Source organism: Daphnia pulicaria, chromosome 1 (assembly GCF_021234035.1).
Source record: "Daphnia pulicaria isolate SC F1-1A chromosome 1, SC_F0-13Bv2, whole genome shotgun sequence".
NCBI lineage: Eukaryota > Metazoa > Arthropoda > Branchiopoda > Diplostraca > Daphniidae > Daphnia > Daphnia pulicaria.
The window spans coordinates 4,986,738-5,045,258 of record NC_060913.1 but is presented as its reverse complement, the minus strand read 5'-3'; the positions used below and the strand labels follow the sequence as shown (position 1 = coordinate 5,045,258).

The 58,521-nt window shown below is 38.7% G+C and overlaps 11 protein-coding genes and 1 long non-coding RNA gene across 13 annotated transcripts; 8 read left to right on the top strand and 4 right to left on the bottom strand.

Moving 5' to 3' along the window:
• The first annotated feature begins 7,064 nt into the window (after positions 1–7,064).
• Positions 7,065–8,794, top strand: LOC124343467 (battenin-like). The gene is made up of 9 exons (XM_046796794.1): positions 7,065–7,151; positions 7,219–7,377; positions 7,470–7,664; positions 7,725–7,890; positions 7,962–8,111; positions 8,186–8,268; positions 8,331–8,388; positions 8,474–8,651; positions 8,721–8,794. The coding sequence occupies exons 1-8, from the start codon at positions 7,114–7,116 to the stop codon at positions 8,615–8,617; spliced, it is 993 nt and encodes a 330-aa protein (XP_046652750.1). The 5' UTR covers positions 7,065–7,113; the 3' UTR covers positions 8,618–8,651; positions 8,721–8,794.
• On the bottom strand, positions 8,688–9,536 carry LOC124343786 (kynurenine 3-monooxygenase-like). The gene is made up of 4 exons (XM_046797273.1): positions 9,475–9,536; positions 9,255–9,398; positions 9,005–9,166; positions 8,688–8,934 (listed from the first exon to the last, which is right to left on the bottom strand). The coding sequence occupies exons 1-4, from the start codon at positions 9,505–9,507 to the stop codon at positions 8,836–8,838; spliced, it is 438 nt and encodes a 145-aa protein (XP_046653229.1). The 5' UTR covers positions 9,508–9,536; the 3' UTR covers positions 8,688–8,835.
• A 15,813-nt stretch (positions 9,537–25,349) lies between these two features.
• LOC124343043 (inactive serine/threonine-protein kinase/endoribonuclease IRE1-like) lies at positions 25,350–28,744 on the bottom strand. The gene is made up of 7 exons (XM_046796160.1): positions 28,452–28,744; positions 28,048–28,133; positions 27,592–27,895; positions 26,788–27,508; positions 26,353–26,722; positions 26,071–26,265; positions 25,350–25,942 (listed from the first exon to the last, which is right to left on the bottom strand). Exons 1-7 carry the CDS (start codon positions 28,649–28,651, stop codon positions 25,596–25,598), a joined length of 2,223 nt encoding a protein of 740 aa, XP_046652116.1. The 5' UTR covers positions 28,652–28,744; the 3' UTR covers positions 25,350–25,595.
• A 237-nt stretch (positions 28,745–28,981) lies between these two features.
• LOC124343491 lies at positions 28,982–32,642 on the top strand. The gene is made up of 5 exons (XM_046796816.1): positions 28,982–29,452; positions 29,565–29,672; positions 30,951–31,099; positions 31,632–31,837; positions 31,947–32,642. The coding sequence occupies exons 2-5, from the start codon at positions 29,580–29,582 to the stop codon at positions 32,483–32,485; spliced, it is 987 nt and encodes a 328-aa protein (XP_046652772.1). The 5' UTR covers positions 28,982–29,452; positions 29,565–29,579; the 3' UTR covers positions 32,486–32,642.
• Positions 32,643–34,997: 2,355 nt separating this feature from the next.
• Positions 34,998–37,282, top strand: LOC124343855. The gene is made up of 8 exons (XR_006919366.1): positions 34,998–35,711; positions 35,769–35,935; positions 35,998–36,136; positions 36,199–36,395; positions 36,463–36,676; positions 36,744–36,807; positions 36,951–37,035; positions 37,112–37,282. It is a non-coding gene; the product is annotated as an uncharacterized LOC124343855 (long non-coding RNA).
• A 1-nt stretch (position 37,283) lies between these two features.
• Positions 37,284–38,798, top strand: LOC124343542 (tubulin-specific chaperone D-like). Of its 2 annotated transcripts, XM_046796890.1 has the most exons (6): positions 37,286–37,449; positions 37,510–37,615; positions 37,684–37,870; positions 37,932–38,462; positions 38,532–38,659; positions 38,727–38,798. In XM_046796890.1, the coding sequence occupies exons 3-6, from the start codon at positions 37,696–37,698 to the stop codon at positions 38,733–38,735; spliced, it is 843 nt and encodes a 280-aa protein (XP_046652846.1). In that variant the 5' UTR covers positions 37,286–37,449; positions 37,510–37,615; positions 37,684–37,695; the 3' UTR covers positions 38,736–38,798. The 2 variants fall into 2 exon arrangements, with proteins under 2 accessions (XP_046652855.1, XP_046652846.1); XM_046796899.1 differs by lacking the exon at positions 38,727–38,798 and having other exon boundaries at positions 37,284–37,449; positions 38,533–38,616.
• LOC124343306 (battenin-like) lies at positions 38,797–42,147 on the top strand. The gene is made up of 12 exons (XM_046796613.1): positions 38,797–38,880; positions 38,945–39,131; positions 39,198–39,899; positions 39,988–40,148; positions 40,203–40,342; positions 40,410–40,568; positions 40,663–40,857; positions 40,918–41,083; positions 41,155–41,304; positions 41,379–41,461; positions 41,524–41,581; positions 41,668–42,147. Exons 3-12 carry the CDS (start codon positions 39,851–39,853, stop codon positions 41,809–41,811), a joined length of 1,305 nt encoding a protein of 434 aa, XP_046652569.1. The 5' UTR covers positions 38,797–38,880; positions 38,945–39,131; positions 39,198–39,850; the 3' UTR covers positions 41,812–42,147.
• LOC124343266 (kynurenine 3-monooxygenase-like) lies at positions 41,882–44,926 on the bottom strand. Its single transcript, XM_046796539.1, has 13 exons — positions 44,819–44,926; positions 44,657–44,741; positions 44,022–44,091; positions 43,745–43,935; positions 43,618–43,666; positions 43,460–43,547; positions 43,283–43,394; positions 43,160–43,216; positions 42,833–43,084; positions 42,668–42,754; positions 42,448–42,591; positions 42,199–42,360; positions 41,882–42,128 (listed from the first exon to the last, which is right to left on the bottom strand). The coding sequence occupies exons 2-13, from the start codon at positions 44,711–44,713 to the stop codon at positions 42,030–42,032; spliced, it is 1,368 nt and encodes a 455-aa protein (XP_046652495.1). The 5' UTR covers positions 44,714–44,741; positions 44,819–44,926; the 3' UTR covers positions 41,882–42,029.
• Positions 44,927–45,513: 587 nt separating this feature from the next.
• LOC124343737 (ubiquitin-fold modifier-conjugating enzyme 1) lies at positions 45,514–46,471 on the top strand. The gene is made up of 3 exons (XM_046797199.1): positions 45,514–45,867; positions 45,987–46,154; positions 46,251–46,471. Exons 1-3 carry the CDS (start codon positions 45,613–45,615, stop codon positions 46,332–46,334), a joined length of 507 nt encoding a protein of 168 aa, XP_046653155.1. The 5' UTR covers positions 45,514–45,612; the 3' UTR covers positions 46,335–46,471.
• Positions 46,472–46,559: 88 nt separating this feature from the next.
• On the top strand, positions 46,560–51,052 carry LOC124343080. The gene is made up of 4 exons (XM_046796203.1): positions 46,560–46,797; positions 47,379–47,558; positions 47,627–50,040; positions 50,971–51,052. Exons 1-3 carry the CDS (start codon positions 46,771–46,773, stop codon positions 49,409–49,411), a joined length of 1,992 nt encoding a protein of 663 aa, XP_046652159.1. The 5' UTR covers positions 46,560–46,770; the 3' UTR covers positions 49,412–50,040; positions 50,971–51,052.
• Positions 50,065–51,731, top strand: LOC124343822 (helix-loop-helix protein 1-like). The gene is made up of 2 exons (XM_046797316.1): positions 50,065–51,205; positions 51,275–51,731. Exons 1-2 carry the CDS (start codon positions 51,063–51,065, stop codon positions 51,522–51,524), a joined length of 393 nt encoding a protein of 130 aa, XP_046653272.1. The 5' UTR covers positions 50,065–51,062; the 3' UTR covers positions 51,525–51,731.
• A 141-nt stretch (positions 51,732–51,872) lies between these two features.
• On the bottom strand, positions 51,873–52,978 carry LOC124343625 (transmembrane protein 223-like). The gene is made up of 3 exons (XM_046797025.1): positions 52,398–52,978; positions 52,198–52,340; positions 51,873–52,108 (listed from the first exon to the last, which is right to left on the bottom strand). The coding sequence occupies exons 1-3, from the start codon at positions 52,786–52,788 to the stop codon at positions 51,953–51,955; spliced, it is 690 nt and encodes a 229-aa protein (XP_046652981.1). The 5' UTR covers positions 52,789–52,978; the 3' UTR covers positions 51,873–51,952.
• Between the last annotated feature and the right edge of the window lie 5,543 nt (positions 52,979–58,521).

Sequence of the window (58,521 nt, the reverse complement as noted above, 5' to 3'; positions counted from 1 at the left end):
CTCGTATCGATAGTCTCGCTCTATCTCGCACGTCAGTGTTCTTAATCATCCTAGCAGCCGTGCTCACCAATCAAGCCACGCCTACGAAATTAATCAAATTCATCCGCGTTCACCCATAAAAATTGACTTCAACGCCCTTGAAGAAGAAGAAGAGTCGCAAACAGAAGACCTAAGAACACTTAAGGTGCTTCGAGACAATGCGAAACGGAGATTCTCAAATTTAATAAAGCTTGCTCAACATTTTGATGGCCGATCATGGCAGTCAGACATCAATAACGAATAGGAGAGAAGACACCTTTCAGGAATGCAATCACCACAACGATTGTTATATCACAATATGCCCCAACGATGGAACGAGTGCCATCTAGATTACTACGTTTGAGACGACGACGATTTTTGGCTCAATATCATCGAGGAGCATCTGCTCAGAAGAGTGGGTGAGTCGATTTCAAGTACATCATCCGTCCGTTCACAAACGCTTCAAGGAGTGCATGGGTACTCTGGAAGCCCAAGCCTACGTCCAGGCCTTTCACCACCGAACCCATAACCAAGACCTCCTTCAGCGCCGACCCAATATCAAGACACAGACGACGGCCATCATGGAGCTAGACCAAGGGTAACCGTACTTTCTTCTTAAAGAGAGGACCACCTGTTCCACTTATCGAATCAGCCACCTTGGCTATGCTATTACCCAAAAAGTCTTATACCACGAGGTTCCCAAGTACAACGAGCCGGTTTGGCCGAGGTCTAGTGATGATCCGAATCGGAACAAGGTGTGGTTCAACCACGTAGATGACCAGGCAGGTCATAGCTGCAGCTCAGAATGGTCGCTGTTGGGTCTTGACCCGGCACCTAGCCCTTCTAGCCACCCTCACACATTGGAAGGGACCTTTAGTGAGTGGTGGGCAAGAAGACCTAATTTATACAAAGGACCGTCATCAGCTGCTATTCGCTATCGAACTTCATTCTCAACTGGTCACTCAGCCTATGTGATTGCTTGTACACCGCCTTCAGCTACAGCTGGTCTTTTGACCTCAGTTCTTGTTGGCCCTCGGACTTCGGTTCTTGCTGGGTCTATGACCCATGCTTCTGTTGGCTCACCGAGTTCAGTCCCTGCTGGCCACTTGGCGTTTGTTCCTGCTGGACCACCGTATTCAATTGCTGTTGTAAACTTGGTTAACCAATCAAGAATAATAAGGAGAGGAAGGAAAAGAAGAAGAAAATGACCGAGACAATGAAGAAGACAAAGCAGAAGATGTTAGTAGAGAAATTGAATTGCTGAGCACACTTAACCCTGCCACTGTGGTTGCTGTATACGGAAGAGACGGGGAGCCAGCAGAGCAGTTAGTCACCGACTTTGAAAACGTCATCGTATTAGGTAAAAATTTACTATTTTCAAATAATGAAATGTTTCTTTTAATACAAATCTGTTCCATAGATACTGATAGCGTGGCCAATCCCGTTGTTCACGTAGACGTGGCCCCTCCCAAAATCATAAAAATAAGTTTTGTCGAATTCAATAATTAAAACGATACTGATAGATTTTTAAAAATTTTTATTTTAATGGGTTATCTCTTTTCAAGATGTAAAAAGTGGAATCACTGCACATAATTGAAAAGTGACCGAAAGAATTTCTTATTTGGGCTTTTAAGCTTTCTTCTGAAGAAAAGTCATGGTTTCTGCAGTGTACACAATTCAGAAACGAAAAGAAGTGTACCTGTTCTAGAAAAAAAGTTAGTTAACATGTACATAGGGTACCTGCTCTTAAGAGAAAATCCTGACATGGCTCAGTGGCCTTGCGCAATGTTCAATTTAATCATTTTCAATCTTTTTTCAAAAAGTTTAGAACCACACAACTCTCTAACAAGTCTCCAGCATATAAAAATTATTTTATTCCACACCAGTACTTTTCAATACTCTTTATCACTGTTGACATTGTCCTGGTCTCTTTCATCGTTTCCTTTCGGGAAATTGTGCATTTTTTTTGTGTGTTGTTGTCATAATGTGTTTGAATGATGAGAAGAGTTTGGCCCAAAAAATATTTATACACTGTCCGTTGATAAATTTTAAATTTTGGAAGAATCTACATGAAATAAAATTACAAACAAACGAATGGTGAAACAATTATTTCACTGCGTTATTTTCATTAATATATTTTTATTCCTAGTTTCTTTATGGTTTATCATTTCCATAATATTTTTTAAAATAATACGGCCGAGGTTTTTTTTTTAGCCTGAAGCACGTTCCCCGACGCCAACCAAACCGAGAAAAAAGGATCACGTAAGTATCAGAGTCAGATCGACAGCTAGCCCGGGCAGCATTCTATATTATCCAAGATCCAACCAATGTTGATGAAAATCATGTTTATGTCTAATTTTCTATATGAAGAATTTTTTTTATCAGGGTTTTGGGCCAAGGTTGTTATTCAAGTTTTAGAATTTCAGTATCCATCGTACGTTGGGCCAAGTTAAAGCTGCAAAAACAACCAAGAATCCATTGCCAATATTGTAGCAGTCTAGAAACAATTTAAATTTTTCTATTTGGTTTTGCACTGAAAATCCATGGCTTGTCCAGTATATTTAAATTTATTCAAAATACCAATATTATAAAACAAGATTGTAATTCCCATTGCGTTGGCCCACATTAAGATATAGCATTGAGAAATATATTGATTTCACGATCCAAGAAAGACAGTGAAAAAAACTGGAAAGTATCTCAAAGAAACGAATTGGTTCTCAAAGTAATATCCAATACACAACCACCATTGAATTTATCTAACACCACCAATAGCTGAAAACCGAGTAAGACGTGGACAGGTACATATATGAAAATTGAATTGTAAAAAGTAGTTACACGTCGGGCTCGTATTTGCTACCCAATATAAAACCATCTTCATGTGTTGTAATGTAAACAACAGCAGCATGCTGTCCTTAAAATAGTATTGAACCAAGACAGTAAAGTTCATCGTGGTAATGCTTCGTAATGCATTTTGTATGCAAAACACTCTAAACGATCTTCATTTCATAACATTGAAATAGTATAGGATTATCACCATTGGTATTAAATAATTTGTCATCCAATTTTGTACCATCAAAACGTTATGGTAACAACAGATATTCCCTATACACTCCAATTTTCATATGTACATACACAACGAACATTGGGCCATGGATTAGTATTTCATCACTTTCAAGGGGCCACGTAAATTCTAAAACTGATTTGATTATCAGACCTACGTACGCTGTGGTATGTTAAGTGGTTGTTTATCTCCTTTATTCTACCAATAACTTTCCATCACGGACCAATATATTAGCCAAGAAGAAATATTTCATCGTGGCAGTGATGGTAGTGACAGTTCAGCAAACCCACCGTACAGCCCTATTGGTGTTACAAAATGCAGTGATTAATCAGAAGATGATGACAAAGAAGAAAAAACGAAGAAATACATACGAAGACGAAAAAAAAGAAAAAGATAAAGTCAAAGATAAAGGAAAAGAAGAAGTAGAAGACCAAGAAAAAAAAGATAGAGACAATAATGGATAAGATGGAGTCAAAGATGTAAACACCGAAATGGAATTGTTGGAAACACAAGACCCTTCGAGTGCGATTGCTGTATAAAGCAAAGACGATGCCGCACAGCAAGTAGTCACTAGATTTGACAATGTAATCATATTAGGTAATAAATCTATTATTTTTAAATAATGAAATGCTTACAAATACTCAATAATTTCAGAGATTCTGATGGTGTTACCGATACAGTTGTTCATGCTGACGTCGTAAAGGCTCTTATTGAACTGAAATTTGATATGCAGCGTCTAACAGAAAGGGTTCTTAACCCGGGAATCAAAGTACAGGCCATTAAGAAAAAAGAAGCTGGAAAGCAGTCCATTGTTGATCCGCAACGTCTATTATTTCAATTTCCAGTTACCAATCAAAACACATGAAGCGCTTTGTGAACTCAAAACGAAATCAAGTAATTATTTTGCGCTGGTAACTAAGCTGATGGCTGTTTTAAGCCTTTTCGGTAGCAACAAGGGTCTCAAATTAATCAGAAGAAGAATTTAATAAGCAAAAACCTACAAATGGCATAAGTAGTGAGAAAGACTATAAAGGGGAAACATGTTTTCGCGAAGCACAAACTAATCTTTAAATTATTTTTAAATGAGTTCTTATTATGTTATATATTTAATATTTTTCTGTTTTTATATTTATTTTTAAATATCTACTTTATTGTTTAAATATCGTTTGATCGCGATCTGGGGCCAAAAGTGATGCTCTCACTAAAGAACCCATTTTTTTAAAGAAATGGGTCCTGTGGTTGTCGCAAATGCCGCTGACGAGGCGAAGGTTTCAAGCAGCTAAAACCTAAGGAGGAAAGCTGCAATGGCCAGGGATTTTGCTGAAGAAGATCTGGTTTAGTAGTTTATTGTAATTAATTTGTATCGATGAATACCAATAAACTGCTTTTAACTGCACATTTGCCTTGTCTTCTTTGTTCTGTTCGACTGTCGTAAATCATAATATTGGTATACCAATATTAGTATGCCTCAATGGTTGTGCATTAGTGTACTAGTTTCATAAGACCAGAATTATACCAATCATGAATTTTAGAAGTAGGCTACGAGTAAGCACCACTATAAATCTAACATATTTATTAGAATTTAGCAGCAATATTGCTACACGAATGAAGTCTAACGTTATTTACCATCATATCGTTATCATCCATCGTTAATTAATGGCATAGTACTAATATTTTCTGTTTTTGAAATATTATTGTTTGTCCGATATATTAAATGGTTGCCTGGCCAAACGCTTGTTCTGGCCCACTGTAACTTTGACTAATTGTTGGGACTGTCCATTGACGTTGGTGGATCATTGATGTTGTACACATTGTCATGTCACATCATCATGTCATTGATGATGTACCACATTGATGTTGGTGGAAAAATGGCCCAATATTGACCACGAAAGTTGGAAAAGAATATCCAGCCAACATTCACCAGCGATAAAAACAAACATTGGGTACAATACAGACCCGTGAATTGTGGGATGAGTGGTATCAGCATTCAATTTTGTTGCGGATCAGTCTCATACCATAAGTAGGACAATTAGCTACAGTTTTCACCCCTTTACAAGAGGCTGTATAAACACCCAAGGGAGGTTACTGTTTAGCCTCTCAACTGTCTTCTCCTTTCTTATCTGTCAGTGGATAGCTTCTTCTCGTAATATCTTTGGTGTAAGTAACAAGTGCTCTAGGTATAAGTATGTGACATAATTTTTCATCATTGTCATGTTAAATATAACTGTCTGTATACTGAAAGAATGAGATGCACTGAAAATATAAAAGGAATAAGATTAACTAAAATATGTGTTACTATTTTACTGAACTTTAACAAATTGATGAAGCGGTATTAGGATTGGTTCAACCCCAAAATGCTACTCGGGTAGCTAGCGAGGACTAGGAATCGGCCTTGTCCACCAAAACAGCAAAGGAAGAGAACTCAGTAACGGAGATATGGAAAATTGGACAATGAGTCAATCAATCGCCAACAAAATTTATAAAACTAAAAAAAAATTGCACTCCAATGTTCATATTCCTGACAGAAATGTCAAGGAAACAAATCGAAAATACCTTTATAAGGTTACTAGTTGAGGAGCTTCCAAAGCGATTAGGCTATGCATAGTCCAAATCATAAATTTTACCCTTTCCTGGCCTGATATTTCCAATCAAAATTTACATACAACGAATACATAGACCCATAGACCCACCCCAATGTTCAACATCCACAAAACCATAAAAACGCTCACATATTCTTCGTCACTTTCTACTATAACCATATCAATAGCTGAAATTCCCCCTCACGAAATTCCGCTTACAGTCATTTCGATCAATTTACATTAGTAAAATAATATTTCTTGTTTTTCATTGTGCTGTTAACATTTTTGACTTAAATGCTTTGTTTACATTTTTGTTGTGAGCTATTAGAATCTTTTTTATTTTAATGGTTTGGACAATTTGAAAATGATTAGTCGTCTCATTTCTTATTATTTTTTTTAACTAAAATTTGAATTTTGTTGAGCTTTGTCCCAATTATGGACTAGTTTCCTACTTCGTAAAAATTAAAGAAACAGTTATTCTAGCGTGCCTGTCATACCGACATCAAGGGCGCCATGAAAGTAATGTATTACACTGCTTTGGTATTATTAGAATTGTAGTCAACATTTGACACAGCCTGACACCTTGCCATACTCGCCTCCTTATAATCAACAGAAACTGCTCCTATATTGGTTGGTACGAACCGTGGCTAATTTTCTTGAAAAGCGTCGTGTAATCTTGTCACATGAAGAGGTGATCGTTTGACACAACATTTTCTTGGTCTGTCAACAATAAAGAGTCTTTTTCATTCTTATTTTTTATATTCTTATATATTCTTATTTTTGAGTTTTTCTAACCACCCAGGTCGTGAGGCGTACGTTCCCGTTCTCTCAGCTGACGATATGACAGTTGCCACAGAGATCAAAGATCATAAACAGCCAAATCTCCAAATTATGTTAAGAGGGATAATCAATCTTATGGGAGCTCATAGTGTTATGGACTGTTGCGAAAACGGAATTCGTTCTATTTAGAAAAAGACTGACGTGCTGCCTAATCTCAAACTATTCATAAATTATAAAGTAACTCTTCCGTTCTCTTCCGCCACAAAAATATTTATTTATTTATTTTTTAAATAATTTCCAGTTTGTAAATGTAATCCTGCTGACGACAGAAGCTGTTTTCTTGTATATACCTTCCATTTGGATTGTCTTTACAATAGTTTTTTGGTTTGTTTCGTGTTGCATAATAAAAAAAAATCACTTTTAATTACTTTCATTTGATAGGGAAGGACTTCTGGCTGGAGCTGCCTATGTAAATACATTTTACCGAGTGGCCTTCGAAGTAAAATTTAAAATTTTAAAGTACTTATTTTCTTTTACTAAATAAGGATATGTAATTTTTCTTAAAAATTATAGAGTACCGTTCCCACTCCAAGTCCTGTAACAAATAACACGAGGGACTGTAATCCTGTTTCGACAGGAGCCATTTTACTTGCTGATGTCCTACCCAGTCTTGCAATGAAACTTACTATGCCATTCCTCTTAACACACATCAGGTTCAGATAAATAAGTTCACTAGAGAAAACTAACGAAGTAATTCTGTTTGTTTTGTGTTATTTACAGACTAAGGGTCTTAATTGTCATACTATTAAGCAGTGCAAGTTTCTTGATGGTTTCATTCAGCACTGCACAATGGCAAGCCTTTTTGGGGGTTGTATTTGCTGCCATTAGTGGTGGACTTGGAGAGGTTACATTTTTGCAGTACTCTTCTCACTATGATAAGTAAATGTCTTTCATCCAGCATACTAGCATATTCATCTTGTTTAACCTGTGTCCCTGTGATTTGTTTTTTTTTTTGTTTTGTTTTGTTATAGGAATGTAGTTTCTACTTGGTCGTCTGGTACAGGCGGATCCGGACTGTTTGGCGCATTATCATTTGCTGCCTTAACTACCGCCGGCCTTAGCGCTCGAAAAACTGTCCTCTTGATGTTGGTAATTCCTGCGTTGATGGCAATCACGTTTTTCTTTATATTAGACCATGAGAAACGACGAGTTAAAACAAATGACAGGTTTCTATCATTTTCAAGTAACCTTTAAAATCGATTTTAATTTTTGGTTTCCTCTTCTAGTGATGCTGATACCGAACCCCTGATGGAGGAGAATCAACCTAGTTTTAAGGGTCATATTGCTCCTATAAGCAAGCGGTCCAAATGTCGAATGTTACCACGGATGGCTCGTTTTATTGTTCCTCTGGGATCAGTTTATCTGTTTGAATATTTTATCAACCAAGGAGTGGTAATTATTTAGGAAAATAATAATTTCCTTGTAATAACTACTTCATTCTTCTTATCTGCATTTATCATCAGTTTGAATTGATATATTTTGAAAACATATGGTTGGATCACCACAGCCAATACAGATGGCTTCAAGTGGATTATCAGCTCGGTGTTTTCCTATCTCGTTCTTCCGTAAACTTATTCCGAATTAATGCTGTTTGGTTCTTAGCTGTCTTGCAAGTAAATTTTTATCAATGTTACGTTCAATAATCGCCGCAAAATATTTATTTATTTATTTTTTAAATAATTTCCTGTTTGTAAATGTAATCCTGCTGACGACAGAAGCTGTTTTCTTGTATATACCTTCCATTTGGATTGTCTTTACAATAGTTTTTTGGTTTGTTGCATGTTGCATAATAAAAAAAAAATCACTTTTAATTTTATATTTTCATTTGATAGGGAAGGACTTCTGGCTGGAGCTGCCTATGTAAATACATTTTACCGAGTGGCCTTCGAGGTAAATTTAAAATTTTAAAGTACTTATTTTCTTTTACTAAATTCAATCTGTTTTTGCTACCGATTTTGTCTCACATCCACTTCAGACCATTCCCCAAGAAAAAGCGTTTGCCATGGGAATCACTTCGCTCGCTGGAAGTGTCGGAGTTTCAACCGCCGGAGCTTTAGCTGTGCCTTTTCATCAATATCTCTGTTCTTTGCCGATAATTCATCGAACCAACAAATGGTGAATGAAAGGATTTTCATTTATCCGGAAATTTTATTGTCAGTTCTTTTTAATTTCGAACGATAAAAGACAAATTGACTTTCAATTCATTTATTTTCACAATACAGAGATTTTGTCATACCGCAAAAATCTTTCACCCAGTAATAAAAATGCGTGACAAAAATATACCTGTCGAACGAGAGCTACTAAAGACTATTTGAGTTGGACAATGCAAAAGGTGATTCAGATGAACTTCTGCAAATAAGATCGAAAATTGAACCCGACAACGACGGCTGTGGCAACGACGGCAGTTCCTGTACTCCAAAGCAGCTTGCGAATCCCCTGCAAGGAAAACAAAACACAACATATTTTTATGCGTAGAACCCAAAACAAAATGTTAATTTTGTCTTACGCGATCCTGCCATTTTTTATTTTCGATGCACAAGTGGTAGCGCATCCTGGAGAAAGTCACCGAGGTGTATAGCGGAACCAACCAGTTGGGGAAAAGCCAATGCATGATGTTATCAAAGCGTTTTCTTGCCAGAAACGAGAATCGGTTCACCAAATCTCGCATCTACACACCATAAAAAACAAAAGTTGTAAAATATCGTTTTTCGTCTTAAAGTGACTCGACCAACCAGAAATGGAATCAGATTTCATACCTCTATAAAGTTATACAGAGCTAAGTCGCAGATGGCGTGTGCGTCAACGTGACGATGCTCCGTATAAGCTGGTAAGACTTTTTCCAAATTATGGTCCCCCAGCTGATTCAGGAACTCGTTAAGAACCAGGCAGTCCTCGAAACCCTAGACATACACATAGTTTTTGAAATTCCCGAATTTCAATTGTTGACGTGTTGGACTTGAAATCTAAATGACTTACGCAGTTCATTCTTTGTCCGTAGAAAGGTACCATAGCGTGAGCTGCATCGCCCAAAAGTAAGGCTTTGTTCTTTGCCGATAATTCATCGAACCACCAAATGGTGAATGAAAGGATTTTCCATTTATCCGGAAATTTTATTGCCAGTTCTTTTTAATTTCGAACGATAAAAGACAAATTGACTTTCATTTCATTTATTTTCACAATACAGAGACTGGCAACGTGGGGTCTCAGGTCCAGTTCCCGAAATCTGGCAACTTTTTAGAAAGGGACACTAGGGTAGTCACTTTTGTAACTAGTCGATGTTCCTCCTTCATCTCTTCCTCCGTGTTCCAACTAACTAGGAAAAAAGAAATTATAATAATTTAATAGACCTTTCGTTTTTACTATCGAGGGAAAGAAGGAATTGATAAATAATTAAAGAGACACGCAGTTATCAAATAGAAACGGCATCCAGGGGGGGGGGGAAGAAAAGTAGACGGGTATGACAATCGATCGTGCGGGCGGATGGATAGGCAGACGGAACAGATGGACGGATAAAAAAGAAAGATCTTAAAAAAATCTTAAAGAAGAATTAAAAAGAAACCCTCAACGACGCCCAAAAAAGTTGCCCATCAAAATTCGATTTGATGTCACACACGGAATGACAGTGAAAAATAAAATCTCTAAAAAAATCTGCTAATGCTGACGCGTCGAAGTACAAAAAATATATATAAATATAGTGCGGATTGAATAACTTAAAAAAAAAAGAAAACAAGAATTATTCAATCCGGACCAGTGTTGCCAACTACTTTTTGGTCGTCCCCCCGGTTTAGTCTTAAAAAAAATCCCGGAACCATCCCGGTTTCAGATTTTTCTCAAAAATCCCGGAAATTTTTGAAAAAAATCCCGGTTATTAATTTAGATGAATTTAAATGTTGTTTTTTTCTGTTTTTTGTTTTACTTGCTTGTTTATTGGAACACAAAGACAGAATGACTGCATAGAACGAAAGAGATCACTCTTGGTTATATCACATTAAATGAATTGCAATCCATTTTTGCAATTAATTACTTGAAAATTGAAATGACCACTTGACAAGGACAAATTCAAAAAAATATTTTGATTACAACATGAGAATCGAATCTTAATCAGTCGACATTGCCAGGCAGCGAGAGATACGACTAGAAAAATTCTTTAAGGGCGACGAGAAGAAACAGGACGGGATTTTTTTTTTCTTCGTAAACCACTTGGCAGACAAGAGTGATTCAGGTATATCCCAGTTCTGAACGGGGCAGCGCACGTAGCTTTTAACGTGCATCAAGGCACGTATTGTTTCCGGGCTCAACTTGTTGTGAAGAGGACTGCGAATGAGTTTCAAAAAAGAAAAGCACCGCTCGGCCGATGCGCTTGAATGAGAAAGGACCATGAGAAATTCCATAAAAGCAATAAGATTTCCGGATCCTTGGCCGATAGGATCGGTCTGAGTTTTAAGAAAAGACCAAAATTATACTGGATCAAGATCTACCGGCTTTTCGTGGATGTCATCTACCGAATCACTCGAATCACTCGAATCCCTTTCATCATATTCATCCTAAAACTATCAGGAAATACTATTTTGAATTTAATCAATAAAAATGTAAATTTTTTTTTTACCTCCAACATGCCATCACTCCATCCATCATCCCATTCACCACTGATTTCAGCACGATCAATCATTTCCTGTCGTTTCAGTCTTCTTTGAGTCCGTAGACTCTTTGGAGAAGGAACTTGCTCTACTTCTCTTAGTTTAGTTTTCCTTTTTTTCTCTTGGGGAAGCGCGCGATATTCCTGAAGTTTATCGCGAAGGTCCTTCACCTTTGGAACACTTCTCCATTCATTGCAAATGTCCTCTACATCCAATTCAGGAAGAGCGGCTGAAAAATTATCGAACAGGATTCCAATAGAAGGTTCACTACCGGAGAGAGCCACTAAAGGGTCAATGAAGTGCAGCCGAGAGACCACTGCATCCTTGTACTTAACTCGTTGCTTTATCTGATTGCACAACTCAATGTAGAACTCCAGCCCTTTATTGCGGAAGCTCTTAACGACATCTTTGTTGCTTATCATCCTGACCGGATCCGTAACTTGAAGCACTTGGTTAACGAGATTCTCCACTTTGGCTCCAAAGTACATTTCTTCTAGTTTCTTGAAATTGGCTGGATTGCGATGATCAACGTCGAAAGGATTCTTCTTCTTCAACACTTCTGGCTTGATGAAACATTCTTGGATGCTGGTCAAACCGGCTTCAATAGTACGCAAATACTTATGGATCTGGACATTCTCACTTTGGAACTTAACGTTCATTTTGTTGACAAGAGGAAGTACGTAGGAAAGGAAGTGATAATGTAACTGCGTGTTTATGCTGAGTACCCCGCGGTAGATTTTCCCAGGCGATGTGGAGCCACTCCTATCAAAATAATCCCTCTGTAACATTTTGTTGAAAAATCGTCTTGCGTCGTCCAAATAGGATTCACGTTGCATGACAAGTACCCCAACAATAGCACATCTCATTCAAAATGTAAATATTCCTTTTAAACTTTGTTCGAAAGTTTTTAATGCTATTTATTTCTATTAATCTGCATTTACTTTTAGCCAAGTTGCCTTTTTACTGTCTTTGAAAGAACAGATTTTTCTTGTAACCTTTTTAAACTTCAACCAAGCCTTCAAAAATTCTGTTTTGTATTTTGAAGGTTTTTTTAATGAAACCTCATATTGAATAGATTTCTTGAATACAACATTTATTCTCGAATGGATAATCACCAAGAAAAACAACAGTTTAACCTTTTTAATTTGGGTAACAACCTTCTTTTCCACGGCATCATCCACCTTTGAAGTTTGCACCATACAAGTAACGCACATTATCATGCGCGGTATCATGAACAACTTCATGCATGACGCCATTCACTATGTCCTGAACGGCTGCACTCAGAATTTGACTGATATCTCGATGGCGATCTGTAAAATAATAAATTGAAATCAAATAATATTGAATTTTGTGAAAACCTTGGTAGACTAGGGTAAGTAGGAATTCTTTCGTCATTTTAAAATTGAAACTTTTTTCGTCTTGCATAATTAAGATGAAATTAGAAAAGAACATTTAATTTTTAGATCTTCGAATCAATTCCATGGATAATGTTCTTCAAACTATTAGTAGTAAAAAGTGATAAATTATGCTGAAAGTAATGATGATACATTATCAACAAGTGACAACAATGCAGTAAAAAAAAGCTATCCAAACCCACCGTACCTAAATCTACAAAATTGAGCAAGCTGAAGCCAGGTAAACAATGGAAACTAAGTTTTCTAATGATTCAAAACTTATGGAACGAAAACCAATTTTAGATAAACCATACAGAATTTCGTCACAAGACACTGTTATTACATCAACGTGTCAATGTCTTGTTCCTCATAAAGTGAGTGATTTTTCAAACTCTGGTGGTGTGAGCTTTCCATTACTCCGTCCAGCATGTGTCAAAAACATGACCAAGTGAATGAAAACTTTTGTGACGATTACAAAACCCCATAAAAAAGGGAAGGAGAACAAATAAACGAATGAATGATGAAGAAATCAATAAGAAGACTGTCAATGGAAGGAAAATTGGAGATAAGTCAAAGAATATTCCAAGGTTGAACTCGAAAAGAGAAATGGCAAATGGTAAGATAGATATACACTAACATGTTAGGATTCAACAAAAAAAATAAAATTACTTCTTTCTACGTTAGTCGACAATCACCTTCTACAAAATTACATGTTGATATCAGAACCCTCCTATTAGTAATCCATCAGCAGCACAATTTCTGATTCTGGATTTTCTTGAGTGGTGGTATTCTTTAATATCCACTCCAATTTCTTTTCTTGGCTGGGTTTTGATAGATTTGCTCGGTCTCCTCAACGCAATCTCCAATCCACAACGCCGTTCTCTACTAAATTTATCAATGGATACACACTTATATCCATATCCCTATCCACCGACCCTTCCACGACGTCGTTTTTACATCTTCATGGACACCAAAACTTGCATCCACTTCATGCCACGGGCCAATAAAGACAAATACATATTACATCCGGAGTTATCTCAGCGTTTGGTAAAAATCTTTTGGACTTGCAAAGTAAGTTAAAAACAATTACAATTGAACGTCAAAAGTTTGGATTGATATCACTCTAATCAGATGCTGTAGCTACGGAGGCCCGGAAATGGTGTCAATCTATCTAATTGTGTTAGGTACAGTTCTACACCAGGTCTGTTATTCACGAACTGATTTTCTGTATTTTCTACTTTAAAAGTTAAACATTTTCGTATAATCGAGATTTTTTTCCAAAGATTTTGATTCTGACGAACTTCTTAAGACGCTTTCAAAATAATGAAATCACCCCAATATCTCAAATCTCTACTCCATAAATAACAACGACGACTTTAAATAATTTCCTAAATTTGTTTTGTTTCCTAATTTGAGATAGCCTCTTTCAAAAACTGGTGCATGTGGCTTTGGAACAATCTAAGGCATCCATCCAAAATTTGTGTTTGAGAAACCATAAAAGGCAAAAGAAAGCTAACGTTCAACTACGATATAATTGTTCCTGTTGCACAAAGGTTCCACTTACAAAAGGTAGTGAATCGAAACACCAAATAAACGGGAAACGTTATCGTTTCTGTTGGGATCAAAGTCGTTAGGTATCGATGAAGTGGACGGACTTTAGACTGAGCCAAACAGTGAATAAGCGTGAAACATTATCGATAATTAGTGTAAAAAAGTAACGATGGATAAGTTCACCCTAGAGTTGTTTTCTATTGACGTTCGAAAGGCTGCTAATCAAGATGTAAAATTTAATGTGAGAGAAAAAACCGAGAGTGATTTTTTTTTGTGCTGCATGTTTAGCTATCTGTTACTGGATAGATGGTCTTAGGAGTGATGCGATGGAGTGAGAAACGAACGAAATAGTTGCACATGTTTGCAAAATACCCACAGAAAACTCTAATAGCATGGTAATACAATAATAAAATAATAACCGTTAGGGCTGTAACGCAAAGCTTAATGAACGGGGTTTTTTACATGGGTTGAATAGATGGGTTTTTTAAAGCATGGGTTTGATCGGTATGTGCAAAAAGCGAAAAGTGACCCTTTCATGGTCATCCCAACGGAACACAAAAATTATACCAGGCTACTATTTCTAAATCGATCATGCATAACGTTTAGAAATTGTATTTCTATACTTAGTCAAAAGAATATTGATAAAAGAAACTTGAAAATGTTATTGAAATTTAAAAAATCCTCCTCAACTTTTATCTCATTGAACAAGAGCATTGAAAAAACTTTAAAAAATTCCAAAAATTTTTAATAATCTTCTTCTTCTAACAGTGAGACGTCAGACGTCAATGCTGTTTTCTTAACACTCCTGGACGTCTTTGTCAATGACAATTTTTTTAGTTGTTCATTTTTTCGTCTTTCTTGAGGCCACAGTCATATTGCAAAACGAGCTTCTCTGTGTGAATACTAGACGGCGATACAGCTCCAGTTAGCCCGCGGACCCAGCGATACGCCTCGTAAAAAAATACCCCTTTCACATTTTTTTTTTCCTTGAAATCGGGCAGTGGACTGGGTAATCATGGCCTGGGTTACAGCCCTAATAACCGTGCTAATAGGGATATTTACAGTTGTTTTTCCATTTACCAGATACTTGGTAACGCAGCTGCCAATGCCACAGAACGAAGCTGTCAGCCAATGAAAATTACGCGAAAGGGGACAGCAAGGTTGACAACCGTTAGGGGAATGAACTTCGTGCACTTCTCCTTCTGTCTTGCGCAGTGACATCGGCTGCTGCGTTTCCAAGAAATAGAAAAAAAAGACAAATGTAAAGAGCTCTCTTGCTTGTAGCTTGGCTTTGCATGTTTTATTATTGGCTCGTCGGCCGCCAAAACTTCACATCGTGCCAAAGACAAAGAAATCAGAGTTTTCATAATGCTCAAACACGGTTCACATCGGCCCGTTAAGAAAAAGGGACCGAGGTCACGAAGAAAAAAGACAAAACAAAATAGAACAGTAATTGGGGATAGAATTTAAGAATTCCAAGTAGGAAATGATTTGATTGGACAAAAAGAACAATCAATTAAATAAACAATCATGAACGTAAATTTCTTCCATGGTCATGGATCACCCTACTTTTGGAGCTGGGCTCTTCCCTCTATGTCTTTGTGATTAGAATTATATTTAAAAAAATTAAATCATTAGATCATAACAAATTGTGCCGATGGTGATTGTAACTCGAGAAGAGAATATTTTTCTACACCAAAAGGTGAAATGTAAGCTAGGTTTGTTCAAAATTGTTTAAATTGATTGCAAATACAATTTTTAAAAATTTCAAATATCTCTGAAGAAATCTTCATTCCCCTCTATATAGTCTGCAATAAGTTGTCTTGCGGAAATGTGGAATTTCAAGTGTCCGTATACTTGATGCGATAAACCATTTCTGAACATAAAAATAAAAATGTTGAATTTTCAGGAAATAAATGATCAATTTCTAAAATACTTACTCATCCGCCTGGACGCAAATCAATTTTAAATTGTGGGTTTCCAAACATGTGTACATTGCCGTTCATTTAGCAAGAAGTTTTCGCTAGGCACCTCACCGAATTTGTTATTTACTCCATCTGCGTAAAAGTTGACGGGTTATCGACCAATTTTTCCACCTTGCTGATGTCCCAGACTTCCAGTTTGATGTAAAGAAACACTTCCACCCTGTTTTCATACATTACTTTTCGATAAACATCTCTTTCTGGAATATTTCTGATGGATGCTATTTACAACGTGTTCAACGGATCACTCTTCATCACTGTTCGACATCTCTGATGCAAGGGTCGATCGACGTGATGATAAGGTTCGTTTGATGATAAGGTCCCCTCTTTTCCCTAAATAACAACAAAATGGAAAACTGTTTTTAAAATTTCCAACGAATTTTAACAAAAAATTTTTTTTTTACCATCAGGCATACAAATTTATCGTATTCCAATGTTGCAATTTGGATGTGATGGTTGTAGGGATTAAAAATCCCCGCCTACTACCGTAATTCTGGAATCTGTTCTCTCCAAATAATAGTCTTTGTCTTAGAATAGTCTTTGAGTAAAAGAGCAATGTGATTCCCAAGAAACAATGCATACACAAATGAATAGTAATGCATACAAGAATCTCATAAATAATGCATACACAAATGAATAGTAATGCATACAAGAATCTCATAAATAATGCATACAAAATTAATAGTTGAACGGACCATTCTCCTTTTGAGAAAAAGGTAAATCCACCACCGTCCGTTTGGGTTCGTTCAAGTGTGAGCCTTTCGACTTTTGATGCTGTCAGGCCAAGTATGCCTACCAATTGTTCTACAGTCAAATCTGAAGGAGTTTCCATCGCACCCGTTTCACCTAGCCGAATTGATTTCAACAATGTGGATCCTTTTGGGTATGAACTTAACTTGTCTGAAATTAGCTCTTGTATCAGACATCGCTCTAGGACTCTTGGACTTTAGAATCTACCTCGAGTTCCTTTCAAACTATATAGCAGGTCCTATTTCTGTTACCATTTCACCCGCTATACAGATCGTAAAATGTTTATTTCTGCTTCTTTTTTTCGGAAGTGGGAGCTATTGCAACAATAGACACTATTCATCAAAGGTATAGTCAATTAAACACATTGTGCTAATTCTTCCCCCTTTGCTCTCCGACTAAAGAGCCTTGTCGTTACAGTTGGCTCACTATAAGTGGCGATTTCTTTTTGAAGGCTGATTTCTTCTTCACATTAGGCTGAATAGAATATGGGGATTCTCAAATTTAGTAACTATTAGTAAAGTATGAATTCGTGAAAAGTAACCTGTCTATTCACCAATGATCTAGTCTGTTTAGATCGTTTTAGATGCCGTTATATTTAATGACAAAACATTAAAAACAAGCTGTTGCAACAGTTGATAAAAAATATGTACATATTAAGATTGTTTGTGTTGTATGCTTCACCTGAATATCATCTATGGTACAGGGGTACTAGGTACAAAAAATCGTTTATGGATTCATTCTTGGCACAATGAAATGACCACTTGTCCAGCTAAGCATCCACCGAAAGATTCGAGACAGAAAATAGCAAAGCAGGATACGTTGAACGATCACATCCATAACGCGATTCATGTCTATACGGTAATAAATTGTTTATTTTTATTGTACGATAAGTTGCAATCGTAAGATGTTGAATATTGAATTCGCGTCTTTCAGCATTGAAATATTGGTGATAAATATGACAATCTTAAACTTTTCTTCACTTTATTCCAAATTCGAGATCTTGAGTCTTGAGTTAATCAGTGTTGTTAATGGTAAGAAACTGACGGAAAAGAAATGTTGGATTTTCACGAAGGTCTTCCGTCTTTTATTATTACGAAATCATGTAGTACATAATTCAGAATTTAAAAAAAATCTTATTTATTGCTAACCTACTTGCCATAACACTCAAAAAATTTAAAGGCCTGTATTATGAAATTGGAATTTTTTTGGTAATTCTTTTTTTATAAAATTAATATGATTATTTTCAGAGTAAAGACCAAGTCACGCTAATAACACAGTACAACTGATTTGGTTAGGACAGCTAGAAAGTTCATTTCTACAGTTTTCGTTTATCAACAGATGTCAATGACCTAGTTGTTATGGCGTCCGAACACATTCCTACACTTTCGTCCTTTTTCGGGCTACATATTTTTCCTTTACAAGTATGCAAATTAGGTTTTCGAGTTTCTCACTCTTTTAGCGAAAGGAAGAGACCCCAACATTTTTTTCTCGACCGCGTTTCTCTCCCATCCTTAGCTGGTTTTATGCAGACTATTCTGTAACATTTTGGTAATTTTTTTGAAGTTCGGGCTGCTGTTAATTTTATTAAAGCATGATCAATATGTTGGTACCCGTGTTAGTAATTTTTAAAAATGTAATCGAACTTATTTGCAAAACCATTGCCTCTTTTGATCGTCACAGTTCATTATAGAGAAACCAACTGTGTTACTTTTAAAACGCTCTAACTGTTCTATTTGGAATTCTAATTTCGAAAATGTTGAGGTTAAAAAAGGCAAAAAGCCTCGACTGCATAATGGGGTAGGGTGGAATTATATTTGATTCGTTTTCCCGACAGGCTATTTGGCGAGCTATTTGGTACACATAGCCTCGTGGAACTCTTTCTACATCGAAAGAAAAAGCGTTGACGTTAAATGGTTCATCACTCTTGGCATGTCGAGTTTTTATTTGATCTCTGAACTGCTGAGGTGAGCTAGTCCCAAGTCTCAGCTGTCCTCTGAGTCTACGGCAGTCCACAGTCAGAAGTTTGCTTAGTTTATGCTAAAGTTGCCTTATCAAGACTCCCATTTCAATCCATCGTTGATGTTTTATTTTTTCATGGAATATGTAATTCATCTGTGTGTTCATAAGTCATTCATTTAAAGTTAATGATTGCGTCTTTGCTCCATTTTCTTATATTTTTAAGTACTTCTTTAATTTTTTATAAACTGCTTTGTTTTTGTTTTTGACAATTTATTCTTCATACAACTGCTTCAGACATGCCACCTCAAAGATTAAATTTTGTCAAAAGGTAAAAACAGATTGATTTTTTTCTTTTGGTTACACTTATCTTACCTAACGCACGTTTACAAAAAAAGTTAGAGTTTTATGAATATGAAGCAGAAATTGAAATCAGAACTATACTCTTTTGGTAGCCATATTTATTTATATAAAAGCTGCATGAGCATTAGTTTTATGAATATTTCTACAACGTATTTGATTTGTATGTAATTCTTTCAAAACACGATTTCTAAAAAGATAAGTAAATTCGAAAAGGATGATCATCTGTAGGAAAAACGTGAACGGAGATTTTCTTATTAATACGACTTAAGAATTATTTCATTTTTGTAAATGCAAATAATGCAGCTACATTAACGGACGCGTTATTCGTAACACTGACTCATTTAAAAGTTAATGCCTTAAACTTTACGATTGTTTGGAACATTTTTTCTAACAGTTCAGGTCCTTCAATTACGACATCTTCGATTTGCTTTAAGACTTCGGAAGCCCCAATCCTTGCGTTGACTAAAGTAAAGCACAGTTACTTAAATGCTTGTAAAATTTCGAAAGTTATTCTAACCAAATGTTTAGTTCATGAACGGGGTCATAATAGATCGGAAAGTTCTAATCGAAAATTCTGAATCCTTGTTGACTTGTTGTTGTTGAATTCCACTAATATCGACTCGAAAAAGTCTCCTATGACATCGGGAGGATGAAGAAGAATGGGGAATATTTGTTGTAGCACATTCTTCGGGAGGGTTCCTCAATTTCACTATCTCGTAGTACTAGTAAAGAAATGGTATTTAATTAAATTCTGCTAACCTAATAATACATAAGTTTTAAGTTATAGCCATGAAAAAAGTAACTTACTGCCAAAGGAAACTAGTGTCCATTTGCCTTTTGTTTTTTAGCGAAGGCGTCGACAAGGGTTTGCAATTCTCTTGGAAAATTTTTTAGGAACTTGTGAAACTTGTATTCCACACACCAAGGGAGTTATTACAGACTAAAACGCTTTTAAGTTCTGACAAGGTGCTCGGAGGACGGAACGGAGAAGCGTCGAAACACATCTCAGCCGCCAAGCCTCATATGTTATGTTCCCAATTTATAAGTTATAGTTAAGTTACTAGGTAGTGTTTAAAATTAATTTCAATTGAATACCGAGAAAAGCGTCCTCTAGATGTCCAAAACGCTGGTAACAAGGACGAAATACTGCTTTCTTCGTTGAGTATGTTAGCTATTCTAGCAGTAGGTTCCTGATGTGAAACTCGTAATTGAGAATTTTATAACATTGGAACGAGGTCGAGTTTCATCCTCTTGACGGTATTTCGAATCCTCCTCTCTTTCACGCTTTCTATATTAGTACCAGATTCAGCATCTAAAGAATGGTAGTCTGCATTACTTTTAATACCCATTAAAATGCTAATAAACCTAAGAACCTTATATCTTAGTTACTTCTCGTAACCAGTCGCCAGCTTCCTTATCATGGTGTATTTGGCATGCCAAACGAAGGTCGTGGGCTGCCTGCTTCAAATTACCTAAAACTCTGAATGTAAAACGAAGGAAATTTACTTTTGTTAACTTTAATTGTTTCGATTTGTATTACCTTTGCGTCCATCCTCTATATTTTTAGGCCAAACCAAGTTTGGATTAAGAGTAAGAGCACAATGGGAGTCCATAATACATGCATGTAGTATGTTAAGATTGACAAAACAACTGACTTTTTTCACATAGATTTGGGGCCATGAAGGGTAATTTTTATCATACCTGTAAGCATATCTGTAGCAGCTTTGAAATTTGTATCGGCTATTGAAGCCAAATCTAGTTGTTCCTGCTCTGCAAAATAATCTTCATCGATGTGAGAATGCCTATCAAATTCCTCTGATGATGGGAAGCTGGTTGAAACATATAAAACAACAACAGCAAAGAGCACCATGTGCTTATGTAATGCACTATTGTTGTAAAAGTGACTCTACCTGTATCTAAACGGTGTTGCCCTTGGATGGCATCAGCTGATTTTCAAAGAAAAAACAAGAAAAACGAAATAGAGAAAACCAACTAAAGCCAACGCCCTAATACCTTTTTCAGCTTTCAAAGTGACAACAAGTCTTCGTCTTTTAGTTCATCAAATTCAGATTCTGATTTGAGGGCAGCCACCCGTATCGTCGGCACAGCCCGCGTAGCTACCCCCAGGAAAGAGGAAGAAACGCGGAACGTGATTTGGACCACCAAGGACGGTGTGGAAGCGATAGCCGTAGCGACTCGCGTAGCACTTCCGCGACACGTGGCCGGGAAAATTTAGCAGATTTGGGAAATAACCGCAGTTGCTACCGGAAACGCAGCTGTTCGGTGAGTCACAACCGTAGCCGTTAAGTGGACAGCACTCAATTCGTTCAGCAGTCCGCGGCCGAAGTTAACGAGAAGATCCGGCGCTCCCTGAAAGCGCCGAGTCGGATCAAGAGGCAAGTGATACGACTGCTATTTCTATACCTATTTAGCAGGAGCCACTTCTACTGAAGAGTTTCCACAAATTTCGCTCAAAGGAACTCAGGACATTTATTACTACACCTCAGAAATCGGCGAAGTCGAAACAGGTTGAAACAAGAGAATACAGAATAGTATTCCTTCCTTTGAGAAGAGCTCGTTTGACTTGCAAGTTCCAAGACTGGACCCATCCATGGCTCGAAGACCAAGAGAAGTAAGAGGAGGAGAGGCCAGAAAAAGTGGAGGCGAAAGAGAAGTCCCTGGCCACGGCTCAATACAAGATTTTGGACATCGCCAAGCCGCTCCTGTACGTGTGGGGAAGTGTAGATACAGCAGCCGTAGTCGACCCCCTTATGGTAAACGTGGTCTAATCAGCCTTGCCTTGCTTGGGGCCACGCCTTCCACAACATCACCCTTCAGAGGAGAGAGAACATCTTGCGACAGACGGAAGTTTTGAGTTGCTGTTGCCGGAATCCACCCTATTCAAACCGAAGGAATGTGCCCTTCTCTTCGGCCGTACCTTTCACAGAGGCATGGTGAAGGACGCTTCCGATTACCAGAAGCTTTAGCCTTAGGACGTCCTGGAGGACAGCCGTTCACTTCCACATCTATCAGACACGGCAAGGTCAGCATTCATGGCGTGAAAGGCGGGAGATCAGGATCCGATTCCGGCTTCAACCTGCACGGCAGTTTCAACAAAAGAGGCGCCAAGGGTTCTTTCAACAGGAATTCAATGTCAGTTTCTTCGAAAATACTTGCTACGCCATTTTTTGTACGCCCACCCGTGGTACTCAGTATGGTTGGGGGAAGAGTGTGACAATTTGCTTCCTTTTTACCATTTCGGTGGGGGTTAGAATTATTTTTACCAGAATCCTATTTCAGGGCCGCTCCGGGAAGAATATGTCCTTTAGCCCGTAGTTGTTGGCAGCAGTGATCTGTCAGGCGCATTTAATTCGTTGATAGAAAAAGGGACAGTGGAAAGACTTCCGCTCGAGAACCGATGCGGTATTTTTGCAACGGCATTTTTGTGATCCCAAAAAGATTCGATGGCTTTAGGCCAATATTGAATCTAAAAGGGTAAAAAAATTTGTAGAATAGTTACATTTCCAAATGGAGGGTGTCAGCGTAATGAAGGTAATGAAGGAGGAAGGTTTATTTTACAAAAATAGACCTTTTTAGACGCCTATCTTACCATTTCCATCCATTTGGACGACAGGAAGTTTTCCTGTTCATGTGGGAGGGATCACTTTTGCAATTATCACGCCTTTGTTTCGGCTTTTTGTCTTACCCATGGACCATCACAAAGATCCTTAAACTGGTGGTGGCCTTGCTAAGAAAGCGGGGGATCCGAATCGTTGTCTACTTGGATGATTTTCTCATCCTTAACCAAGCCAAGGAGGAGACAGAGCGCTATTTTGTGCATGTAGTAGAAATACAAGAACATTTGGTTTTTGATTAACTGGGAGAAATCGGTGGGTGTGGCCGCGCTGAAAAGAGAATTTCTGGGGTTTTTGTTTAATTCCAAGAAGATATACGTCTCTATGCTCCAAAAAAGTAGAATAAATCATAGAGATTTTATGTAAAGCACGTTTGACCGTCGATATCTCATTAAGGGAGGTATAGAAAGTTTGAGGGAATTCAGCTTGGGCGATCCATACTATTTCGTTTGCCCATTGGCACAAGATTATGTCTGCTACAATTGTCCGCCCTTCCTTGTCTGACTTTGTCTGACCTTCGTCAGTTGGTCAGATACAAAATCTGACGTCATGTGACCTACGTCAATTGGTCAGATAAGGCTATTGTAGCAGACATCATCTTAACCAAAATGCTGCGTTGCCGTGATGGCAACAAATTTCAAGAAAGATGTCGAACATCCCTAGTATATGCGCGTTTTACTTCAAATAAGATAGTTTAAACATTGTGTTTTATTGAAATTTCTTGCTAAAAAATTTGGAAATTAACCAAGGTAACATTTTTTTCCCAAATTTTTGCGTTTCCTTTTGCTTGGTGGGGTTAAATTACCAACTCATCTTGGGACCCCTGTTGTCCTAGTAGAAAGATACAGTGGGCACCAAAAGTGTCCGGACACCCAAGAAAACCTTATGGGAAACCGCTGTTTTCGCAAGGCGAAAAAGTGGTAATATTTTCATTCAATTTGAATGAAAAATTTTTCGTAGGTTCTCTCGGGTGCCAGGAACAACCCTAATTTTTATTGAATTTTAAATGCTTCTTTTGGTGAGCTCCGGAAGCATTACCCAGTAGTTCTCCCCCTTCAGGACCGCCCCTACCGTCAAGTAAGGCAAAGCTTCCGGAGCTCGCAGAAAGGAGCAGCACAGTCGAATTCGTCGTCTGAGGAGGGGGAGGGGGCAAAATGTCGACTGCTGGACTTTACACAGAGTGACCCATCTCCTTATCTCTGCCCTACCCACCCTAAAAATTGATTTCGTTCACATCTCCGATTATGAGAGCCATGAACTGCTGCCGGGTCTACGGAATTGCTTACTCTACCCCCATGTTTTTCTGAAACAAAGGGGTAGTAGGGACTGATAGTAGAGTAAGCAATTCAGTAGACCCGGCAGCAGTTTTTTGAAGTTTCAAACCAGTCAATAGTCTATCTAATGTTCCCCTTTATTCAAGCCTTTATTACTGTTACAAATATGGGGTATGACATTTGTTTATAAAAAGTTAAACAATCAGTAAATTGATGTGTGATTTTCAAGTCATCGTAACAATACACAGTGCAGGGTATGAGACCAATCAAGTTTTCTTAGTAATAAAATTTGTTTAGTTTCAGTGATCGGAACGTCATTTCTTGACTTAAGTATTTTTTTGACTTAAGTCGTGACTTCAGTCGAGAAAATTAGAAATTTGACGTATACGTTGACATTTGACTTAAGGTTTTTCAAAAACTACGTTTTGACGTTGACTTTTGACGTATTTTATTTTTAACTTTGACTTTTAACGTAAAAGTCAAAGCACATATCACGGTATGGCAACGTGCTATATTTTCGTGCTATTTTTTTTAGACTGTTTAGTCAAGCTTCCCTAATTTTAACTGTAAGACGAAATAAGTTAAGTGATGCTTTATTAGAAATGCTACTTTTATTAAAAATGTCGTATGGACTTTGAAATTTTTTCTGCTATGTAAATACATTTGACGTTTTCTTTGACTTAAGTCATGACTTATGACTTAGAAATTTTTCTGTCAATGACTTGACTTTTTGACGGTTACGTTTGACGTTGGCTTTTCCGGTGACGGGCGACTTATACGTTTTTTTACAACGTCAAAAATTATTGGTGACGTTCCGATCACTGTTTAGTTTTATCATTTTAGTTTTATAAAATTTTTCCGAATGCTAGTACCCCGAGGACCATGAACGTTTAATTCAGAATGTTATCAGAGCAGCTCGGGCGTGTTACTCAGAACCACGTTTGCGCGCATAAAACAAAAAAGTGCTTACATTTTTATTTATTTTTTGCGTGGGTGCGCGTGAATTTGCTTAAATGCGCAAGGATCGGGGGGAAATGCGCGTCAAGTATTTCTATAAGTTTTACAAATGCGCTGATTGTCACGTGCTGAATGTTTATTTTACGGATAAAATTATTAAATACCCGGCTAAATTTTCCCATTTTTAGCGCGCGATTGAGTGGGACAAAAAATTCGCTTTGCAGAAAAGGTGCGAATCTGCAACTCTTATCTCTTTCAAATATTTTAGTTTTGATTAATTTTTAAAATATTGCTATTCTTTCAATTCGACCACTTTTCATAGTCATCTTACGATCAACAAATAATCAAATAATTTCACTTTTTTAAGATTCATTGTATTCCATGGGTTTGAACTGAATGTTACAAAGAAAAGAAATTTTATGAAAGATGTGCCATTAAAAGGTTTCAAACCGAAGTTATACATACTATATAAGTTTTGCTATAAATTTGTTCGTGGACTAAATTAGGGCTTGAATTGAACAAATAAAAACATTTAATTATTTCTCAGTTTGGCTCAGAATGAGATGGGTTGGGGAACGGGGTCTTTCAATAATGCTTCTTACTCGTGATGGTCGTCAGTAGGGCTAACAAAGAAATTGTATTTTTCCGCCAAACAGTGGGCGTTTGATCCATCATCGACGTCTGTCTCATCACGGTAAGGAAGTATGTCTTGGTTGCTGCAACTGCGAAATACGACATATTTGCCTAGATAAGTTTCCCAGGATACAGTTTGTCTGTATTCTCTGTTCTGTATTTTGTTGTTCATAATGGACTGGACACCATTTTCTCCTCTTAGAATCTCCTCCAAATCACATTTGTTCTCGCCATTCATCTCTGAGCTGGCCTTCGTGTTGATTAAATATTCTTCCTCCATTTTCTGACATAGCGCTTGAATAAAATATGTACCTGAATGTTGACAGCAAAACGAAGCACGACATGATTTTAAGAGTTTGAAAAAATAAAGATCCATCAGACATGCAGGTTATTTTCGTGCTTGGAAGCTCTTAATTCTGAGCCTATATACTTTTACTTGCCTGTTTGAGCATTTCGCATAGAAACGAATCCTGGAATTGTTGATTTGATGGTTATGAAATCCATAATCGGGGGATTTCGGTTAGGCGCACCGTCTTTAGAATTTAGAGAATGAAAACAATTCGTCATGTATTTAATCGCTGCTGAAGACGTGCTTAGTTGCACTATGGATTCTTTGCTTTCACTGGTACTTTTATCTGCAAGAAAAAGTCAAACTAATTCATTATTCTTAAAACTTAGAGCAAGAAAAAGTTGAATTTATTTTCTAAAGAAAATTTAAACACCTGGTGATAAGAGGGTAAGCGGTACAATGTTTCTCTCGTTTTGTTCCAGCACTCCCTGGCAAGCTTGGACGATAAAGATTTTGGGTTTCCCGTAGAGGCTGGGACAGTTGTTGTATGAGAACTTGTACTTGAGTTTGTTTACGTTAACATAGAGACCATCCGCACCGGCGATGGCGTTTTCGATGCCGTGCGACAAGAGACAAACGACCAGACAGCCGTACTTTGAAAAATCTTCGTTTGCCAGTTTTTTCATTTCGCCTCGGATATCGAATGACATTAAGTTATGATGAATCACAACTTGAAAACCCAATTTCTCGAAGACAAATCTGAGTCGCTTCCAATCCTGTGCAGTTCCTGCACGATGCGATAGCTAATACAAAATAAAATATATTATTATTAAGTTAAAATAAATTTTTTCGACGATTTATTATATACCTTTGTGAACAACTCCTGATTAAAAATAACGCAGAGGCCGGGCTTATCGTACGTGTATATGGGATAGACCTCCTTTGTCGCCGGTTGAAAATAAGCATCTTCTAGGATTTGTGACAGGGTCGGTCGATCTTTTTCGTTGAATTTAATCATTCGCTTGATTAGATCAGTAGCCTTTCTATTACTTATGCCCTTTGGAATCCAAGTCTTTTGATAAACCTCATTTTTGGTATTGGGGATGTTTACGAGACGCGCCATTTCGGTATTGCCAAACGGATGAGTTGGGCTGGAATCGACGCCGTCATCCGTTCCAGTCAAGACGTAATGGTAGAAGCAACCGAGAATGAATACGTCGAGCGATTGGTGAAGTGGTTGCTTCTCACGACGACTTTCAGGAGCTTCCCAGCCTTCCGATGCGACAGTTCCAGATAAATCTTTTCCCTGATCGAGCTGTCGGCTGAGTCGAAAATCGGTTATTTTGACTGCGTAACGATTGGAACTGTTGCTTGATTGAATTTCCTTGATAAGGAAACTGCTTGGCTTGACGTTGCGGTGGACGAAATGATTTTGGTGAAGGTAGTCAAGTCCTCTTGTCGCCTGGAACAGGATTCCTTTTGCCGATAAGGATGATAATATCTCTTCCGCTTTAGATTTATCATCTTCGGAGCTATTTTGCTGGAATAGGTCAGCAACCGAACACAGGCAAAGCTCTGTTGCTATGTACCTGTCAAACATTTGTGTTATAATTAAAATATGACTTTTATAAAAATTTTATAAAATTCAACCTAAAAGGTTGCTGTCTCTTACACAAAATCAGTTCTTTCGTCCGTTTCGAAGCTGAAATAGCGAATGAAATTTTCGTGGATATCCAGTTCTCGAAGGATTCGAAACTCGCGTTCTATTTCAATAATTAGATCGTCCCTCATTTCTATTTTTTCAATGGCCACGTCAATGTCATATTCGTGAAATCCGTGGAAAATTCTCCGCTTATTGTTGGACGCCTGTCGCGGAGAGTTTAAAAGAGTTCTGGGCTCACACTTGCGAACTCCTTTCTCTTGGGACCATTTACAGTCATAACTCAATTTACCTCCTCTTCGAACCCAAGCCCTACCTGTGGAAGAGTGTTTGTAAAAAATACAGTAGGCCTAATATTAATAAGAGAATTTTTATAAACTTTTGAGTTTTTTTTTAAATATTGGATTGTTTTTTATTTTTTGTGTTTGTTGTTTTTGTGTTTTATTCAGCGCGTTAATTAATATGTACCGGTCTTGGAGGCAATCTCGTTCGGAAGAACCTTCAGTTCCACTACATTTAGAACAGGGTGGATCTGAGTCGCCTGCCAAAGTTGTCTGAAAATCAAAGTAATTATAGGCTATAACTCGTACTAATTATGAAAAAATGCCACATAAAAAATTAGAGTAATAAGTTCGGATTAGGAGAGAGAGTAGTGCACCCAGACGTGTATAGGGGAAACCGTGTATAATCGGGACAGGTTTTTTTTACAACCTCTATAACTTTATGTGAAAGAAAGAGACATTTCTTTAGAATAATTTATTTGAGTGTAAATAGGCATAGAAAAAAGTTATGGACGAAATCAGTTCTTTTTTTCTAGTCTGGGTTCGCATTCCCCTGTGCAGAAAAATTGGGTTTCATTTTTTTTTAAATACCTGTAAATATCATCAGGACTTGTTATTGAAATCCGAATTTCACGGGACGAAGCCTTATTTTCTTCGGTTGATATTTCTTGCCCGGAAAGATCACAACTTTTTTCTCTTTCGGTGTCACTGTTGCCTATTTCTAGCCTCCCTAAAGCGGGACTAGCAGTAACTGTAGATAAGTCAATGTCAACCAACAGAGACAGCACCATTCTGTATGATTGCTTTCGTCCTGTCCTCTGTTAAAATACTGAAAATAACAACTAGAGTTAAAATGATCGCTCCCAAAATTTGAAACGACTAAAAAATAAAATGGCTTCCGCTTATCTGCGACTGCGAGATAGGCTACATGTTATAGAAGTAGGAATTTAATGTAGTTCTGTAAGAGGAGCTGTGGAGTGGTCTTGTCTTATCGTTTGCTAATCGTATCTGATCTAGCAGGTATTTATCTAAAGAGCAGTGTATAAAAAACTACAACAATTTCCATTTCACCATATACAATGGTACAAATTTGTTTTAATTTCAGGACCGAATATTTTTAATCACCACCTTATATGCAATTCACAAAGCTTGGAATCGGAAATCCCAAACAGGCAAACAAAGCAGAAGAAACAGGCAAAAAATGTGTCGGCACACGCAAAACTGAATAAGAATTTCCCAGCATTTGTGTTCCAGTAGGCCTATCACGTCAGCATATTCACAGTCGGGGGATTTCGCGTTTTTAGGGTTTTAGCGCACCTTCAGCACACCTTACGGGCTAACGTGCTCTTAGTTTTTGCGATCATTGTTTGTTACAGCATTTCACCATTTTTTCAGTTTACTTTTCTACTAGATCCGATCGCGCTTACAAATTTAATAGCGATCGAAAAATAATCGAGTGTCACCGCCCCTTTACTGATAATCTGTTAGTATGGGATCGTCTTTTTTAAAATATCAAATGAAGAAGCTTGATAGCTGCCAGTATTCTTATACTATCTTAGTGACTGCTGAGCGGTGAAGTGAGATAAGCTAAGGTAATTATGTGGTTACCTTTTCTAGTTTTAAATTCCGAGAAATTCATTAAAATCTTTCTATTTTACTGGATGCTGTTAGTACATTAAACTTCAATTTCTTTTAATTTTTCAGACGATTGTTACAAACATGCAAAAGACTGCTTCTTTCGCGTGGTTTTGTTTAATGGTTTTTGCTGCCTCGCATCAGTTTCCTCTTGCCAATGCCAGCAATGGAAAACAGGTAAGTTAAGTCGCATTTAATTGGAATCTTTGATTTTTAATTCAAAAGTTAAGTTTTTGGAAACAAAATAAATTTAATGACGTGCGTGTTTCTTTCGCAATCGAAAAGATAACGAGAGCTATTAGATTTTCTGCTGATTCATCGTTGAGAAAGGAAAAAGGCAAAGTCGCGTCGCCATTTTTTCTGTTGCATCATTTTCTTCCAGCCATCTTTTTTTTTGAGCTTTAGAATTTGGAGCTGGTCCTTTAGTTTATAATTATTAAAATTATAGTATATAGTACTTTCTTTATTTTATTTTATAACTAATCAAATTAATTAGCTATGGCGTCACAGATTGTGTAATTTGACTTAAATTTTTCATAAACCCCGATGCGCGCATTAATTTTTTATGTAATTTTACTTTTAAAAGTAATTCTTACCAAAAAATTTCTTAGAAAGAATTTCCTTTGAAAATGTGATGGTGTAGGCCTAATTCCGAAGTGAGAGATGTTTTTAAGCCCTTAAGAAATATTTACTTATACGAGTAACCTGAGCCCCGTTCAAATCCGGGGAACTTTGGTCTAGCGTTAAGTCAGACTATTTTGCTATTCGCTTTTCTGTAGCTTAATCATCTGCCCGTAATAGAATTTATCGTGGGAAATCTGCCCGGTACTTGAAGATTTCGTCATCACGGAGATGCTATAGACATCTGGTGGTGATGCTAATTGTTGCGTCATCAAAGATTGCGTCATCACGGCGACGACATCTGGTGGTGATTTGTTTGGGCATGTTTGGGCATGTTCCATTTTGGGGGAGGAGCCTATGTTGACACATTGTTGACACAGACACAGGCTCCTCCCCCAAAAATGTCCGTGACATGAATAAGCTCCTCCCCCAAAACACCTTGCTGTTTTATTATATATGGATTAACCGTATTTACCGAGATATTTACTTAATACTTCTTTTATAAAATCTCGAATATAATAATGTAGCCTAATATAGTCTTGATTTGATTACTTTGAAAAGCTCTATTTGTATATCCTATCGCTGAATTCAATCATGGAATTGAAATTAACACTAGATTTTTTAAATCTATATGGTACAAATTATTGGAGGGGCTAATAAGAGATGATCTGACGCGACGTTGCTTTGCGTACAGTATTTATGCGTATACTACGTATAGTGGATACTGGACAAGTGGAAAGCTTTATAGATACAACTGTTATTATTCTTACAGCTACTGTTATTTATAACCTCCATTTTGTCTTTTGATTGCTTTTATTAAATTGATGCTGATAGTGTTGGAGAGATTCAGACTGCTCTCCAACTACTTACTGTTTGAACGGATATTGCGATGGAGACTGCGTTGTATGTGACATCTTTCAACGAGAGGAATCTGCTAGCGGTTGTGCCAAACAACTGATCAACTGTGGCTCATGTCGTCCAGGGTATATATGAATTTGGATCATGAATTTCACTTCTTTATTCGGTTGCTGCTTTGATACGTTTGATACCACTAATCCGTTAGCATATGTTGTCATTAAGACGCTCGAGTGAGTGGCCTGCTTTCGGTTCCTGATATACTTCCCAAATGGCAATATGCTGCTGCTGCTAATCGCATAGTTCCTCAGGCTACTGGGGGGGGGGGGGGGGGAGCCATGGAGACAGCAGAGTGCGAGGCAGAGTGCGCCAAATTAAGAAATCTAATAGGAAATCAAGCATGTATACTACCTATCTTGCGTCAATGGCGACATTATCGTATAACACTTTGGTTTAACTTATTACTATCCTTACTCCAAATAAAGAAGTGAAAGTCATTTATAGACATTCATCGACATTCATAGACTGTTCTTTTCTTATCTTAGCGTCATTTGATTTGTCTTCGGACTTGGAAAATATGCTTTATAACTTTAACTCAATAATAATAATAATGAACTTGAAAGACATGTCTAAGACGTGAATAAAACGATTTTTCATTAGAACCCAAGAAGAAGATCTGGTAGGAGGGGGCAAATCTGATCGTTGCAAACCAATTGGAACTGGCCATTCAGATTCACCTCCTGCAATCGAGGCTTATGCCAACTTATCACACTGGAGAGACTGGGCGATAATGGTTCTGTCTTTTGCTGGGATTGTGACCATAATAGTTGTTTACATTTTTTTTCGGCACCGAGTACAACTACCAAGTATGTTTACCGTTTTGAATTAAGGCATTGTATAATTAATCTGTATAAATGATGTGACTGATGTGTATTTATGTTTTGTTTATATACTTTTCTTGCTTTACTTATGCAGCATTTTTTCGCCGTGGAAAGCCAACGCCGACAGCAACAGCCCCTACTTTGTGGGATCTAAACGAAGTAGAGGGGTTTGTTGAGAACCATATCAGCAGCAGCCTTCCCTTAGTCAACCTTAACTTGACTCCGACAACCGGATACTCGGAATCGGAAAATCACGTCCAGGCCCAGCCCTTTAACGCCATCTCTGATAATATGTCAGAGGATTTGGACGATTTTACTGACGCGTCATTTTCAAATAGGCAATTGGATCCAAGAGAATCATTGAACCACAATGATATTTCAGGGACAAATCAAGATGTTTATATCGATCTTTCTATATACCGGAACGCTGAATTCAGCAGTATCAGTAATCAAGATGCGTCAGGAAACGAAACCCATCGGCTATCCCTTCCCTTCATTTCAGTTCATTCTGAGTCTTCTAATGATTATGCTTCCGATAGCAATATCGAAGTTTTTGAAGACGAAGATGAGGGAAGCGTTGTTGTCTCTGGCTTACTTTGTGTTAGAAAGACACCGCAGCAACCACGAAATTAGTGATAGTATAGGTATAATTCGTCGAATGGTTATAATATCCCAATCGATGAATGGGTTGAATTTACAATGCAATCCAGAAATATTATTATCCTAAAAATGTACACTTATAATTAATATTTACTCCTGGAATAACCACTTCATAACATAACAAGCTCAATGGGGCCGTTTACCTACCCGCAAAACCAGTTATCTAACGCTATAATTATGCCACAATGTTTAACCCGTATTTAGGGCCTCCTCTCTAAAAAAACAAATCTTACCACGCACGATACATTTGTCCCGTGAATGGAACCCGGAAAAAAAATCCCAATTAATATTTTACTTTTTTAGAAATTTGGGCGCAGAAAGATTTCGCACAAAACCGGCGGCCATCTATTCCCTTCTCCGTGGAGAAGCTTTTTTTTCCCTTTTGTGGAAAAAAGGGCGCCTTCAATGACGACTGTCCTTGTCGATTAAATTGCCGCTGGTTTAATATGTGGACAAAAATCTTCCTCCGCCTTATATCCTTGGATCCATTCACAGGACCTTCGAGAGGATTTGTTTTTTTTAGAGAGCTATCTTTATAAGTCTTAATAAAAAGATTGTGTCCCTCTTTTTCCTAACATGCTAAATTTGGACGAAGTTCAATATAACTATAATTCGAGTTATTGCACTTCAATGAAAAATAGAGCTTTTGTTTAGTAGCTAACTGTATAATGGAAGTGAAATAAAAAAAATAACAATTTATCTTATCTATACTGACTTTTATATATTTGTTGCCACCTCTATCTACTTTGTCACAGATAGGGCAAAAACATATCAATAAAGGGCTGCCCAATGGTGGTTCTTGTCTAAATGTGTTATGAAACCTCGGTTGAAGTCCGGAATGTAGGCCTGTATGTTTCATTACAGAATACCGTAGTTATGTTACGCAACAGTAAAAACACGGAATGATATATTTATATTTGTTTATCGACGTTGTATTCATTTCATTGTGTATACACATTTATTCAAAAACAGAAAACGCTACTGCAAACGTGGGACGAAAAAGGTTTCTACCTTTTGCAAATGAATGGCAATCTCAAGCCGTCAGGTGATACAACGTCTCTCACATACACCTGCCAACAACTCCCAGCGATTCGACGACCTGTGAAATCGATAACGACGTGGGCCCAGCGTCGATTGTAGGGACTCAAATTCGTCAAACCGAAAGTTTGCGTTTTCAGTTCGGATAAAGCCTGGTCGATGATGGAGTGGATGTCTTTAGACTCTGGACAAAATGGCTGGTACTCAAAAACCTCCATTGGCGTTGGATGATCGACCCAGCGCAACGCGTATGGCTGATTGGAATCCAGGTCAAAATAGCCACCCGTCCAAACGTATCTTAGGTAATCTTCCTTGTATCCGAAAATGTCTAGCTGGTGAGATCTCACGTAATTGTCAACGATGCGTTTTTCATAGGACGATTCGATGGAAATTAGACGAGAGCCTCGGTTGATTTGACGGCAAATTTCAACGCTCGTGGCGAAATTGACGTTTTCCATGAAAAAGTCGTAACTGTGTTGGCTCGAAACTTTTTCGGCTACGACAGCCGGTCGATTTGGACGCTTTTGACTTTCGGGAAACACAAAATCCGGTAAGGTAACCAATGGAACTGTGCTTACTGAGTTTGTCACGACTGGTGGTGGCGAAACTGTTTGGTCACTAATGATTTCTTTATCCTCATTTTCTGTAGTGGGCGCTAATGGATGCTCTGTGACCTCATCGGATTTCTCTGGTAAATTAATTATCGATGTATCAAAAGTGTCTCCGACGTCCGGTAGAGTCAGATAAAATTCATTCAAACGGGGAATCAAATCTGTGACATCAGACGGTTTGATTGCCGAATTGGTTAGTTTCGGTTTTACAGTCATCGACGTATCGGTCGCTAACGTTGGGACTTTGTCGGTAACATTTTCGGGTGTCAAAGCTACGACATCCTTCATTCTGGCAGCGTTGAATATTAGATGAGGTACATGAAGTAGTGCGTACACTTCATCGGTTTGATAGTCGGGTATATCGCCGTGTTCACCATCGTTAAGCATTCGGGGTAGAGCCAATGCCACTAGGAGCGACACGGTAGCGATTAGCAAAAGAGTCACAATAGCTCCAGCCAAAACACAGAAACAAGTTTTTTTCTTAGTTTCTTCCATTTTTACTTCTGGCTTTTCTATGTAGTCTTTAGATCTCTTAGATTTATCGATTTTTAAAGTGGGGGTTCACTTTCTCGATAATTTACAGATGTTGGAGAAATATCGTGTCCTTATATGCTATTTGGCTACCATGACATAATTTGCAATCACAAATTTTCTTTCTATTTAGTGTATTTTTATATTTCCAACTACCAAAATAATTGAAAAATCGCTAAAGTTTTATTGCGTCATATTTTAAGAACATTGTTCAAGAAGAAATTATGTGTTTTATGAACTGGTAAAAATAAATTTCCCGAAGGGATTTAGGGCGAGGCATTTTGGGGTTGGTGGGGTTGGAGGAAAATTGGAAACGAATGAAATTCGCCTGCTAAGCTCAATAGATGGCTTTGGAGATGAATGAAATTCGCCTGCCAAGCGCAATAGATGGATTTTGAGTTTTCTTAAGTTACATAGAACTAATTCGGGAAAGAATTTTAAGGATTAATAATTACGGTTAAAAATGTTCTGTTAACGTTTTCATGCCATAGCATTCCATTTGTCGTAATTATTAAATTATTTAAAAAATGAAAAAGAAATAAACGGCAGCCACAATTTCAACTTGGTAAAATAAAAACAAAGCAGACGACTTAATCTCATACCTTCTTTTTCTTTGACAACTTTTTTGAGAAATCAAAATGACTCTAGAAGTTGCAGATGAGTGCACCGAAAAAGAAATCGATGTCATTTGACTTGGGTGCTCAAAAGAATCATTTACTGAGCACTCGGAGGTTGAAAAACTCATTGACGAACTGAGCACGTCAGCCCAACATCAGACAAACCAAACGGATATTCGTTTAGTGGAGAGAAACTGGCAAAGGTTTTCGTTCATTCTAGATCAATACCAAGAGCAACCACATTTGATCGATTCACACCTCGATGGACTACTCACTAAAATCATCAACATCATTCGAGAGGAAGTGCTGGATTAGGAGGTGAAACATGTGGCCTTCCGATGCCTCTACTTTATATCGAAAGTCAGGGGCTACAAAGTTGTAGCAAGACATCTTCCTCATGAGGTAATGTACTATAGATTTTCCCTGTGATCTAATCGTCTTAATCAAAATTCTTTCTAGACTGCCGATCTGGAGCCTTTGCTACATTACTTGGAAAACCAAGACCCTGGTGTGCAACTAAAATGGGAGACTCATTACGGCTTGCTTCTCTGGCTCAGCATTGTAGTTAAAATCCCATTCCACCTTCAGCGATTTGACACCAGCACTTCAGAGCCAATCATGGAAAGGTAAGAACAAAATTAAACAATATTGATGTCTTTTGAATTAAGATGATTAAAATTTCTTTCAGAATTCTGAACGTCTGTAAGAAATACCTGGCTGGGACAACAAAAGCTCAGGACATGGCCTTTTATGTATTGGCAATCTATCTTACAAGGCCTGATGTCAAAGATTCCTATCTACCGGGATTTATCAATTGGGCTCATGAGGTTTGCCCTTTTGTTTTCAACTTGAAAATAACTGTCAAGCTTACTGTTTTCATTTCCAACAGGCTCTTACCATAGATAGTGCTCAGTTCAAAAAAGGAGTTCTTTCAATGTTGGCCGGCGTATTCAAACATGGGCAAAGAGAACAAATGATGGAGCATGCACATGCTGTGCTGCGTACCATCCTGACGATTAAATTCCAACCGTCAGAATTGCTTATACCTAGTTAAGAAACCGTTGGTGAAGCTGACGCAGCGAATAGGTGAGCCCCTTTTTCGATTCATTTAGCTGGAAGTAATTAAAACGTTTCATGTATTTCTGAATGGCAGGTTTGATATTCTTGAAACCTCGAGTTGCCTCTTGGAGATACCAGCGGGGCAGCAGATCATAAGCTGCCAATCTGCAACAGAGCCAACCCGTTGAGACTAAAGCAGCTATTTCGGTGAATGATGAAGATGACCACGATTACGACGTGCCGGAAGAAATCGAAGAAGTACTTGACGAGATCCTGCAAGCCCTCCGAGACAAGAACCGTGAAGTCCAGTACTGAATTTAAATCGCTTTCATTTTTTAAAGCATTCCTTCGTCATGAAAATCTTATTTTTTACAGGTACTCTGCAGCAAAAGGCATTGGGCGGCTGACCAGTCGCTTATCAAAGAACTTTGCCGACCAGGTTAGCTTAATATTAATATGAAGACGTAATAATAATCAGCCTTATTCATTGTTGTTGTGTGGCTTACATTCAGTAATTCATGTATCTCTACAGAAAACACTGAACAATATTATAATTATTACAACGAATTAATTATTAATCAGGTAATTGAATCGATCATGGAACTTTTTTCACTCTGGGAGTCGGATATGACCTGGCACGGAGGATGTTTGGCTTTGGCCGAATTAGGTTAAGATTGTCTTGAATGTTCAAGCTTATATCTGATTGTTAATAAACAAATTGTCTCCCTCTTCTTCATTTTTAGCCCGTCATGGATTGCTGTTTCCCCAGCGATTGTCTTTTGTCTTGCCTTTTATGGAGCAGGTCATGCTGTACGATGAGTTACGCGGTAACTTTTCCGTTGGCTCGGCTGTACGTGATGCCGCTTGTTACCTCTGCTGGGCTCTTGCCCGATCCTACGACCCGTCTCTGCTCCAGCCCTAGTCATCACCACCGTGTTCGATCGTGAGGTCAACTGCCGACGGCCTGCCGCTTCTACCTTGCAGGAACACGTCGGTCGACAGGGCACTTTTCCTCACGGCATCGACATTCTGACCACCTGCGATTAGTTCGCTTACGTAATAATGCCTATCTCCAACTCAGGTGATTTTCATTCTGTTTCAAATTCATTTCATTCTGATAACAATTCTCTTTTCTCTTCAGTCTTTTCGTGGCGCAATACGAAGAGTACCGGCCGCATCTCATCCAGCATTTAGTGGATCGTAAAGTCATCCATTGGGACACGGTTATTCGACAGCTAACATCTCAGGTATGGCATGGTGGTGCAATTGAACTTTGCTCATTTAACTTCAGTTGTTAATCATAATTTTTGTTCAGGCCTTGCATCACATGACGTTCCTCGATCCGGAGAGTATGAAACTGATTCTTTTTACTCAGATCCTTCCTCGCTGCACAAATCCTGAACTTTATGTACGGCACGGAAGCATTTTGGCCAGTGGCAAAGTCATCAGCGCTCTTTGTCAAGTGGCAAAAGACCATCAACGTCGTCTGCCAGATGAACTTGGTCAGTTACCGCTGGTCATTTCTTACTGAATTATTTCTACAATGTGTTCACGATCCTTTAGGTGATGCTGCGATGGAATCCATTACCCAAACTTGTATCGACATCCTGGAGGAGCGTTTCTGGCGGAGTTTCGGCGGCGATCCAATGCGCATAGCCGTTTGCCATTTCATCCAAGATCTTAGTTCGGGGGGTTTCCCGTTGCTGGACGCTGTAGTCGACCGTTGGTTAAAGGCGTTACGAGAGTGTCTCACTTCAGCCGATTCAAATGTCCAGCAATCGGCCATCAGCGCCGTCACCGCTTTGATTGGCGAATACTTCCGGCATCAGCCAGTAGAGAAACTCACTGCCTTGTTGAACCATTTCCTACCCGAGGTGACGAGCAACAACCAACAGGCGAGAGTAGGAAACGCACTAGCCCTGGGCTCAATACCTCGCTTCCTCCTCACCGTTTCTTTGCCGAAAGTCATCCAACAGTTGTGCACCTGCGCTCTCATCACCGACAAGACTCTCCAATGGGCCGAATCTCGAAAAAATGCTCTGACAGCTCTTTCGCTCGTCTGCACAACCGTTGGGATCGCCCCATCCAGCCCAGGTAAAATGACAGACGGCCTCATTTTCATTTATTTTGAGATTAGTCTCAATTTTATTTATTATTACACAGGTGGGGTTGATCAAGTGACACTGGCCGGAATATTCCGCACATTCATCGATGGCTTTGAAGATTACACGGTGGATAGCCGTGGAGATATTGGAGCTATCGTCCGTGAATCGGCAATGTATTCTATTCAGGTTCCGTTTAGAATTCTTTTATTTCAAATAAAATAAATCGAAAGAAAACATTTGAATATTTCTACAGGTTGTTTAGGTATTGACCAACACCTCGCAACCAGACCTACTTGAAGCTGACCTGATCCGCTCCGTATTGCATCTGCGGTGGCTAAACAATCGACGGAACAAATCCGTCGTAACCGGATGTTGGTCCCCAACTTCTTTTCTTCTCTCGTCTACTGGTACTTACAGAAAACAACTTAATTCTTAACTTTAATACCTATAACGAATTGATGTTTGTTTTAGTGATCCCACCATTCCTCACATTGAGCAGTTGGAAGAATTGCGTTCCATCATTCCACCGCCTCCGCTGGACATTTCGACCGAGAAGGAATGTTTCGATTTGTGGATGAAGGTGATGCGACTCGACACTTACCGCAAAGCCGTCATCACCGGACTTGTTTCCAGCATCGGCAGTCTCACGGAGAGTTTGGTATGCATTTGCTTTTATTAAACAACACCTCGAGTATTGCTTATGACCTAACTTGTTGTCTCGCAGGTTAAAAGTTCCAGCGCTTCATCAAAGCTCACCATTGCACGCTTCTAAATATTGTAAATGTGAGTTTGATTGAATGCGCCGTTTTTTTGTTTCTTTACACCTTTACTACAAAACCACATTTAAAAAAAAAAAAAGCCCTTCGGGAACCTCTCCAAGGAGCCTCGGCGCATTGGTAGCAGTATTTGAACTTCCGTTTGAGCTTTACTGCCGGATGCAACAAAAAGTTCAAGCGTGTAACCAGTGTAACTATCAACTGCTATCAACCGCTATCAACAAGCTTATGTTCAGTTCAGAGCTGTACCCGACTATTTATCTTGTAATGATCGATATACCGTGTCATGCAAATTAGCTGTGCAACATGCTATATAATCTCAAATATTTCTCAAAGAGCAAAAGTTAAAAAGTCTAAACCGCTAAACGAGATGCGAATGCGATTGCAAAATTGATCTCTCTCTTGTGGTTTGCGCAACGACGATAGATGGCAACCCCGCAATGTTTATATTTTGATTTCACTCCTCTCCCATCCGAATTTTCACTCCCCCCAGCTCCAGTTCGCCACATCCTAATTGAAATCTGTGATCTCATTAGTTGTTATTGTAAATCTGAACATTTCCGTTAACACAGTCTTATAATTTTGTCCAAAGTTATTTCCAATGAGTGTCGCATATGCCGATGAAATAGTACAGAGTACGCCGTATGAAGGTTCATATTTAAGTTCACTTCGTTCCTGTGGTTCTTATTTACGCATTACCACAAACCTTTTGAATTCATCTTTTAGTTATTATTTCAGTTTTTGATTCGTTTGTTTTAGATGAAGCTGAAATAACCAGTCCAAAGGAAAAACCCCGTAATCTGATTGCATACTGGCTCTTGGGTCTATGCAACAATTATGCCTATGTCATAATGTTGAGCGCTGCTCATGACATTCTCAGTGAAGACTTCCAGGGAAATGTAAATTTCGACATTTTGAATGAAAGGATATGTAATTTTTCTTAAAAATTATAGAGTACCGTTCCCACTCCAAGTCCTGTAACAAATAACACGAGGGACTGCAATCCTGTTTCGACAGGAGCCATTTTACTTGCTGATGTCCTACCCAGTCTTGCAATGAAACTTACTATGCCATTCCTCTTAACACACATCAGGTTCAGATAAATAAGTTCACTAGAGAAAACTAACGAAGTAATTCTGTTTGTTTTGTGTTATTTACAGACTAAGGGTCTTAATTGTCATACTATTAAGCAGTGCAAGTTTCTTGATGGTTTCATTCAGCACTGCACAATGGCAAGCCTTTTTGGGGGTTGTATTTGCTGCCATTAGTGGTGGACTTGGAGAGGTTACATTTTTGCAGTACTCTTCTAACTATGATAAGTAAATGTCTTTCATCCAGCATACTAGCATATTCATCTTGTTTAACCTGTGTCCCTGATGTGAATTGTTTTTTTTTTGTTTTGTTTTGTTATAGGAATGTAGTTTCTACTTGGTCGTCTGGTACAGGCGGATCCGGACTGTTTGGCGCATTATCATTTGCTGCCTTAACTACCGCCGGCCTTAGCGCTCGAAAAACTGTCCTCTTGATGTTGGTAATTCCTGCGTTGATGGCAATCACGTTTTTCTTTATATTAGACCATGAGAAACGACGAGTTAAAACAAATGACAGGTTTCTATCATTTTCAAGTAACCTTTAAAATCGATTTTAATTTTTGGTTTCCTCTTCTAGTGATGCTGATACCGAACCCTTGATGGAGGAGAATCAACCTAGTTTTAAGGGTCATATTGCTCCTATAAGCATGCGGTCCAAATGTCGAATGTTACCACGGATGGCTCGTTTTATTGTTCCTCTGGGATCAGTTTATCTGTTTGAATATTTTATCAACCAAGGAGTGGTAATTATTTAGGAAAATAATAATTTCCTTGTAATAACTACTTCATTCTTCTTATTTGCATTTATCATCAGTTTGAATTGATATATTTTGAAAACATATGGTTGGATCACCACAGCCAATACAGATGGCTTCAAGTGGATTATCAGCTCGGTGTTTTCCTATCTCGTTCTTCCGTAAACTTATTCCGAATTAATGCTGTTTGGTTCTTAGCTGTCTTGCAAGTAAATTTTTATCAATGTTACGTTCAATAATCGCCGCAAAATATTTATTTATTTATTTTTTAAATAATTTCCAGTTTGTAAATGTAATCCTGCTGACGACAGAAGCTGTTTTCTTGTATATACCTTCCATTTGGATTGTCTTTACAATAGTTTTTTGGTTTGTTGCATGTTGCATAATAAAAAAAAAATCACTTTTAATTTTATATTTTCATTTGATAGGGAAGGACTTCTGGCTGGAGCTGCCTATGTAAATACATTTTACCGAGTGGCCTTCGAGGTAAAATTTAAAATTTTAAAGTACTTATTTTCTTTTACTAAATTCAATCTGTTTTTGCTACCGATTTTGTCTCACATCCACTTCAGACCATTCCCCAAGAAAAAGCGTTTGCCATGGGAATCACTTCGCTCGCTGGAAGTGTCGGAGTTTCAACCGCCGGAGCTTTAGCTGTGCCTTTTCATCAATATCTCTGTTCTTTGCCGATAATTCATCGAACCAACAAATGGTGAATGAAAGGATTTTCATTTATCCGGAAATTTTATTGTCAGTTCTTTTTAATTTCGAACGATAAAAGACAAATTGACTTTCAATTCATTTATTTTCACAATACAGAGATTTTGTCATACCGCAAAAATCTTTCACCCAGTAATAAAAATGCGTGACAAAAATATACCTGTCGAACGAGAGCTACTAAAGACTATTTGAGTTGGACAATGCAAAAGGTGATTCAGATGAACTTCTGCAAATAAGATCGAAAATTGAACCCGACAACGACGGCTGTGGCAACGACGGCAGTTCCTGTACTCCAAAGCAGCTTGCGAACCCCCTGCAAGGAAAACAAAACATATTTTTATCTATCCGTAGAACCCCAAAACAAAATGATAATTTTGTCTTACGCGATCCTGCCATTTTTTATTTTCGATGCACAAGTGATAGCGCATCCTGGAGAAAGTCACCGAGGTGTAGAGCGGAACCCACCAGTTGGGGAAAAGCCAATGCATGGTGTTATCAAAGCGTTTCCTTGCCAGAAACGAGAATCGGTTCACCAAATCTCGCATCTACACACCGTAAAAAACAAAAGTTGTAAAATATCGTTTTTCGTCTTAAAGTGACTCGACCAGCCAGAATGGAATCAGATTTCATACCTCTATAAAGTTATACAGAGCTAAGTCGCAGATGGCGTGTGCGTCAACGTGACGATGCTCCGTATAAGCTGGTAAGACTTTTTCCAAATTATGGTCCCCCAGCTGATTCAGGAACTCGTTAAGAACCAGGCAGTCCTCGAAACCCTAGAAATATATATAGTTTTTGAAATTCCCGAATTTCAATTGTTGACGTGTTGGACTTGAAATCTAAATGACTTACGCAGTTCATTCCTTGTCCGTAGAAAGGTACCATAGCGTGAGCTGCATCGCCCAAAAGTAAGGCTTTTCCGGCATGATGTGGATAGCACTTATCGAATAATCAGAAGCGTTAGGGAACATTTTTCAGGGAATTGCCCAAAGTTGATTTAATAAAATGACGACCTACTTTAACGGAAATAAGTCCCGAAGGCTTTATGGAGAAGAAATCTTTGACTAGCCTGTCCTTGCCGATTAAAGGTATCGCGTCGGGGTAATAAGTTTTGAAGAATGCCAGCAATTCTTCGGGGGTTGTTAGAGCCTCGAATTTATCGTGGGGCATGAAAAGTGTCACAGTCCACGAAGCATCTTGGTTTGGCAGTGCAATCATCATGAAGGATCCTCGGGGCCAAATGTGTAAACATTTCGGATTCATAGCGAACTATTTTATTGTTTAATATTTACTTTAATCATTTGACTCTCTAGAAATAAAAAATAAGCGAAATTAAAAACTTACGTTTCCAGAAGCTGTGGGTGGGATGCAGAGTTCCAGATAATAACACGGAATATATTCCTATAAACAAAATAATAATTTTCTTGCAAAACAAATGTCAGGTTTCACAGTAGGAAAGCTCCGTACCTGTTGGTAATTAAAACGCGGTCTTTTCATGAACTGCTTTCGAACGGCGGAGTAGGCTCCATCTGTGCCTAGAATCAGATCCGCTTGAGCTTCCACAAGTTCTCCGGATTTGCTACAAAAAGAAAAATTTTGAAATGTTGTTTTTTTTTTGGTTAAACAAATAAAAAATAAGTCTACTTTGTAAATGTCATGGTGCCTTTGTCTAAGTCAGAGTTGACCAATTTATGGCTAAAGTTGAAACTAACATTCGGCAACTTTTCTGCGGCTGCAATTCAAATGAAAAATCAGTCAGAATAATTTGGAAACAATTCTAAAATTAATTATAAGGATATTACCATTGAGGAGAACCTCGTTGACGAATCGACGACCGACAGAGTAAATGCACTGCAAAAATTAATGAAAATACATACTGTATGATTCCACATTTCAATAAAAACACGGGAAAAAATAAAGTTGTCCTACCTGTCCTTTCTTTCCGTACGGGATTTGATAGGTAGAGCCGTCCAATCGATGAATCATGCGCGCTTCCATAGGCAGTCCATGGTTCTTGATAATCTCATCTTCTAGTCCAACTTCTCTCAACGCTGATCGGCCTCGAATCGACATGGCCAAATTGATACTTTTACCTGGAACGTGCTCCATCGTCCTAATGTCTACCAAAAAAACAGTTGAGAAAATACCAAGTTTCTTAATGGGTTCTTAATGATGTTTCCTGGGCGATGTGAAAATAACTGGTTACCATCTCGCAGTTCGTAGAGTTCGACCTGATGTCCTCTTTTGGCCATGTAACATGCTTGCAGTGATCCCACCTTTGACATTTTAAAGGTATTTGAATAATTTGATCAATTCAATCTACAAACAACATTTGCTTTTTTTTAGTAATAATAGCGATGAAAGAGAAACAGCGAAGCCTTACGGCCGCTGTGTTATCGTCTACTTTATTCCATCCGACTGTCTAGCCGGAAGAATCCGTTCAAATGCCAAGCCTCGGATGACATATTTCCGCTTGCCGTAGAATACAGGTAATTTGTCCCTTAGAACTGTACGTTTGTTTAAAATATTTTTAACTTATCGAATTTAAAAATTCGGGGCTATTACTGGCGAAGGAAAGTAGCTAGAACATTTTAGGATCTTCGAAAGTTTTTCGCAGAGAAACCTCCAGGGTACACGTTAGCTACAGACCGAGATGCAAGGTCGTTCTCTAAATGGCAAAACTATTTGTTTTAAACCTTTAAAAAGAGAAGACGGCTTTGCCCTTAAACTACAAACAGAGAACACATCTACAGACACAACAAATATTTTTGAGTAAATTTAGCGGCACTCAGGTTTCTTATCACGCGTTATATAAGCAAGCATTGCACAGCAGTAACTTACCAATCCTCCGCCAACGACGGCAATTTTCAGTTTCTTCTGCGGATCTTGGCTGGTCATTTTGATTCAAATCCCTTTTCGGTGATAACTAAATTGTAATCAAATCGGAATTCTCTAGGGTTATAGAAATAATTAAAATGGCAAATTTTGTAATCAACTGCTTACTTCAATGAATTGACAAGAAAGAGAACTTTTTGTTGATGAGAGCAGACACTCACTAGTCTAACGTGTAGCGAGCTGCGATCGAACGACGACTGCGCAAGGCCGACTGCGTAGCAACTTGTATTTATTCTGTCGCTTTTCTCCAGAAAAATAGCCCAAGGGCGTAAAACAATATTTATGAAAAGCCTTTTTTTTTTAAAGAATACAAACATTTTACGATGCAACAGAAAATGAGAAAATATATACACGTAAAATACGGAAATAAGAAGTCGGAAAAGTGCTCCTATTCTTGATGTATGAAATGTGATCTTCAATACTATTATATTATGGTGACAAGAGGAAAGGTAGCTAGTATAAGACTACTAGCTATTAAAGATTACTATAGACTCGTCTCTTTACTTGGTAATGTTAGCTTTGGGCAGCATGCAACTGAGATATCTAATTTTACTAGGCTTTAGTAGGATAGTAGCCTACTTTCGAAGTTTTCTCCTAAGTAAAATTGGATTATTTATTTAATTGTTTTTTCTTTAAATTAAACTTTTCCCCTACCAACACAATTTCAATAAATAAATTTCTTAAAACTCATACCCCTTTTGCGTAGCCTACAAGTGGTGTTTCAATTTCAACCCGATTTAAATTTCAATCGCTCAAGTAATGTGTTTTATAACATCTCCAAGAGATGGCGAAAACTAATATTGACGTGTCAGATTACAGACGAAAAAGTGTCACATTGAACGCATGTGAATGGTGAAAGTATACTAACGCAGTGAGCAATACACTGAACGAAATCTTTAGAAATGGTTGACGAAGCAACTCGCAAAAGTTTGAGCGGGATCCCTCTACTCAAAACCAAAGCTGGCCCTCGTGATAAAGAACTTTGGGTTCAGCGGTTGAAAGAAGAATTCCAGGCCCTCATCAAGTATGTCGAGACGAACAAGCACCAGGATAATGACTGGTTCCGACTCGAATCTAATAAAGAAGGCACCAGGTGGTTTGGAAAATGCTGGTACATTCAAGACCTGCTGAAATATGAGTTCGATGTGGAATTTGATGTAAGTTCTATCTTTTTTCAAAGCCAATCAACTATGTTGTGCTGTGTAAATCAGCATCAATATTTAAAATGTGTTGACAATACTCATAGTGTAACAATAACAGTTTTTCTCAATTGAAGATTCCAGTCACATACCCTACTACAGCACCAGAAATCGCTTTGCCAGAACTAGATGGTAAAACTGCCAAGATGTACCGAGGAGGAAAAATTTGCCTGACAGATCACTTCAAACCACTGTGGGCAAGAAATGTACCCAAATTTGGAATTGCTCATGCTATGGCTCTTGGTGTGAGTACAATTAGAATTAAGAAAATCCAACAATTGAAAATTCCAGTTAAAAAGCTAAATTGTTTAACATTCTAATGTATTCTTATCTTGTTACAGTTGGGACCCTGGTTGGCGGTAGAAATTCCAGATCTTATCCAGAAAGGTATCATCGTGTATAACGACAAAAGTAGAGCAACATAATTTTTATTTCATATTTTTATTGCAAAAAAAAATATTCGAGAAAAACAAAATGAACGAATTTATGAATGTACTGTACTCCATGAAAGAGCCACGGAAAAGGAATACAATCTAGTGGCGTTTTGTTACGCGATGGGTCATATGTATTGATTAATTTTATCGATTCAACTAACTGCGTTGCATAGGCATGCAATTGTAAAATAAAATCCCAGCTCTTCCCCCTACCTTGGATATATATATATACATATTCCACCCTCTACACAAAAAAACCGTCTAACTTGTTCATACGTTCAACCCTCCCCCCCATTTACCGCCTGCTTTATGTCTCCATGACAACGGAACGCTTGATGGGTCCAATAGATCGAAGTTGTTCTTCACCGCACACTAGTTGTATGCATTTGGTGTTTTAATTCACGTTCGGCCAGCCGGAGAAACGCTCATGTCGCTGCACTTCACTGCGAATCAGGTAAAAATTTACTTTTCACTATTCGAGTAACTTAAAACAAATTTCTAGGTTTTAGGCAAGTTGTAGAAAGCTTCAACGCTAGCAAGCAGCAGCCCACGCGACGACCGTAGTTGATTATAGCTATTACTTTTAGTAAGGATATCCAGAAGGTAGAAGTGTCCCTCGTTCGACCAGTTTGAGTAATTTCTCGGGGCATTTATGCGAGCGATTGAAGGGATTAAGTGGATAACAGTATATTTTTTTCGTCTCACTCGATTCCCGCCTTTTTGTTGTAGTTACGATGGGTGGATGGAAAATCCATCGCGTCTCATGGGGCACATTTTTCTTCGTCTTGTACTCCTTTTCTCTTCCCTCCTAGCCGGATAGCAGAGAGACAGATGGGATATCTCGATTGAATTTGTCAGCTAAAAAAGCGAGTCGCAGGTGCCGGTATCCGGGTCCTAGAACTTTGTGACCGTTACAGTCGTGCCGACCAGACGTTTCCGAAATCCATTCTCGTGCAAAAAGAGATACCCGCTTTTATTTATTACTGTGAAGAAGAAAACTTAAAAAAAAAAAAATGTTCTTCCATCTACGTGTAGTTTGAAGATGCTTACGCACCGCAGCGACTGGGCAATTGGCAAATTCCGAAAAATTTTCAAGAACGGCCACGGATTCGGCTGGGCGGTACGCGGACGGTTGCTGATGATAGCGGACACTTTATAGCCAATGGCCACCCATCCAGCGGTCGGAAGAACAACAACCACCATCTAAGGTTCCAGGTAAAATTAAGATAATGAGACACAAAACTATAATTAATTAAGAAATTCAATATTTCTGATTTTGGTAGAGCGCACCCCTGCCGAAATCCAATCAGCTTTTCATCGCTGGATCGGCAGTAAATACGACCAAGCCAATCAGGGTAAGCATTAAAGGTAACCAGCCGGCCAACCAGTCAACGGGTGCCATCAACGAAGCGACATCCTCCCGAAAAATCCAGCCGCTAGTCGGGACCGAGCAGGAGCTACGCGAAGAAGATGAGGAGAGCGGAGAAAACGACGTGACGAGTGGAGGTGACCAAAATCATCTGCAAGTTTTGAAACCGCTAAGCCTTCCGTCATCAATGCTTCCGGATAATCCGCGAAAGGCGGCCATCGTGCTGGCCGCCCGGCAGAAAAACCACCGACCACTGCCGGATTTGATGCTGGAGTCAAGGGATGTGCTCATTCCGCGCAACTGGAAAGGTCCGGAAGCGTCGGCCATGACTGTAGAGACGACCAAAGCCAAGGGACCAACCTCTTGCACCAAACGGACGGTTGTTCGTTTGCTCCCGGAGGGTGAATCGGTTTTGGATCACCATCCAAATGTCATGGAATTGGCCATCAAATGGGATGTGAACAGTCCGCCATCCAGCGCCCGAACGAGAAAGAAGATGGCTGACCTGGCAGCCGCTAATGCCAAACCAGTGGAAAAGACCCTTGAATGGCTGTACGAGCCTCCGATCAACTATCGGGCCGGTCGACCCGATATGAGACGCCAACCTGCCAACAATCCGGTGGTGGCTCAGCAAGCTCAAAGACCTCCGCCTTCATCCGATTCAGTCAATGGAAGTGCTCGATCTAAGGACAGTTTGGCTTCGGTCAGAAGTCGCCAGTGTCCTCTGGAGAACGCCGAGACGGCCGTAGACTCCCGAAACCGGACCGATTTCGCATCCGATCCCGAATCGGGATACAATAGTCCGCGCTGGGCGAGAGAGACTAATAAGGTGGCGCTGGCTGGCCTTGAAGAACCCATCAAGACCACGTACAGATCCGCAGTTTCTTCCGCAAATCCACCAAAGAATCACTTCCTTGTTTCGACTTCCGCTTTCGGTAACACAAACAACCGGGACGATCCGGTCATGTTGCCCGAATATCCACTTCAACGCCGATCTCCTGTCCTCCAGTCTATAACTTCCAAACCACTTCCGATCGAGCCTAAACAAAGGGTCCAGCCGGCTACGTTTCCCTTGAACGAATATCCGCCACAGCACATGGAGTCCACCACTTCGGCTCATTACCGGACCCGAGAACCCCAGCACGTCCACCATCACCAACCGTCTCAGCATCACCAGTGCGATCACGATTCCGGTATTGGAGATGTGCACGATCGAGCGGAAATAGAAGAGGAAGAAGAAGAAGAATATGACAACGAGGAAAGAGAGTTGGCCGCTTCGGGTCAACTCCATCGCAGCCGCTCCCGACCTTGTTTGGCTTGTCATTCGCCACCGCCAACGAATAACAAGGCCAGCCGAGTCAAGACCCACGGGAAAATGCCGTACAAGCAGGCCATGAAAGCGGGAAATCCTTGCGTCAAAAGCCAGACGGAATTGGAGAAGGTAATCCAGCGGAGACAAAGTTACCGGGCCCCCAAACCGGCCCCATTGAGCTCGCACGCACGTCATATCCGCGGCACTCTGGCTCCTCCGCTGTCTGCCGGCATCGGGAATGAACCGATTGTCGATTATCCCGATTTCAAACGACTGGACTCAACCTACCGATTGTCCTACGGCGCCCACACGCAAACCCAACGTCGACGTCCGAAGACATTGACGGCGTTATTGAACGAAAAGAATTGCCGGCAATGGAGGTCGTAAAAATATCCCAATTGTAGTGGAGGAAATCACCCCCTCAACATTTCTAGTCGATCCCCGAGTATACATTGTCATCACTGCCACTCCATTTTTATTTGTATTGTCCTCTCTTGTCCAACTCTCTATATTTGAATACGTACACTTTTTTTTTTTAATTTAAATTCGATATCAAAAACTTCCGTGCACAATGTTTCGTCCTTTTTGGATTATTCGTAACTTTTTCTCGGTGTTTTCTCGCAATTCCACTATTTTAGCTCAATGATTCTATCTTGTTGCCTCTAAATTTTCGTTTTTTTTAAATCTTAAAACGCATTTTGTTGGCCTATCCGTGTTCTCGAACGGGAAGAAAAACAAATACAACGTGGTCTCAAATTGTCATGCGCGGATGATGCTGGATCTTTTCCTCCCTCGCACTGATATCTCTCGCGGTGATTGGTGAACCAGCCACGGATTTTCTGTTCTAACCTACCCGGATTGGTTCGCTTCTTTTGCCCTTGACTGATACGTGATGATCTAGATATCTATCTGCATGTATCGCGTGAAGTAGACCCAAAATTCTTTCAACTTCTGATCATCAAAGACGTTTCCAGGTCCCCATCATCCAAGTTTCAAACAGTTTTGTGGAAAAAAAGGTACTATTCGATAAAAGTTTATTTTTGTTAGATCATTCCTAATTTTAGTGAGTTTTTTTTTTAACGGAAGTTCTAGAATTTAGAAGCGCAATTTTTCCCTCGGGATATTTTCCGCTTTCCATTGAGTACAATTTTACTAGATTTTTGCTATAATTTCGCGATGGATTCCGACATGACGGGAAACCCTTGCAGAGTGTTGAATGTGTTACATAAAAATCGAAAAAAGAAAAAAAAAAAGAACAAGACTGATGGGGCCTGTAAAAACGTAATGGGTGTTGGGAGGGACTGATAGTAGAAGGGGTGGGAATAAAGGGGAAATAATATCAAGGGGTGTTACCCAGCCGTGTCAGTGTTATTTCCCAGTGGAGCACTCCTGTTCACTCCGTTGCTCGACGCACAATCACCCCTTTCGTTCAGTCTATTCTGATGTTGTTATTTTCAGAAATTGATTGTATAATAAGAATCCGCCAACAAAGGCAACTACCGTGACTTAATCGATAATACTTACGAAACCATACGGCGCCGGAAAAAGAAAAGTATGCGTTACAAAGTTTTCTATTGCGTAACTGAAAAGTACCGGACTTTTTAAAATCGTGTCAAAGAGAATGAATGTTACAACAGCTAATACCTAACGGCATGGAAATTCTCGATTCAAACTTCTCAAATAAGTAGCCTGAACACTGGAATGCGTACTCTTTTTTTATTGGGGGAGGGGATTTGAGCAAACATGCCAAAAAGTCTACCTCAAACTAAAACGATGGATTGTGTGTTTGTTCTATAGTCGAGTCGCCTGATGGATTGTTTGTCCCAACTTATTTAAAGAGTAACAACACCAACGAATGGATGAGATGGAGTTAGTTAATGTCAATCTGCTTGATTGAACCCCTCCGAATAGAATATCAATTATTCTCTTTCTATACGGCTCATTAGGGAATAGGAACCGGGTGACTGGAATAAACGGGCTAACACTCTCTTTATTTACACTAAAGCCCTGGACATACGGATAAGGGTGACTAAAAAGCATGAGCTACATGTCTCACCATCATCTGGGGCCGGACCCAGGGCTTCAAGTCCAGTTGCAGACCAACACCGTGACGTCATCTTCTATCCCGCCATCCAATACTTACGTTCAATTCCATCAAGACGAAAAACCATTAAAAAAGAAGTAACATTGCCTCTTACCAAAGTGCAATGAACAAAATGTTTTTCTAAATCAATTACTTATTAAACACAGGGGTCTAAGGGCGACAGGTGGAGTGACGCTAAGTCGAGAAGAGCGAAGACGCCGACGAAGGGCTACACCTAAATATCGTTCAGCTCACGCATCTCGGGAGCGTGTTCGCGTAGAAGCCTTCAATTCAGCTTTCGCAGATCTAAGAAAATTACTTCCCACTCTTCCACCGGACAAGAAACTCTCCAAGATCGAGATCCTCCGGTTGGCAATCTGTTACATTGGATATCTCAACCACGTCCTCGACGTCTAGATCAACCGCTAGGCTCTGCTAAATTACCTTCTTTTTCGTCTCTGTAAATATACAGCGCCGTGTAAGATTCAACAATGCAAGGTTGGGTGTCGTGACTTCAAATACAAAAGAATGTATCGATTGCGATTTTCCGCCAATTACCATTACCCCCGCAACCAACCGACCGCAGATGGTATCGTCGACTGGATTTTGAGGAAGCTTAATGATGTTACGGTGGAGCTTACTCACAAGAAGGGAGTGAAACTGGTAGGGAGGCGACAAACATTGTCATGGGGACGGAAAAGTCAGTTGATCAATGCAAACGATCACGGATGCATTTGCATAAAAAAAAAATGTATCCGGCGACTCTTGCGGTGGAGAAGGAGGCTGTTGTTTATTACTCCGGTGGCGACTATAACAACACAGGAGAGGGAGTGATGCGGTTTTAATCACTTACTTAATATACGTTTCAGTCCTACTGTAGCGTCAAAAAGGGGGATGTTTTTAAATTCCCCCTTCATGTCGATCACGAAATAGCCCATATTGCCTTTGACTTTCAGCGGTAACGAGACGGTTGCTCGGCTTCGCGACTGCGCTGCACTCATCTAGATTAAAGTAATTTATTTGCATATTTTATCTTTTTTCATTTTGGAATTTTTTAAAAGGCATTTTTATGACTCTTGAACTATCTTACGTTTTTGAGCGGCGCCTCCACATATCTCATTTTATTGAATGGAGCATAAGTAATGATTGTTACATTATTGCCTCCCTTCCTCAATATAATATTTTTGACAGATTTCAAGGAAAACATCCAGCTACCTCCCAGAATTAGAACTCCTGTAAACAAAATATATGATTCAAGTGATTAACGGAAATAATATGTAAGTTACATACCAAGAGCCACACACATAGCTGTTATGCCTCTTCTGTATTTGTCCTCTCCTAAATTTATTGAATGGTACCATGGTAGATTTGAATTGGAAGATTCTTCCTTAGGGACTGGAACATTTCTTAATGTGGACACAGAGAACTCTGCAAGGTAGAACCAGAATCCAAGCTGTGTCAGTGCAAAGAGGTTGAGTAACCTATGAAACCGGGGATTATGGTGGGCATATAGAACTACATCTCTGCCCACATTTGTATCAATTTCCCAAGCATGTTTTGTAGAAAATTTCGACGTGTTGATTAGATTTTTAACTGCACTTTTGGCTTCGCAACGTTCAGCACGAATCAGCAATGATGGCCATTGCCGAAAAATAGCCGATAGCTTTATCAATTGTGACATAATTCTTCATATAGTGATTTACAGCTTTAATTAGAATAGTTTTTGTACATGTAATTCATAACACTACTTGGCCTACTAAAAAAACACACGTGGAAATCTTGATACAGTCACCGGTTAAACTCTAGATGTAAACAAACCCAAGTCGCAGCGGGCAGCCGATGTCTGTGGAGTATAGCAATGGACTACTCTAATTAAGGACGGGACTCTTCGGCATTTCCTATGTCGGCCCTGTAAATTTTTTTTCGGGAGAATCGGAATCGGAATTTGAAAATATGTATTTAATTACCTAATGTTCCTATACCTAAAATTTATCTTTATGGAGATATTTTGATATTCTTTATTGGAAAATTGAAATAGTGGGAAACACCGGTGCCATCTAGGAACCAAACCTCGTAAGCTCTTGTAAGTTTAAAAGCAGATACCCATTGCGTATAAGAGAGACCACTCTCTTATCTCTATTCCTCTGAAATAGCTGCCTATCTCTCCTTTACCTTGTAGGTTATATTGGCAAGAGATTAGGGTGCTTTGTTGCTAGAGGGCACCGGTGTTTCCCACTTTCACCCTTACTGCTGAAAGTAAAATTACAATATCTTATTGATTAGTTTATTTCACTAAGATTTATATTCAAAGTTAGAATAAGCGAAAAAACTGAATTTATTTATGTATTTTATTAATTTTCTCATGAAAATAGCCCACCCGACTAGCTTTAACACGGCGAGATAGGCGAAGAGTCCCGTCCTTAATTAGAGTAGTCCATGGTATAGCCGGCCTTGTAGAATATAAACAGCAAACCGCGCCAAGAGAGTACGAGATGCATTGGCAACACTTTAATATGGTTGTCGCCCAGAGCCATCTGGCGACGCAGTAGTACTTGATACTAGCATAGCATATGAGCATATCAGGGGTAAAAACCCGGAAATTGGCAATTAGATATAAATAAAATTGCACAATCTTCTAGTTTTCTCACCCGTAACAAGAAGAAATTGAACTTTGTTTTTTATGTAGTCAAATATTTTTAATTCCCCCGTATAATCCTACCAAAAACTTCTGTTTTTATGACTTTCCCTTGAGTGGGAGAAAACAAAAAAATAACCCCATCTATCGAGGAAAAATTTATTTGGATTTCCACAAAAAAATTTTGGCTTGCAGAAAACACAAAAATTATGAGGGAAAATAAGGAATTAAAAAATATACGACCACATAAAAATAAAGTTTAATTTATTCTTGTTACGGAGGAAAAAATTAGAAGTCTGTGGGACTTTTTAAAAAAAGTTATGCACGAAATAGAAAAGCGCCGTTTTAGTGAGGGGAGAGAGTACATTAACAAAGCAAATGGCGGAGAGAAACGGGAAAAGGGGGGGGGATTGTATACACCTGAACGGTATATGTGCGTTGCACATAGATGCGCCACACGGCCACAAGCGACAAGTCGAAACCAAACTCATCGATGAGCTGCTGTTTTTTTTTATTTCTATAAGAGTTAAGGGGATGTGTGACGTTCAGGCCAGTTACGTTCAGGCCAGCGACATTCAGGCCACTGGCCTGAACGGAAGACATTCAGGCCAGTGCCAGGGGACTTTCAGGCCAGTAAAAAAAATATGTTGAATGTGTTGTATGAAACTGAAACTGACTGAACTGAAACGTTTAAAAAGTGGCCCAACGGGCAAAGGCTGAGGCATTCAAAAAAAAATAACAGCTGCCCTGTCCCTTGCTGGAATTTTAAATTTTGACCAGCGGATTCGGAATCTTAAGGGTAAAAATTATATATTCCATTTACTGAATAGAAATTGTCGTTTAACTTTCAAAAATGAACAGATGCTAATGACAAAGAATTCTTAATGAGCGACCCGTTTGTGGATGAGTGGCAGGGTTCGCGGATGCAATCCAGTCCAGGAAACCTATTTAACCCGAGGGGATCTTTGATTCTGCCCCTCCCGCCCTTATTGTTAAATCGCCATCACTTTTCTTCGTTTTCCGTTCTAGAAACCTAATCGCATCCTCAAAAGTAGATTTTTCATGATCTAAACTCGTCAACTCAGTTTGCACTTCATCCAGAAGTTTGCCGTTTTCTGCGGTTTTGGTTTCGGGGAAAATTTCTTTTAAAGTGAGATGTTAGTGATTAAAGGCCAAAAGAAATCCACGTCCGTCCGTGCAGTGAAATTTTTCAAACAGTGCACATAACGAATGAATTTGACGTTTATGTTGCCGTTTTGGGGGGTGTTTTCAAACTAGAATGCCAAAACATCATTTTAAAATTTTTAGCTAATTTTCCGAGGCGCTGGTAGTACACGCCGGAAACAGGCTTACTAGCGCCACTGGCCTGAAAGGATTTGGACTTTCAGGCCAGTGGCGGGGACTTTCAGGCCACTGGCCTGAATGTCGCTGGCCTGAATGTCACTGGCCTGAATGTCCGGGACCCGAGTTAAGGCTATCCGTAAACTTAAAAAAAGGGAGGTCATGTTAGGGAAGGTGAGATTATTTCGGGTTGGTACTGTAGGCCTAGTTAGAACGAATGCTAGAAACAAACATTTCTTTTCAATGAAAAAAAATTAAAACCTCCGAAAGATATTTCTACGCATCCTGCTGTCCTAGCTGTGAAATCTTTCCTTCACGAAAATCTGAAATGTTAACAGTTGGACTGAATCGGATCAATCGGACAGTTGGTTGAAATTATGTATTCATATTAATTATGTATGTATTATGCGTGGTGCTTCCTCAGTCTCCACGTAAGCATCAACTGAAATTAGAAATACATTAATTAATTAAGTGTTTTAATTATTTAAATTTCAATAGATTACTTACATCTGTTAGGTGTGAAGACCTCTAAGCGGCATGTGTACCGTGGTACAGTTCCTAGAGGAAATCCTTCATCTGGTGTGATTTCACTTCTCTTCGCCCTTCCTGGGAAAGCTTGATCCAACTGTAGGATGACAACATGGGCATGGAAATTGCCAATCTCGGCCAACCCCTTTTCCATTATTTCCTTATACTCCCTGAATCTGGCTCCTGGTTGGAAAGACCTATAAATTATTCAAATAATAAATTATAATTCGCAAAAAAGAATTGTATGTTACCATGTCATATAACCTTTTACACAAAGGCCGTTTATGTAACGTATCAGTAGGTCTTGTTCTGCTTTCACTTTGAGAAGATGACGATTGTGAAACGACACCCCCTCGCCATAAACGGTTAAAACCGCATGATACATTCCATTTTCTTCACGACAGATCATTATAAATGATGTTCCTACAGATTATGCAGGAACATGAGATTAAACAACAACAAACAATAGCTAATATCAAGGTAAATGTTAACAGTTTGCTGGAATTGTCCAGTGTTCATTGATGCGATAGTGTTTAGTAAGATTTTGAGGGGTTGGTGGTCGCTGCTTAGATATGGACTGATTTGGATGCTGGTCGATATTGCCATTTCTGAGGAGGCTATTATGAGGTAAAGTGTAGAAGTTTTTCCCTTGGTCAAGCATATCTTGGTTCCGAGGTCCACTGGGGCTATGAGGAATGTGGTCTAACTGTTAAGAAGGGCATCGTAAATTGATTTATAATTCAGCTTTGTTGGGTGTCCGTCTCTCAATATTTTACGGAATGCATATATTTACTTTAAACGAGTAGCAGAAGTATCGTAGTAAGTTTTGATTTGGACTTAGTGAACGAAACTTAGATCAGAGGTAAGATTGAAGGTCTCCTGAAACTAACCACCGTATAGTTTAGCATTGAGAGCAGAACTGCAAGATACTTCTCTTCTGTCGAGTCATATCAGCCACCTTTTCCGGTCCGCCCAATTCAAAAATATGCTCACCCACCTCACCCAAAGGATTAAAAGGTTTATTTTTTCCGAGGTCTTCAATCAGATTAATGAGGGTTATTTTTTCGGCTTTCTCTTGCGAATTCCGATCGGGGAAGTGTTATTCAACAAGGATTTGTACTAAACTGTTCGTCCTTGAAACAAAGTTGTTTATTTCACTTTCATTTGCTAAAGAGACCAACATGGGTTGAGGTGAACATGCTCAGCCTTAGTGAGACGACACCAACTCAAAAGACTAAAAAAGGTAATAAAAACTCTTATTCCCACCAATTCAAACATCGTCACAAAATTGGGTGGTAAGGCTAAAAATCTGGTAAATTCAAAGTGTTCTGAACACTACAACCGGATTGTAATAAAAAAGTAAAAATTTAAAATCAAATTTTTACAGGCAATTTTTCTTTGCGCATTTTCTCTCAAAAATTTTTTCTTTGTTGTGACAAATCTTTGGAAAACGTTCAGAAAAGTAATTTTCCGAAAATTCTTCGCTTGAAGGGAAAAATCAAAAGGGAGATTAAACCTGCGTCCCTGCCAAACCCCATTTCCTGGAATCCAACATGACGGCTGAAGAAAAAAACAACAAATGTATCAATATTTGACATACTAAACTAAAATAGCATTAACAATATTACTGAGGTGAGATGTCGTATGCAATGGAGTCCGATAGTTCCGGAGTGCATGGAGCTGCATTTGAGTTCAGCAAGACTTGTTTCGACACGAAATACTCGAAATCTTTGTAGGATTCGTCAATAATAACAATATTGTATTGAGATTGCAGCAGATTCCAGAATGAATCTTCAAAAGTTCTGATGTAAAAATTTAGTATATGGTACTTTGCATAAACTTCTTTCGTCGATTGTTTCAACCTTTTTGAGGAAGTACGCGTCCACTTTTCCCATAGTATCAACACTGATTTTTTTTAAATTTGATGTTACGTTTGGGATAATGTGGTAAAATCGTTCATCCATTTTTTTTGCCTTTGGTTGACTTTTTTCTGTTACCAATCCAATTTTTCCAATTCTAAATTTTTTTTTTGATTTGCTAGAAACGATTTTACTAATAAATAATAATAATAATAATAAATAAAAATTACAATACCAATCAAGTTTCCCTTTTCTTCGATTGTCCCTAAAATGGAATTCACGTGGGGGACGGTAAGCGTATCAATAATCGTTCCATTTTGTGAATGGCTTGAAATGCACTTCGTGCCAGTACTTCCTGTTAAAGTGTAAGTTAAATATCATAAACGAAGCTTCTAAAAACGGAAATAAATTTAAAATTTACATGTTTCCAAAACTTTGATAACACATCCCGCAACACTTTATGGGTGACAGACATTGGCTGCAAAGCCGGATGATTTATGTTGTATGCATTTACTGCTTCATCTGCCATGATAAATGGTGATATTGGTTTTCTATTGGAGTTGGACGTCCAGATTTGTCTTTTTGCCCTTATTTTTTTTTAAATTTCAGAATCAATTTTCTTTATTTCATCCATGTTAAGATTTTCTGTATATGAAGTTCTATAGACAATTTACGATGCCCCGCAAACGCGATTAGTTTTCCGTTCAGAAGAAATTCAGTAGCCCTAAAATTTTTCTTATTTATTTGATCTAGTTAATCGACTTTTAATTGAAATTTTAACATTTTCTCCCCTTAGTTAATAAGAAGGATTTCACTTTGAGATATATTCCACATAAACGGACTAAATCTTGAATTATGGATTTCAAGCGAGCTTGTGTCAAACCAACTCCAGAATCAATATCCTCCTTATCTTTTCTCAGCATCACGAGAACAAATTATCCAATCCATTTTCAACTGAGTTTTCTTGTCCGATAGAAAGTTGATGAGAAAACTTGATATTCAAGGAATTTATTTTTTATTTTTTAACTATACCTCCATTTCTTAGCCTGAC

Coding starts and splice junctions, on each gene's coding strand:
- LOC124343306 (XM_046796613.1), top strand. CDS start 39,851: ATGAGTGTCGCATATGCCGATGAAATAGTACAGAGTACGCCGTATGAA. Junction 40,858..40,917: donor CGAGTTAAAACAAATGACAG/GTTTCTATCATT, acceptor TTCCTCTTCTAG/TGATGCTGATACCGAACCCT. Junction 41,462..41,523: donor GTCTTTACAATAGTTTTTTG/GTTTGTTGCATG, acceptor TTCATTTGATAG/GGAAGGACTTCTGGCTGGAG.
- LOC124343266 (XM_046796539.1), bottom strand. CDS start 44,713: ATGACCAGCCAAGATCCGCAGAAGAAACTGAAAATTGCCGTCGTTGGC. Junction 44,092..44,656: donor CCGTCGTTGGCGGAGGATTG/GTAAGTTACTGC, acceptor AAAATGTCAAAG/GTGGGATCACTGCAAGCATG. Junction 42,361..42,447: donor CTCTGTATAACTTTATAGAG/GTATGAAATCTG, acceptor TACGGTGTGTAG/ATGCGAGATTTGGTGAACCG.
- LOC124343467 (XM_046796794.1), top strand. CDS start 7,114: ATGAAACTTACTATGCCATTCCTCTTAACACACATCAG. Junction 7,665..7,724: donor CGAGTTAAAACAAATGACAG/GTTTCTATCATT, acceptor TTCCTCTTCTAG/TGATGCTGATACCGAACCCC. Junction 7,891..7,961: donor ATTTTATCAACCAAGGAGTG/GTAATTATTTAG, acceptor ATTTATCATCAG/TTTGAATTGATATATTTTGA.
- LOC124343822 (XM_046797316.1), top strand. CDS start 51,063: ATGAGCTACATGTCTCACCATCATCTGGGGCCGGACCCAGGGCTTCAA. Junction 51,206..51,274: donor GAAAAACCATTAAAAAAGAA/GTAACATTGCCT, acceptor TATTAAACACAG/GGGTCTAAGGGCGACAGGTG.
- LOC124343542 (XM_046796890.1), top strand. CDS start 37,696: ATGACGTTCCTCGATCCGGAGAGTATGAAACTGATTCTTTTTACTCAG. Junction 37,871..37,931: donor TCGTCTGCCAGATGAACTTG/GTCAGTTACCGC, acceptor ACGATCCTTTAG/GTGATGCTGCGATGGAATCC. Junction 38,463..38,531: donor GATCGCCCCATCCAGCCCAG/GTAAAATGACAG, acceptor ATTATTACACAG/GTGGGGTTGATCAAGTGACA.
- LOC124343625 (XM_046797025.1), bottom strand. CDS start 52,788: ATGTCACAATTGATAAAGCTATCGGCTATTTTTCGGCAATGGCCATCA. Junction 52,341..52,397: donor AGCTATGTGTGTGGCTCTTG/GTATGTAACTTA, acceptor TTTTGTTTACAG/GAGTTCTAATTCTGGGAGGT. Junction 52,109..52,197: donor TGGAGGCGCCGCTCAAAAAC/GTAAGATAGTTC, acceptor ACTTTAATCTAG/ATGAGTGCAGCGCAGTCGCG.
- LOC124343080 (XM_046796203.1), top strand. CDS start 46,771: ATGTCGCTGCACTTCACTGCGAATCAG. Junction 46,798..47,378: donor TGCACTTCACTGCGAATCAG/GTAAAAATTTAC, acceptor ATCTACGTGTAG/TTTGAAGATGCTTACGCACC. Junction 47,559..47,626: donor ACCACCATCTAAGGTTCCAG/GTAAAATTAAGA, acceptor TGATTTTGGTAG/AGCGCACCCCTGCCGAAATC.
- LOC124343043 (XM_046796160.1), bottom strand. CDS start 28,651: ATGGTGCTGTCTCTGTTGGTTGACATTGACTTATCTACAGTTACTGCT. Junction 26,723..26,787: donor ATCAGGAGTTGTTCACAAAG/GTATATAATAAA, acceptor ATTTTGTATTAG/CTATCGCATCGTGCAGGAAC. Junction 26,266..26,352: donor GCTTACCCTCTTATCACCAG/GTGTTTAAATTT, acceptor TTTTTCTTGCAG/ATAAAAGTACCAGTGAAAGC.
- LOC124343491 (XM_046796816.1), top strand. CDS start 29,580: ATGCAAAAGACTGCTTCTTTCGCGTGGTTTTGTTTAATGGTTTTTGCT. Junction 29,673..30,950: donor ATGCCAGCAATGGAAAACAG/GTAAGTTAAGTC, acceptor TGATGCTGATAG/TGTTGGAGAGATTCAGACTG. Junction 31,100..31,631: donor TGTGGCTCATGTCGTCCAGG/GTATATATGAAT, acceptor ATTTTTCATTAG/AACCCAAGAAGAAGATCTGG.
- LOC124343737 (XM_046797199.1), top strand. CDS start 45,613: ATGGTTGACGAAGCAACTCGCAAAAGTTTGAGCGGGATCCCTCTACTC. Junction 45,868..45,986: donor AGTTCGATGTGGAATTTGAT/GTAAGTTCTATC, acceptor TCTCAATTGAAG/ATTCCAGTCACATACCCTAC. Junction 46,155..46,250: donor CTCATGCTATGGCTCTTGGT/GTGAGTACAATT, acceptor ATCTTGTTACAG/TTGGGACCCTGGTTGGCGGT.
- LOC124343786 (XM_046797273.1), bottom strand. CDS start 9,507: ATGGTACCTTTCTACGGACAAAGAATGAACTGC. Junction 9,399..9,474: donor ACGGACAAAGAATGAACTGC/GTAAGTCATTTA, acceptor GTGTATGTCTAG/GGTTTCGAGGACTGCCTGGT. Junction 9,167..9,254: donor CTCTGTATAACTTTATAGAG/GTATGAAATCTG, acceptor TATGGTGTGTAG/ATGCGAGATTTGGTGAACCG.